Source organism: Hordeum vulgare, chromosome 3H (genome assembly GCF_904849725.1).
Source record: "Hordeum vulgare subsp. vulgare chromosome 3H, MorexV3_pseudomolecules_assembly, whole genome shotgun sequence".
Taxonomy (NCBI): domain Eukaryota; kingdom Viridiplantae; phylum Streptophyta; class Magnoliopsida; order Poales; family Poaceae; genus Hordeum; species Hordeum vulgare.
In genome coordinates, this window is record NC_058520.1 from 575,612,739 (window position 1) to 575,684,827 (window position 72,089).

General features: G+C 46.2%; 1 long non-coding RNA gene and 1 pseudogene across 1 annotated transcript; one reads left to right on the plus strand and one right to left on the minus strand.

The window, feature by feature from the left end:
- The first annotated feature begins 5,765 nt into the window (after window positions 1-5,765).
- Window positions 5,766-51,994, plus strand: LOC123445252 (annotated as a pseudogene).
- Window positions 30,959-53,431, minus strand: LOC123445253. The gene is made up of 4 exons (XR_006631064.1): window positions 52,871-53,431; window positions 52,607-52,689; window positions 50,101-50,187; window positions 30,959-32,680 (listed from the first exon to the last, which is right to left on the minus strand). It is a non-coding gene; the product is annotated as an uncharacterized LOC123445253 (long non-coding RNA).
- Between the last annotated feature and the right edge of the window lie 18,658 nt (window positions 53,432-72,089).

Below are 72,089 nucleotides of genomic sequence, written 5' to 3' on the forward strand. Positions count from 1 at the left end.
CACCGTCTACTTGCTTTCATGAGAGAAGCCACTAGTGAACACTACGTCCCCCGGGTATATTCACACCTATCGTTTCCACTTTCACTTTACTAAACAATCTATAAGGGATTGACAACCCCTTCATAGCGTTGGGTGCAAGCTCTTTGTGTTTGTGCAGGTACTTGTGATATTCCTTCACTGGATCGATACCTTGGTTCTCAAAACTGAGGGAAATACTTACCGCCGCTGTGCTACATCACCCTTTCCGCTTCGAGGGAACACCAACGCAAGGCTCCAAGGCCACGGGGGAATCCTTTGCATATTTGCCAAGGAAGTCCCTAAAGGCGTAGCCGTAGCAGAAGGACTCCTGGTGCCGTTGCTGAGGAGTATCAAGACAAGAATAGTCTCCCGTCAGCACGTGTTTCTGGCGCCGTTGGAAGGACTTTTGTTGCAGTAGCAGTAGAGTATCTTCATACCTTTGAAGATCGCTAGGCGGAAGCGTTACTAGAACGCGGTTGATGGAGTCGTACTCGTAGCGATTCATATCGCGGAAGATTCCAATCCAAGCATCGAACAACGGTGCCTCCGCGTTCAACACACGTGCAACCCAATGACATCTCCTTCACCTTGATCCAGCAAGGAGAGAGGAGGATTTGAGGGAGAGCTCCGGCAGCACGACGACGTGGTGAAGGTGGAGCTGCGTGGTACTCCGGCAGGGCTTCGCCAAGCGCTACGGAGGACAAGGAGGAGGAGCGGTAGGGCTACGCCTTGGACAGGTGAAACTTGTGTGTCTAGCAGCCCCAAACCCTCACATATATATAGGGGGATGAGGAGGAGGGTACGCCACCCCTAGGGTTTCCTTAGGTGGTGCGGCAGCCCTAGATGGGAGGGCCGGCGGCCAAGAGGAGGAGGGGCGGCGCCCTAGGGTGGGTTTGGCGCCCAAGGCAGCCCCCTTAGCCCCCTTGTGCGCCTTGGGACCTTGGTGGTGGCGCACCAGCCCACCTAGGGGCTGATTCCCATCCACTTTTGGCCCACGTAGCCCTTCGGGGCTGGTGGCCCCTCTTCCGGTGGTCCCCATACAATACCGGCAATCCCCGAAACACTTCCGGCGATCAAATCTTCACTTCCTATATATGAATCTTTACCTCCGGACCATTCCGGAACTCCTCGCGACGTCCGGGATCTCATCCGGGACTCTGAACAACCTTCGTAACCACGCACTATTCCCTTTTAGAACTCTAGCGTCATCGAACCTTAAGTGTGTAGACCCTACGGGTTTGGGAACCATGCAGACAGGACCGAGACACCTCTCTTGTCAATAACCAACAACGGGGTCTGGATATCCATGTTGGCTCCCACATGTTCCACGATGATCTCCTTGGATGAACCACGATATCGGGGATTCAATCAATCCCGTATGCAATTCCCTTTGTCTACCGGTATGACACTTGCCCGATATTCGATCGTCGGTATCCCCATACCTTGTTCAGTCTTGTTACCGACAAGTCACTTTACTCGTTCTGTAACACATCATTCCGTGGATAACTCCTTAGTCACATTGAGCTCAGTATGATGATGCATTACCGAGTGGGCCCAGAGATACCTTTCTGTCACACAAAGTGACAAATCCCAGTCTCGATTCGTACCAACCCAACAGACACTTTCGGAAATGTCTGTAGTGCACCTTTATAATCACCCAGTTACGTTGTGATGTTTGATACACCCAAAGCACTCCTACTGTATCCGGGAGTTGTATAATCTTATGGTCTAAGGAAATGATACTTGACATTAGAAAAGCTTTAGCAGACGAACAATACGATCCAGTGCTATGCTTAGGATTGGGGATTGTCCATCACATCATTCTTCTAATGATGTGATCATGTTATCAATGACATCCAATGTTCATGATCTGGAAACCGTGATTATATATTGATCAACGAGCTAGCCAACTAGAGGCTCACTAGGGACACATTGTGATCTATATATTCACACATGTATTACTGTTTCCGGTTAATACAATTATAGCATGAATAATAGACAATTATCATGAACAAAAAAATATAATAATAACTACTTTATTATTGCCTTAGGGCATATTTCCTACACCAATAACGTCTCTCTAGTATTGAACAAACTTGGACACTCGGATGTGGCACGGGCAGCGTTGTCGGCCGGTGAGCCGCTTTAATGCAGACACCATTGAAAGGGCATGTCCGCTGTAGCCCAACGTCATTGCAGCAATCGCTCGGGTAGGAAAGGACGAGGGAGAGGGTTTTGGATGGCCAGGGTCCTTGAACGCGTGCGTGTTAGCGGCCTAGATGCGTGCAAAGTTCCTCCTACCCACACACACCGGTTCGAAAAGGAGCGTATGAACCAATCCATGGACGGATGCGGGACCATGTTGAATGACGAAACTATCCAAATTGCTGAATGGATCTTTGACACAAATACATGTAATAATATGTCCCTATGTGTAGTAGTTTTTTTCAGGCATCCGCCGCGTAGCTGATTCCCGAGAGTTATCTCTAGCGCAGGCTATCTAGGCCTTTTTTTTACCATCACTTACTTACGTGTCATGTACAGTTGCATAAAATGACAGCATGCACGCACGACAAGCTCCCCATATGCATTCCAAAATACAATAATACAACGTCGCTGGCAATGGGGTCGACGTCGATGGTATTTTCTTGTAGTACGATCGAAGCACAGCCGCCTGAAGAGAACAGCATCTTGCCCCCTCCGCACCATCTCCAGTAACATCGATTCCTGGAAGATGGACCGATCAGATAGGTGCAACGATCCCGATCCATCCTTCCGTTTGGGACATTCTCATCCTCGCAATTTCGTTACTACTTTCGGATCACCGGCCTTGCCCCAGATATTTTGCCGCCCCGGCGCTCCTCGTCCACGCAAGCTGCTGCGGCCCCCCTCCGATGTCCACCACTGGGGACCCGCGTGGCACCACCATGGTCCATCTCACCGGCCACCACGGCATTCCATATCTGGAAACTTACTAGTTTCACTTGTCTCTGTCCCTACACGGGAGGCACTTTGTCTTTCGACCAGTCTGTTCCGATCGTCTTTGGGGTTTTATTAGGTGCACACAAAGTCCATACGCAGAAAAAGCTTGCACATTAAGATATTGAAGAAACATGTTCGTGTTTTTCATACAAATTGTGCTTTGGCAGAACGATAAATTATATATCAATTTTGCTTAAATATGGACAACTTTGTTTGGTCGCCTCCCTTTTCATACATCGTAGCCGCTCCTGCTCCTCGACGGGCTAGCTCGAGTAACACCCCCCCCCCCCTTCTACATGTCGCTTTGGCGGTGGGAGTGGGTGGGGACTCTAATTTTTTGTTGTCATGTTAGTTATGTCTTTCTGCATTAGACTTTTGTTTTCTAGTCGAATTTACCCGTGAGCTCCAACATCACGACCGCTAACCCCTTGCCTTTGACGGGTCTTCAACTCCAACATGATCGCCGGCCAACCTCGTCCGTGGTGTTGCTTTGTTCTTCCTCCTCTCATGTAGTCTATGTCTCCGTACAACCAAGCTAGGTCGTCGTCGCTGGAGCCTAGCTTTCATTTTGGGTTGACAAAAATGATCTGGTGGTAACACCAGTGAGGGCCTCAACCATGGCATGGAGAATGACAACCACTACTTAGAGAGGCACCTGTTGCAGCTCCTACAATGACCATTTAGCGGGATTGTTTGATATTTAGCGACAACTTTGTCTCTCTCGAGCGGTGACCTTCTGATGCGGCAATGGTAGCTTTTATGGAAGTTGGTCTTCTACGGCTGGGAAGGAAGCAGTGACGGTCATTCGACGCTTCAACTTTGGACTACAACAAGGTCTTCTTCGTGCATTATGTTCTTCAATATCTCCTTTTCCTTTTTTTCCTTTCTTGCATTGAGTGTACTTATAAAGAAAAAAATCAAATCAACCATTCGCAGCCCACGGCTTCATCTCAGTTAATCAATCCTTCTCTTGCTCGCATGATCATCTCCAATGGCCTCACGTTCTCACATTATAAAGATTGTGAGTTCAATATGATGATTTTGTTCTTCTAAATGGAGATAGCTTATTGTTAATCCTCTTTCTGTGACTGTGCAAGTTGAATTTGGAAGTTCAAGTCACTACCCAACACCAATTTGATCGTTGAGGAACACTAATCCTAAATATATGTATTGATTATTCGTAAAGCTCTGTTTTATAATTCTCCATGGAGAAAAGCATGTGGTTACCTCTTGAAAGTAAATTTGTTATATTTCATCAACCACATTTCTCCACATAACGATCCATGAAATCAGTTTACTAGCCACATGATTTACCACTTAGATTGCTCTAACAACGTCTAGTTAGGGACATTTTCATTGTACCAAAGAAGGCAAATGCACCTAATGTTTCTAATTTTGTTCTCTTAGTATTTGTTACGAAATCCAGCAGCAACACGTGGGGTATTTACTAGTATATTTAAGTAGTTGATTTCCACTATTTCTATTTATTTTAACATGCACATATGTCTCCTCACCACACATGTCACCGTAGCAAAGTCTCGCCTTAACATGCAACTCTTTTTCTATTACTAGATGATACTCCCTCCGTAAACTAATATAAGAGCATTTAGAACACTACTTTAGTAATCTAAACACTCTTATATTAGTTTACAGAGGGAGTACCTCGCACGTTGTTGCGGAAATATTTTACAATATATTTTAATGTGATTCGTTATATGAAACATGAATATCTGAAGTAATAATATAAAAAGCTAAAACTAAACATACATGTAATTTATTGTGTTCACTTACTTTATAGTTGTAAAATGTTTATTAAATATAAATAGCATAATAAAATGAAAATTGTTACATGTGTTTGCATGTTGAGATGAGTCTTTTTTCATGCCTGTTTAATGATTAAGTGACATGCTTGCATGTTGAGGGACATATGATAGTGGGACTGAGACTTTTCTCATGCATTTTATGAGATGATTTAGCATGCTTGCATGTTAAAAGAAATAGTTAATGTGAGCTAGCTATTTAGATATAAAAAATTAGTTGGTCCCATCATTTTTATTTATTTCATCATGCACAAATGCCACCTCATCAAAGGCCCACCATAACATGCATAACATAAAAATATATTATATTATACTACATATATTCAATGAATTAAATATATAATAATTAAATACAACTAAAAAGAATGTTCATTTTATATTTTAGTTCATACCTTGTTAATTCAATTATTCATATTTTGTATGATCAAATCTTATTGAAATATATTGCAATCGAGTTCCACATAAACAACTGTGATATCGTCTAGTTAATGAAGTTTTTGAACCGCTTTAAGGACTACTTGTAACAGTGAATGTTCTGCAATGTATGTATTTGTGATCGCATTTCGGTTCCTTTTATTCAACAACTATGTGAAGTAACATATTTTTTAGTTATGTACAACAGAGATAATAAATTCAGGGATCACAACAAAGATACTTCCTTCGTCATGGTTTAGAAGACACGGCTTCGTTCATGCATTTTTAAAATAAAAGAGTATTAAAACGGGTAACATTTACTACTTGGTTGCGCGTAGCAAATCGGAGAAGCGAAACCAATAGGTAAGGTATGGGGAAGGAGGCATGTGCTTGGCAGCCCAAGATAAGGAGCCACGGGCGCGGCACCCCTGAGGTGTACAATGACTGGTCAATGGATGGACCCCATGGCCATGGTGACCACCCCGCGCCCCCCGTCCCTCTCCTTCCCCGCTCCCCCCCTCCTACCTGCCTACTTACCTTCGCCGCCACCACCACCGACGAGAGGGACTGAGATAGAGAGACGGGCTGCGGCCGGAGGAGGAGGATGGCGCGGCGCGGGCGGGTTGAGCTGCGGCGGATCGAGGACCGGACGAGCCGGCAGGTGCGCTTCTCCAAGCGCCGCGCGGGGCTCTTCAAGAAGGCCTTCGAGCTCTCGCTCCTCTGTGACGCCGAGGTCGCGCTGCTCGTCTTCTCCCCCGCCGGCAAGCTCTACGAGTACTCCTCAGCCAGGTGCATGCCGCTCCCGCTCGCCGCTCGCCTGCCCCCCGCACTTAATTTATCCCCTTGAATTACGCCCTCCGCAAGCGTTCGAAATCACCTGCCCCAACGTCTGAACCCGTTCCCCCCCTCGGCGTCTCGTGATGGAAGCGGACGGCCGCTCCGCTCTGCTCTGCGCGCGCACGGCATGTGCTCGAGACAATCCCTCAGAGGCTTACCACCATGCCTGGCTCTGTTTAGGATCTTGGCTTCGTATCTGTGCACTGCTGGTACTAGTAACGTCGTCCCCGCATGGGCAGGAGCTTTGTTTATGATGTATAGTAGTACTGTCCTGGCGATTCGTGGTTCGGAGCTACGGCTTTCTAATGGCGTGAGCTGCCTGTTTTTTTGGCTTTCGCGTGGCCATACAGGAGAGAGGCAGAGAGCAGGAGATTTGAGCGCGCGCGCCTGTTGGCTTTGGCATAGGTACTTGATCCCAGACCCAGCGCGCGGCCGCACAGGTGATTAGGGGAGAGAGAGAGAGAGAGTGGAGTGGGATGCGAGTGGGACTGTGGGAGGGCACTGTGTTTATGGTGACAAATCCAGGCGAAAGGGGCGCATGACTGATGCCGTAGCTACAAGTTCCAAGTGGCAATAACAGTGAGGCCTCTTTTGGTTCATAGGGTAGGAAAATAATAAAAATAGAAAAGTCATAGAAAATGAGATACATGTATCTTAAATCCTTTACATAGGATTAGAAAAGAAGATGCTCTTTGGTTCACATCATAGGATTTTTTTTCATTGACGCCCTGTTTCTTTAAAAAGTCTTAGGACTTTTTTTTAGTCCCAACTAAAAAGTCTCTAGTCCTTATCCGTTTCTTTTCAAGGACTAAACATGGACTAGAGGTCATTTAATGACATGCAAAAAGACCATGTTACCCCTAGTAATGTACTAGAAGTTATTAAATGGCATGCTAAAATTGGGGTATTGTTGGAAAAAGTGTCAAAAAAGTCCCAAAATGTCCCTCCCATAGGGACTTCTTCCTTTAGTCCCAAATACCCCCTTTTAGTCCTTAAGAGTCCCTCCTGTTTCTTTCACATGGGACTAAAAGGGACTTTTTTTAGTCCCTACACCAAAAAGTCCGTGAAAAGAAACAACCCCTATGATGGGGTCATAGGCCTGCCGTACAGGTCCTACCCAAGGACTACCCCACACAAAGGACAGGACCCTAAGTCTGCCCCGACTGAATTAAGGAGTCTCCATCATCCAGTCGGCAACAAGCCCTGAATCATCCAGTCGGAGACTAGCATTCGGAGGGCGCCGGGCTAACCGGCTGGATACACTCGGTACATCGTAACCTCTCTGGAGGGAAACTGCCGTACGTTTCCGGGTGCATTTATTAGCATTTGGAGCCTACGTTACTTGTAACGTACGCATTCAATCGCCACTACTTCGCCCCTGAATCAGAACCGTTGTGGAGGGCAGCGCACTCTATATAAGCCGCCCTCCCCCACTGGTAAAGGGGTTAGCAAATCATTGTATTCCATATTACACTCGGCAACAAGCTCCGAGAGCACTGAGACGTAGGGCTGTTACCTCCACTGTAGAGGGGCCTGAACTCATACAACCTCGCCGTAGCTAGGACTCTGCCCATCTCATTCGTACCCTACACATCTACTGTCAGGCTTATACCCACGACAGTTGGCGCCCACCTTGGGGCAGGCGTCTAAGCGACTTCCGACGAGTTTGCGATTACTTCCTTTCGTCATGTCGTCCGGTGGAGATTCGAGCATGGGTCACCAGATCTTCTTCGGCGTTCTCTCCTTCACCGTCGACGATTCGGCGTGGCTTCGGGAGGCACCTCTCGACGTCGAGGCGCTTCCCCGTCGCGGGGCCACACACTTCCGTGCCGGCGCCCGCGGCGTTCTTCTTCTCCAACAATCGGCTCCGTTGTCGACCTGCACCTCCATCATGCGCCGCAACAAGCGGTCCCGCCGTCCGCGTCTCCAACGTTGGGTGCAGCATGCCCGAGCGCGTCAGATCGCGTCTTCTCAAGTGGCAGTTCTGGAGTCTGTTGTGGTTGCCCCGCGTTCCCAGCACTCGGGCTCAGTTCCGACTGAGTTTCCTTCCGAGTACGCGGGCCGCGGGCCTGCAGCAGAAGTTCACATGGCCAACACCCATGAAGATCCCCGTCAAGCTGGTCGAAACGAGCGCGAGGTCGGCGAAGCATCCGGTGCGCGCCGTCCACCTCGCCGTTCTGCAAGTCGACACACTCGGCGGAGCAACGTAGAGTTGTTCCGCACGCCCCTCCTCAACTTGGCTGCTGCTGCCAAGATAGCCGATTCCCTCCAGCCGACTGATTCAGAGGCTGGTAGAGGGATCGAGCAGATCCGAGCCCTGTTGCACACAGCGCAGCAGCAGAATTCGGCAGTCTCCCAGTCGCACAACCGGATCTACAATAGTTCCGTCCACGCCAACACGCATCGGTCGGTTCACAGCCCTGGATCCCATCAACGCCACAGGGGAGGCAGCCGTTCCTTGATTCATGAAGATCGCCGCCGCTCACGCACCCCTCCGCGGGGTGGGCCCTATGGGTCCCGACATCATGATGATCGGCGTTCAGTCGGCGACACTCACGACCCAAGACCCGACGCAAGAGGACGTATCGCCCAACGAAGAGTCGACAGGGGTCGAGCCCACCGTGATGGTTACGATATGGACCGTCCGAGTGGAAGCAGGGCCATCGTGTCCGGTCCCGAGTGTTTTAGTCGAGCCATCCGCTCGGCTGACATCCCGCCCAACTTCCGATTGGCGGCGGGAATCAGTAAGTTTACAGGAGAGTCCAAGCCGGAAACATGGCTGGATGACTACCGAGTGGCAGTCCAGATCGGAGGAGGGGACGACCATGTCGCTATGAAGCACCTCCCTCTGATGCTCGACGGCTCGGCGCGAGCGTGGCTAAACCAGTTGGCCCCCTCGAGCATTTACAGTTGGGCAGATCTGGCCCGAGTATTCATCAGGACCTTCGAAGGAACGTGCAAACGCCCTGCAGGCCTTGTGGAGCTCCAACACTGTGTCCAGAAGCCGAATGAGCCCCTGCGCGACTTCATCCAGCGTTGGACAACTCTCTACCACACGATGGAGAACGTCACCGAGCATCAGGCAGTCTGCGCCTTCAAGGCAGGCGTGCGGTACAGAGAGCTGTACTTAAAGTTCGGTCGAACAGGCGACATCTCCATGAGCAAGATGATGGAGATAGCGGCGCGCTATGCAAATGGCGAAGAAGAGGACCGCATCCGGAGCGGCAAGCACAAGACAGTCGGCGATGTTGACGGAGGTAACACTCGGAAGCAGAAACAGAAAGCTCCGCCCACACCGCAAGCAGAAGCTGTAGCCGTGACCAATGCCAAGTTCAAGGGCAAAGGGAAGGCGCAGTTTACCCCCAAGAAGAAGCCGTTCAACAATCCCATCCTGGACCAGCCTTGTCCGGTTCACACGAAGATGGACGAAGAAGGCAACCCCATATACGCAAAGCATACCACTCGACAGTGTCGTCTCCTGATCTAGGGGTTCAGCGAGGGACAACCGAGTGAGAAGGACCCTGAACAAGATGAGGAGGATAAGGAGGATCCGTTCCCCCAAGTCCATGCAACCCTGAGGATCTTTGCTGACGTCGAGAGCAAGAGCCGACTGAAGCTGGTGAACAGAGAGGTGAACATGGCCATCCCTTCCAACCCCAAGTTCCTCAAATGGTCCCAGACTGCGATCATCTTCGACCAGTCGGATCACCCGGCACATGTACCCACCCCGGGAAGACAGGCTATGGTCGTCGACCCGGTGGTAGAAGGAGTCCGACTGCGCAAAGTCCTCATGGATGGCGGCAGCGGCTTGAACATCATGTACGCCGACACCCTCAAGGGGATGGGCATCCCGATGTCCAGACTCAGCAAGAGCAGCATGCAGTTTCACGGAGTCGTTCCTGGACGGAAGGCCAAATCACTCGGCCAGATCGCGTTGGACGTCGTTTTCGGATCCGACAAGAACTTCCGCAAGGAGAAGCTGACGTTCGAAGTGGTTGACTTCCAGAGCGCTTATCACGCAATTCTGGGTCGCCCTGCGTACGCGCACTTCATGGCCCGTCCATGTTACGTGTACCTGAAGCTGAAGATGCCAGGCCCGAAAGGCGTGATCACCATCACAGGCAATCGGCAACGGGCTGAAGAGTGTCTGCAGCAGGGATCAAGAATCGCCGACCAGCAGATGGCCGTCCTCGAGCTGGACGAGTACAAGAAAACAGTCGACCCCGCCGACCTGATGCGCTCGAAAAAGCCGGCTTCAGAGTCTGCATTTCAGTCGGCGGGAGAGACGAAGAAGGTCAGCATCCACCCGACGGACGCCACTGCTGCCCTGACGAACATCTCCACCACCCTCGATCCTAAATAGGAAGCCGAGCTCACCCAATTCCTCCGTGAGAACTGGGACATCTTCGCATGGAAACCATCCGACATGCCAGGTGTACCCAGGGAGTTGGCCGAGCACCGACTGCACGTGGATTCCACGGCTCGGCCTGTCCGAGAACGTCTGCGCCGGTCCGCCGCGCACAAGAGGAAGGCAATCGGGGAATAGGTGGCCAAGCTGCTGGCAGCCAACTTCATTCGCGAGGTTCACCACTCCGAGTGGCTCGCCAATGTCGTCATGGTGCCCAAGAAGGACAAGTCGCTCCGAATGTGCATCGACTTCAAGCATCTCAATAAGGTCTGCCCGAAAGACCATTTTCCGCTCCCCCGCATAGATCAAATTGTCGATTCGGCTGCGGGTTGCGAGCGTCTGTCGTTTCTCGATGCCTACTCGGGCTATCATCAGATCCGTCTGTATGGCCCCGATGAGTTAAAGACAGCCTTCATCACCCCATTCGGGTGCTTCTACTACATCACTATGCCTTTCGGTCTGAAGAATGCATGAGCTACCTTTATGCGCATGATCCAAAAATGTCTCCTCGACCAGATCGGTCGCAATGTGGAGGCATATATGGATGATATCGTAGTCAAGTCACGCAAAGGTTCCGACCTGCTGACTGACTTGGCAAAAACATTCGCCAACCTTCGTAGGTACGATATCAAGCTCAACCCAGCCAAATGTTCATTCGGTGTTCCCAGCGGAAAGTTACTCGGTTTCTTCGTTTCCGAACGAGGGATCGACGTCAACCCCGAAAAGATCGGGACCTTCGTCCGAATAGAGAAGCTGGTCAGAATACACGATGTTCAACGGCTCACAGGTTGCCTAGCGGCTTTAAGCAGGTTCATCAGTCGACTCGGCGAAAAAGCACTTCCTCTGTACCGGCTCATGAAGAAATCAGATACCTTCGAGTGGACAGACGAAGCCCAAGTCGCATTCGACGACCTCAAAGTCCTACTTTCCACCCAGCCGGTTCTTACTGCTCCGCTCAGTAAAGAGCCCCTTCTTCTATATATCGCGGCTACAAATCAAGTTGTCAGTACTGTTCTTACAGTCGAGCGAGAAGAAGAAGGCAAAGCATACAAAGTTCAGCGGCCAGTGTACTACGTCTCCGAAGTCCTGACCCCTTCCAAGCAGAGGTATCCCCATTATCAAAAACTTATCTATGGGATCTATATGACTGCGAAGAAGGTGGCTCATTATTTCCAAGACCACTCGGTATCTGTCATTTCTGATGCTCCGTTGTCGGAAATTCTCCACAATCGAGACGCATCAGGCCGAGTGGCGAAGTGGGCAATGGAGATGTTGTACTGTGACATCAAGTTCGAGGCCAAGAAAGCTATTAAGTCTCAAGCCCTGGCTGACTTTATAGCAGAATGGGTAGAACAACAGCAACCGACCCACATCTACTCGGCTCATTGGACAATGTTCTTCGATGGGTCTAAGATGTTGAATGGCTCCAGCGCTGGTGTTGTGATCATATCACCAAAGGGCGACAAGCTCAAGTACGTGCTGCAGATACACTTTGATTCCTCCAACAACGAGGCAGAATATGAAGCTCTCCTCTATGGATTGTGCATGGCCATCTAACTCGGCGTCCGTCGCTTGATGGTCTACGACGATTCGGATTTGGTGGTCAATCAAGTGATGAAAGAGTGGGACGTCAGGAACCCCACCATGACCACATACTGCAATGCAATGAGGAAGCTGGAGAAGAAGTTTGAAGGTCTAGAGCTCCACCATGTTCCAAGACTGAAGAACCAAGCAGCTGACGAGTTTTGCAAGGTTTGAAGCCCCGACTCCTGCGAGAGATAGGACATGCCGCTGGCGCTTGGGTTACCGAGCTACCTTCAGTGCTTTGGGGACTTCGCACAACCCCGAACAGATCTATAGGGCGATCACCGTTCTTCCTCATTTATGGAGCAGAAGCGGTCCTTCCGAGTGACTTGCTACACAACGCGCCACGAGTCGAACTCTTCTCCAAAGCCGAAGCAGAACAAGCAAGGCAAGACGGAGTGGATCTTCTGGAAGAGGAGCGCGAGATGGCATTAACTCGCTCGACCATTTATCAACAAAATCTGCGGCGTTTTCATGCACGCCATGTCAGAAGTCGGACGTTCCAAGCAGGCGACCTGGTGCTCCGAGTGGATCAACAAAGACCCCACAAGTTGGCTCCGGCCTGGGAAGGACCCTTCATCATCTCCAAGGTGCTGAACAACGGAGCATACAGACTCTACAACATTCAGAGGGAGACAGACGAGCCGCGCGCATGGAACGGAGACCTCCTGAAGCGCTTCTACACGTGACCGTCGACTGAAGCGATGTAAAGAACAAGTATTGGCGAATTAATATAAAGCAGATTGAGTTTTTTGCAGGTTCAAAGTTCTTCCGCGGTCGCAGACTCCGGTCTCAAAAAAAAAACTTAGCTGCGATCCAGAATCGCCTAAGTATTAACTTTCTCCGAGTGTGTACTTAACGTCACACTCGGGGGCTTAGCCGCGATCCAACATCGCCTAAGTATTAACTCTCTCCGAGTGTGCACTTAACGTCACACTCGGGGGCTTAGCTGCGATCCAGCATTGCCTAAGTTTTAACTTTCTCCGAGTGTGTACTTAACGTCACACTCGGAGGCTTAGCCGCGATTCAGTATCGCCTAAGTATTAACTCTCTCCGAGTGTGCACTTAACGTCGCACTCGGGGGCTTAGCTGCGATTCAGCATCGCCTAAGTGTTAACTTTCTCCGAGTGTGCACTTAACGTCACACTCGGGGGCTTAGCTGCGATCCAGCATCGCCTAAGTCTTAACTCTCTCCGAGTGTGCACTTAACGTCACATTCGGGGGCTTAGCTGCGATCCAGCATCGCCTAAGTCTTAACTCTCTCCGAGTGTGCACTTAACGTCACATTCGGGGGCTTAGCTGCGATCCAGCATCGCCTAAGTATTAACTCTCTCCGAGTGTGCAATTAACGTCACACTCGGGGGCTTAGTTGCGATCCAGCATCGCCTAAGTATTAACTCTCTTCGAGTGTGCACTTAACGTCACACTCGGGGGCTTAGCTGCGATCCAGCATCGCCTAAGTATTAACTCTCTCCGAGTGTGCACTTAACGTCACACTCGGGGGCTTAGCTGCGATCCACCATCGCCTAAGTATTCACTCTCTCCGAGTGTGCACTTAACGTCACACTCGGGGGCTTAGCTGCGATCCAGCATCGCCTAAGTATTCACTCTCTCCGAGTGTGCACTTAACGTCACACTCGGGGGCTTAGCTGCGATCCAGCATCGCCTAAGTATTAACTCTCTCCGAGTGTGCACTTAATGTCACACTCGGGGGCTTAGCTGCGATCCAGCATCGCCTAAGTATTAACCTTCTCCGAGTGTGCACTACACGTCACACTCGGGGGCTTAGCTGCGATCCAGCATCGCCTAAGTAATAACCTTCTCCGAGTGTGCACTTCACGTCACACTCGAAGGGAGCTTAACAACGATCCAGCATCGGCTGTTTGCCTTTGGCTTCACCAAGAAACGCCAACCAAAAACTCGAATCAACATTGCAACAGAAGAGCAAAAGTCGGATTCCAAAATTCTCGCAAAGATAGCTAACTCGATGCGGATCAAGCTTACCCACACCGATTTAAAAGTATCACAGCCAACAGAAGTGGCAAGAGTACCTTACAGATAAACACTCGGCATACCGAGGATAAAGTTTTTTTACGCGTCAGCTGGGCCAGCGCCAGGACTGGAGGGCTCCACGAAAGTGTCCAAGTCGATTCCTTCGGCGATGCGGATAGCAGTCTCAAGGAATGTCTCCATGAAGTCTTTGAATCGAAGCTTCTTCGTGTTGGCGACCTTCAATGTCTTCAGCTTATCTTCCCGCACCTCCTTGCAATGGACTCGGACCAAGGACAGCGCAACATCAACACCGCAACGCGCTGCCGATTTCTTCCACGATTGCACTCGGCTCGGAATCTCCTCCAATCGCGCCATCAAGGTTTCCATCTCCTGCCGCGACTCGTCTTCCGGCCAAAGTTCCTTGTCAATTCGGCCAACGGCTTCTCTCAGTCGACCGATGAAAGGACTCACTTTGCCTACGCGGATATGCGCCCGGAGCAGATCCCGGTTGGCCTCCTCGCCGAGTGGCACCTTGTCTTGAATGGACCGCTCCACAGCCGCTGCTTCAGCTTCAGCATCAACGCAAAAGTCTGCAACAAACGGGCAAGCATACAATAAAAACCGAGTGTAACGCACACGGTACAAGCACTCGGCAAAACATAAGACTTACCAGCCAGACGAGTCATCATCTGCCCAGCCCAGTCCTTCACATACTTCTCCTGAGCTATGCATCGTCTATTCTGGACAGCCATCTGATTCATGAGAACAGTCCTCTGTTTCCCCACTTTTTCCAACTCCTCCGTCAACACCTTGTTCGCCTCCCGAGCCTCCTCCAGGGACTTCTCTCGTCCCTCCAGAGCATCCTTCATGCCGGCCATGGCGAGCATAGCAGCATCAAGTTCACCAGCGAACTGGTTCCTCTCCGCTCTCAGGGCCTCATAGGTCGTCTCCATTTCACAAGTTTTCTGCCACCAAGAAACAAAGGACAGTCAACAAGTTTATCAGTTAACAGTCTAAGTTCTTCAGACCCCTGCCGACACAAGCAGTCGACAGCGGTCTCGGGGACTACACCCAGTGGGTTCACTAAGAGTGACCCCACTGGCATGCACCTCAAGAAGGCCTGCCCTATTGAGATGCATGTTATCACCTACGCCTCCGAGGCCAATACTACCCGACCTGAGTACAACTTACTCTCGGGGACTCTTACCGTAAGTGCACTCCGACTGCAACAATTACTCGCACTCGGTAATCCTATTTACAGACACAACCAAACTCAAGGCAAAGTGTATAAAGACAACTGTCGGTGCAAGCACTCGACAGAAGTCTCGGGGACTACACCCACTGGGTTCACTCAGAGTGAACCCATTGCAAACAACAACTGATATTCAATAACACTCAGTGGGCTACAGGGGAAAAGTAAATACTTACTAGACCACTTACTTGGATATCATCGCGCAGCTCCAAGCTCCGCTGGTACAAGGCCGCAACGGAGTCATAAGCCCTCTTGGCTTCTCCAGCCATCAGCTCTGCCTGCACCATGGCCCCCTTGGCCGCTCCCACCTGCTCCTCCGGAAGACGCCGGATGCTGAATTCAGCATTCGACGAACCTGGAATCGTCGGAGGTTCCTGAGGCATCCCAAGGTCCGCCCCAGTCGGCTCCTCCCCCACCAGCACTGGTTCAGTCGGTGGCGGCACTTCAGTCGGCGGGACGTCGGCGGCGGGAGCGGCAGCAGGAGGAGCAGCCTCAAGAACAGGCTCCACGGCGGGGTCGGCTCTCCCCTGGTCGTCCTCGTCCAGGCAAATCGCCCCTGACAAGTCGAATGACATGACGCCTCAGAAAAAGAAAGAAACAAGCCCTATGATAGAATTGGAGACGCGATGGGATAAAACACCCGACTCTCCTACAACACACCTGGCTGGGACGAAACGACGTTGTCCGTGTCCATGGGGTCGTCTCCTTGGCGGGCCGGAGAGGTGGCAGAGGTAGCGACCCTGTCGAGTGAAACCCATTCGACCTGTAATCAGGAGTTCACTCGGATAACAGAAAGAGCCGAAAGCTAGATACACTTACGTGGAGGTGACAGGGATAGCAACCCTCATTCGCGGCAGAGCCTTCCGAGGCTTAGGCCCACTCGGCTTGGGCGCCCTGGAAGACTGGCCCGCGGGCTCAGCGGCGGCGTCCCTGGCCCTCTTGGTGCCTCGAACACTCGGGACCACCGGAGCAGTAGGCGGAGCACTCGACGACGCAGGGGGAGCTGAAGGGACGGCGGGCTCGTGACGGCGCTTGGTCCGATGCTCTGGTCGTGGAGGTGGCGAGTCTTGCTCCTCATCTTCTTCCTCTTCCTCGCTGTCCTCCTCCTCCGATTCCTTGCTGTCGGAGACGTATTCGGCGCTCTCCACGCTGCCCTCCTGGCTGCCTTCCTCCTCTTCCTCCTCCGGATTCCCATTCGAAACGGGGGAGAACCAGTTGGTCCACGCCTGCATAAAGTTCAGTCGGAAACAGTAGGCATCACACGGAGATATAAGCAAACGAATGGAATTAAGACAGTTCAATGCACTCGACTAGTGCCACTCACCTGATTCGGTGGAGGATGATCCGCGCTGTAAGGCTTCACTCGGCGAGCTCCTTTGGGATTCTCACAGGGACCCGTGATTTGGAGCACCCACGAGGTTACCCTCTCCTCGGTCACGCCCACCACGTTGGTCCGAGTGGAATCTTCGTTCCCCGTGTAATGCCACATAGCATGGTCGCGAGCCTGCAGAGGCTGGATTCGCCGACCAAGGAAGACTTCCAGCAGGTCTATACCGGTGACCCCCCTCCTGACGACATCCACGAGTGCCTTAACCAAAGGCTGGATGTCGTTCTTCTCGGCCTTCGAGAGCGCGAGCTGCTTAGGCGGGGCGGGCCGGTCTAGGCTAAAAGGAGGCAGCCCAGTCGACGCATTCGGACAGGCGATGTCATGGCAGTAGAACCACGTCGACTGCCAGTTCCTAACCGACTCACTCAACTAGAGAGCAGGATAGCTACTCCGACTCTTCTTCTGGAATCCTAAACCTCCGCAGAGCTGGAGGAGGTGAGTCTTATCATCCGACTGGCTAAGTCGTTTGATAGTCTGGGATCGGGCGGAGAAGATGTGTTTGAACAAACCCCAATGGGGGGACAACCGATGAAACACTCGCACAAAACAATGAAGGCAGAAAGATGGGCGATGGCATTCGGAGGAAAGTGGTGGAGTTGAGCCCCGAAGTGATTCATGATGCCTTTAAAGAAGGGATGCGGGGGCAAAGAAAAACCTCTGTGAACATGGCTGAGGAGCAGGACGCGCTCCCCCTCCCGAGGCGCTGGCTCGACCTCGTCGTCCGCCAGCAGTCTCTAGGACTTATGCACGAGCATTCCGTGCTCCACCAGCTCTAGCAGATCTCCCTCCGTCACCGTAGAGGGAAGGAAGTCTCCTTGGATCCAACCCGCAGGCAGCGGCCGCTGCCGCCGCTGAGCAGGCGCCGCCGCCTTGTTCTTCTTCTTCCTCGCCTCCATCTTGCTGGTCTGACCCTTGGTCATGGAGGCGACGGCGAACCCTCGAGAGGGAGGAGAAGGAAGGAGCGTAGGAGCGCAGGGGGTGGCGAGGAAGACGGAGCAGGCGAGAGCGAAAGATTCGGCGAGCGTAACGAAGAAGCCTCGCCGCCCAGATTTAAATAGGGTTCCGACTGGGTCACTGGCGGGTGGCCCCGAAACCTTATCCGCCCGACCGGCCGCGGCGATATCAGTGGAGGACTTGAAGGCACGAGAATCGAGGCGTCAGGCGCTACTCGAGTGCGCTGACGTCGTCCCCGCTGAGCGCGCGGAACCCGAAATTTGAGATCCCGGAAAATCCGCCACTGTCAGTTGACCGGTCGCGTCAAAAGATGCCGCGGAAACACTCGGCTCCCGATAGTCGGTTTCTTAAGCACTTCCACTCGGATCGTTGGTCAGAAAAGGTAAAATGGATAGAGGCAAGCAACGCCCAAGCCGAATCTAATCCAGTCGGATCCGAACTTCAAGCACCGCTTCGTCGTTTCAACCCCAATCCATTCGGGGACTAATGATGGGGTCATAGTCCTAGGGTAGGATCATAGGCCTGCCGTACAGGTCCTACCCAAGGACTACCCCACACAAAGGACAGGACCCTAAGTCTGCCCCGACTGAATTAAGGAGTCCCCATCATCTAGTCGGTAACAGGCCCTGAATCATCCAGTCGGAGACTAGCATTCGGAGGGCGCCGGGCTAACCGGCTGGATACACTCGGTACATCGTAACCTCTCTGGAGGGAAACTGCCGTACGTTTCCGGGTGCATTTATTAGCATTTAGAGCCTACGTTACCTGTAACGTACGCATTCAATCGCCACTACTCCGCCCCTGAATCAGAACCGTTGTGGAGGGCAGCGCACTCTATATAAGCCGCCCTCCCCCACTGGTAAAGGGGTTAGCAAATCATTGTATTCCATATTACACTCGGCAACAAGCTCCGAGAGCACTGAGACGTAGGGCTGTTACCTCCACCGTAGAGGGGCCTGAACTCATACAACCTCGCCGTAGCTAGGACTCTGCCCATCTCATTCGTACCCTACACATCTACTGTCAGGCTTATACCCACGACACCCTGAGTCTGGGCTAATATTTATTTTCCTATGAAATGTGAGGGATATAAATAATTCCTTCATAGTAATAGGATTCCTACAAGAAATAATTTTTCCTATAGAAATCTTATCCTATGAAATTCCTACAAGATTCCTCCAAACCAAAGGAGGCCTGAAAGGGTCGTCGTGTTGTCTTTTTGGCTTTTAAGGTCGTGATTAAAAAAGGCACAAAAATAGAAACATTATATTAAACAATGATTTTTTAGATTTCAATGTGGTCCTAAGTTTTTTGTGTTCCAACGTTTTTAGAATCCTACAAACCAGATAGCTCGGTTTACTCTTACTAGTTTTTTTGTGTTCCTCTGTTTTTAGACATTACAGTTGGCAAAAACATGTCAATCCAACACTTACATAGGGAAAACGGTTGGGGCAAATGGTATTATGAGAAGCCATTGCAATACCAAACCCAACGTTTAATCCAACTAAATCACCAACAACAAACAATACATGTAGCATTGACTGGGCCACCAAGACAACGTTTCACTTAATCCAACTAAATCACCAACATCAAATTATACATGTGGCATTGATCACGTAGTAAGACTCGCCCACCAATATTGTCGGTACCAGTCAACGAAGGTCAAAAATCAAGGTCTTTTAGGCCGAATTCTCCTCATTAAACAGTCGAACCAACAATTGATGAAGACCAAATCACCAAAGGTATAAAGGCAATCAAGGAAAACGCTTGATGTCGTGGTATTTTCTTGACATTGTCCATCTGAGGATAGCGCACACGTCAGAGATCTACATGGTACACACGAGGAGATTTACTGAGGGCCTTCGGATCGAGGTAATACCCTCGTTCCTGCTTGTCTGTATTGACGATATGGTCTTGTATGACTAATAGGGTTTGTGTCTACAAATGGTTCATCCGCGAGATCGTATAAGAGCTTTTGCTCAAAGGTTGGATGTGTAAGAAGCTTGTAAGGTTATTGAGCCACACCGATCAAGAGGCCCCTACCTCCCCTTATATAGGTGGATGAGGGTTAGGGTTACAAGAGTCCTAGTCTATTTACAAGGTAGAGTACTAGTCGATTTACAACTAGATCTTCAACCGAGTCCTTGTCTTCTACGCCAAGATGGTGATGCGACCTGTATAGCGAGAGGACTCCGAGTAGTGGGGTTGGCCTCTCGTGGTTATTGGGCCTCATTTGTCCTCTATGGTTATTCCCTTGGGGCATGGCATTGATATTAGCCACTGAGCTCTTCAAGATCAGGTTGTTGGTCTGGTAATCCGACAAACTGGGTCCTTTAACTGAACAGAAATTCAGAGCTTCAATCTTGTTGAGTGCGCCTTGTGTCATCCGACAAACTAATCTTTATGAGGTTCACGATGTTCTCGTTGAAGGATCTTCAGAGTTGTCTCCACTTTTCCAAAGCTATTATCTGGGAATTAAGCTCTCGCCGAAGTGATGATCTAGCGCTTTGGTTCTCGTTAGAGCTATGGTCCAACTGCTGTAGTTTGTTAGAGCTATGTTTCGTCAGTTAAGTTGTCGTGAGGGTAATGCCTTGTCATTAGTGGTTACGTCAGAAGTGTACTCGGGTAAACACATGACTTTCAGAGTTGTCCCATGTATCTACACTACCTTGAGAATGATGCTTTGGTATTTGTGGTTCTGCCAAAGGGGTGCCCTAATAAACGCAACCGTTAGAGTTGTTCTTAGGTGTCCATGTTGTCGTTAGAGTGATCCTTTGGCATCCACAGTTTTGACACAGATGCTATGATATATGCGAGAGCGCGAACTGCGTCTTATGTTTCTGCATTCTTCTTCCTATGGGGGTGCAAAAAATGCACCCATAGGGTGTAGCCCCTGAGCTTCTGTCAGACTCCGCCAAGTATATTTACACATTATTGAAATAATTGTAGAAACATAAAGGAAAAACACAACTAAGGTGTCGGGACGCAACGTACCCATAGGGTGTCGAGCAACCCGCGAGTGTTGCTCGAAAGATTCCACAAAAATAAACTCCTCACAGAGTAATCAGTTCATATAAAAAATTGAAAGTATGGAGCTAAGCATAAAAGTGACTTAGTTGATTTGATGCTCTCAAGTGTCGGTGACATGGTTGAAGTAAGCGGAGAGGTGACATGACGACGTTGGACACCGCAAAGTGGCAACGTGATGCTGTCAGATCTTGCGGAGGTCGGTAGAGGTACACATAGGTTGATAGAGTTTAGCGGAGTGACGGCAGAGCCCTCGGGGCACAAATTAGATCCTTTGAACAACAATGCAATGAGGTAGATCCCTCGTAGGGCGGAGTAGGGCCCTTCGAGTAATGACGCAGAGAGGTGGAGTCCTTAGAGCGTGGAGTAGAGTTGTTGGAGCATGGAGTAGGGCACTCGGAGCAGGAAGTAGAGTCCTCCGGGCAACATGATAGAGGCCTCTGAGGGATGACGTGACGAGGTAGTGCTCTCAAAGCACGGATTGAAGTCTTCCATGTAAAAGTGTGATGAGGTAGAGCCCTCAAAGCGTAGGTTAGAGTGTCCGAGTGATGGCACGAGGAGGTAGAGTCCTCAGAGCACGAAGTAGAGTCCCCGAAGCAACGACATGATGAGGTAGATCCCTTAGAGGGTGGAGTAGAGTCCTCTGAGCAATGACACGATGCGATAGAGCCCTTGGAACATGGAGTAGAGTCCTCCAGGCAACGACCCGACGAGGTAGAGCCCTTGGAGCACGGAGTGGAGACCTTTGAGCGCTGGCACGATGAATTAGCACCCTCAAAGCACGGGGTAGAGTCCTCATAGCAAAGGCATGGTGAGGTAGAGCCCTTGGAGAGACGACACCGCAAGGTAGAGCCCATGGAGCAACTACACAAGGAGGTAGAGCCTTGGAGCATGAGGTCGAGCCCCTAAAGCGTGAGGCAGGGCCCTCGAAGCGTGACATGGAGCCCTTGGAGCACATCGTAGAGCCGTGTGGCCTCGGAGCACGAGATACAACCCTTGGAGCACGGAGTAGAGCCCTTCGAGTCACTGGGACACATGGTAGAGAACTCGAAGTGTGGAGTAGAACCCTCCAAGCGTGAGGTAGAGCCCTTCACCAAAAATATCTTCAATTAGATGACGCTTGATAGGCCACCCAGGGGCAAAGATGAATTTCACTTAGATTTTTTCTACGTAAGGAAACATACCCCAAAGCTAATGCACTTCTCATGTGTTTCCAGGAGATGGAACAACCTAATCCATCTGAAATTTGGAGGGGTGGCAAGCGTAGTAATCTCGCTCAATTTGAATAGTGTGATCTTGCAAACGATATTGGTGTCATCCACCATCTTTGGTTTACTGAGCTTGCGCGAATTCTCCAGATCCAGACAACAACCAACCCTTTTGAGCTAGGTAGAGATCCCGCAATCAGATTGTGATGAAAACATGCAAGATCGATATAGAGTCGATTTCACACAATCCCACTAAAGGGATCATCCAAACAACGCCTGAGACAGTGGGGATGGCATGAACGAGTCAACCGTTTGTGTTGTCCTACATGGTCGCACGAGGGTAATGTTGACGTCGATCCCTCAAGCTCCGCTGATGATTTATCCATGATCTTCGGGTGAGATGGAAGTTGATGTCGACGGAGATTCCAGGGATTGCGTAGGGGCAACTCCGTTGCTTGGCCGACAATTGTGTCATGGAATTGCATGACATCAAGTTTGTTGGCTATGGAGATCGAAAACCATATGAACCCTAGATCTGACACACACAATCCCTACCTGGTGATTGTGTTCCGACTAGGGGTCCTCTCACCATGTTAACCCTCGGCTTGGGAGGCGGGCTGAGGAGGTTCCATCCTCGGCGACTTTGGGCGGCCTATGGCAGCCTATAAAGAAGACTTTGGGAGACTTGCCGTTCAAGATAAGGACTCCTTATCCGTGCAGGGACTCCTCTCCATCGAGATAGCCGATTAGGACTTCTGTAATCCTAGGCCTTTGATAACTTACATATACCGGGGTTAGTTTAGTTGATAGTGTTGGGGAACGTTGCATGGGAAACAAAAAAATTCCTACGCACATGAAGACCTATCATGGTGATGATCATCTACGAGAGGGAGATCGGATCCACATACCCTTGTAGATCGCTAAGCGGGAAGCGTTAAGAAACGCGGTTGATGTAGTGGAACGTCTTCGCGATCCAAATCGCCGTCGTCCATGATCCGTCCCGATGACGATGACTGATGCACACGTACAACTCGATGACGATCTCCGCCTTCTTGATCCAGCAAGAGAGACGGAGAGGTAGCTGAATTCTCCGGCAACACGACGGCGTGGCGGTGATGATGGTGGAGCTACTCCGTCAGGGCTTCGTCGTGCCGTACCGAACTAGCTACGGGGTGTCACGAAGTAGTGGAGGGAGAGAGGGCTGCACAAAGGCTTTGGGGGTAAAAACCCTCTCAAATCTCCACTATATATATATATATATATATATATATATATATATATATATATATATATATATATATATATATATATATATGAGGAACAAGAGCGAGGGTTGGCTTGCCTCCTACTCCAAGTAGGAGGGTTCGGCCGAGTCCAAGAGGGAGGATTCCTCCTCCAATTCGGTTTGGTGGAGGAGTCCTTCCCATCTTGTCCACCTCTTTCCTTTTTTTCCTTTTTCCTTTTTTTTACTTCAGCCGAAATAGGCTTATTGGGCTGGCCTCACCAGCCCACAAAGGGCTGGTGCGTCACCCATGGGCCTATTAGGTCCTCTCCCGGTTGGGTGGCCCCTCCCGGTAAAACCCCGGAACCCATTCGTCACTGCCGGTACTTTACCGGTAATGGCTGAAATCTTTTCGGAAGCCAAATGCAACATTCCTATATATCAATCTTCGTTTCCGGACCATTCCGGATACACTCGTGATGTCCGGGATCTCATCCGGGACTCCGAACAACATTCGGTTACCAACATCAATAATTCTACTATACCGAAAACGTCACCGAACCTTAAGTGTGCAGACCCTGCGGGTTCGAGAACTATGTAGACATGACCGAGACACTCTCCGGTCAATATCCAATAGCGGGACCTGGACCTCCATATTGGATCCTACATATTCTATGAAGATCTTATCGGTTAAACCTCTACGTCAAGGATTCACACAATCCCGTATATCATTCCATTTGTCCTTCGGTACGTTACTTGCCTGAGATTTGATCGTCGGTATCGACATACCTATTTCAATCTCGTTACCGGTAAGTCTCTTTACTCGTTCCGTAATACAAGATCCCGTGGCTAACTCTTTAATCACATTGCTTGCAAGGCTTGTTTGTGATGTTGTATTACCGAGTGGGCCCCGAGATACCTCTCCGTTATACGGAGTGACAAATCCCAGTCCTGATCCATGCTAACTCAACGGACACCTTTGGAGATACCTGTAGACCACCTTTATAGTCACCCAGTAACGTTGCGACGTTTGATACACACAAGGCATTCCTCCGGTGTCAGTGAGTTACATGATCTCATGGTCATAGGAATGTATATATACTTGACATGTAGAAAACAGTAGCAACAAAATGACACGATCATATGCTACATTTATAGTTTGGGTCTTGCCCATCACATCATTCTCCTAATGATGTGATCCCATCATCAAGTGACAACACCTGTCTATGGATAGGAGACCTTAACCATCCTTGATCAACAAGCTAGTCAACTAGAGGCTCACTAGGGACATTGTTTTGTCTATATATATCCACATATGCATTTATGTTTCCATTCAATACAATTATAGCATGGATAATAAACGATTATCTTGAAACAGGAAATATAATAATAACTATTTTATTATTGCCTCTAGTGCATATTTCCAACAGACATAACACAACTTAGATCGTCACGATCTTACGGTAGATCATCTATACTCTGCACTCCATCCAAAAGCATTAAAATGCAAGCATGACGTAGGGTTTTACCTCTAAGGATAGCCCGAACCTGGGTAAAAACATGTGTCCCTATTACCATCTTGTCAAGACCCTTAGTTCGGGACCCCTTACATGAGATGTGCTGAATCCGACTCCGTCACCTGGCACGCGAACTGTCATGGTCTTTCTAGAATATAACCATCCAAGGGTGGCACACTCGTCGGAGATCCATATGGTGCATACGAGGTGATTTACCCAAGTTTAGGCCCTCGCATAGAGGTAATAACCTACTTCCCGCTTGTTTGTATTAATGATCTGGACTCGTATGAGTGCTAGGTTGTGTCTACACGGGTTCGATTGTGAGATCATATAGGAGCTTTTACTCAGAGGTTGGATGTGTAAGAAGGTTCTTAGGTTACTGAGCCATATCGATCAGGAGGCCCCTACATCCCTTATATAGTCGGATGAGGGGTAGGGTTGCAAGGGTCTTGGTCGATTTACGAGGTAGAGTTCTAGTCGCCTTACAACTGATCTTAGACGAAGTCCTTGTCTTCCCCGCCAAGGTGGTGATGCAACCTATATAGCCAGAGCGCCCCGAGTAGTGAGCGATCTTGGGCCACCAATGGATAGTTGTCCTCCCTTATCCTTTGTGGCAATACCCCGGGGGCATGCCATCGTCACTTGTGTTAAGGTGAATTACATGTTTTTTTTCTCCAAATTGAATAAACAAAGGCTGGGCTCAGACTTCACTTTGCAATTCCAAAATATGTCATCGTTCGACCCAACCAACCAAAGCTAGATCACTAGCTCAAGTTATGTTGTCTTTTACCACAACAACGGTTGCCAAAGCGACAAACTACTGCTTGCCTGGCCCAGTGCCAACACGCATTGCCTTTTAATCAAACTAGATAAAAATAGTGTAACCACATAATGTGCATGATCATCGCCGCCATGCAGGGCTTTCGGAGCATTTCCAAAACTCATCATGTCATTGATACATCTTCTAGATGGTTATATGCATTGTTGTTGGACAATGAAATAAATTCTAACCCGTGCCACATGCATCATATAGCGCCAAGATCGAAACATGCATAGCGTAGGAGAAATCCACCTATGTGTCGGCTTCTTTTCTTTTCTGTGAAACTAGTAACCCAAAGATTGTTGCTTTGTTATAAGATAATGCTGGATGCCTATCATCTATAAAACTTCACAGGAATCCACCATTGATGGTATGGCAACCTTCTTTTGGAACCTATCACTTAATTTAACTAAATCACTAGCTATAAACAATACAAGTAGCATTAATCAAACCACCAAGACAACCAGCCATAAACAATACATGCAACATTAGTTAGACCACCAAGACATTGCTTTCTAAAAGGTAGCAACACTGTAATGTTTCTTGACATTGTTGGAACCCGTCAATAGACGAAGACAAGGGGTTTTAGCTTGAATTCACCTCACTGAGACAACCCATGAAGACCAGATTACAAGAGGCATAAATACACTAATAAAAGAGTGCATGCATGAAGGGGTTGACATGCCACATCCAACGAGCGAAGGCAAGGTCAATGGTTTCACCTCGGAACTCAAAATTCCATCATCTTTTGACCTAACTAACCAAGTCTAGATTATTATGTGGAGTTGGGTCGACATTCGCCATCCACTAAAGCATTGTCGGTGAAAGCAACTCGCTAATGCTTGGCTAGTCAATGCCATTGTTGAAGTGTATATGTGGGTTGCTAGCCCTTCTCAACATTCATTAGTTGTCCCACTGTGTCCACGTATAAGCCTATTGGGCCATACCACTAAGTCTATTCACACGTTGACTTGACGTGAGAGTGGGTGTTGAAGTGTATATGTGGATTGCTAGCCCTTCTCAACATTCAGAATTTTGGTTGCTTTGGCTAGTGCATGAAGCTTAATAGCCACCATGTTGACTTCTAATCAAACGGATCAAAAAAGTGTAAGCACACATTTTTCATGACTTTGTGAGTGACATGTTGTTCGGTATATGTTGAATATGTGTGAGCACTTCCGTTCAACCACTTCTAGAACTCCACACGGGTTGGGATCTAGCTACTCCAAACACAAAATGACCTCAAAACCAAGACTTCATCGTGACTCAAATGGGTCATGGAGTGCATATGGATAAGGACATGCAACAATGAGAGATGACATAAAAGGTGGCACAACCACAATAACGTGATGGCGAGGAGGCCACCACCATTGTAAGGGAGTTAAGATGACAATGGTGAGGGACATCTGCTAAGCACCCTTTTGTTGCAAATTATAGGGTGCAACACAAAAAAGGTTAAATCTAGGGCAAAAACAATAAAAAATACATAAGGCACTTATGCGCTATTGATCTTACTTACCTAACCTACCTGTATCTTATTGGTAGTCCTCATCAATTGAGGGCTCACCTAACAAGGAGCGATAGTTGACATGTAGGTTTGATGTTATCTAACTCTTATGTTCAACCACACATGTTAGACTGTTATGGGCTAAAAAGCGAGCATGCGGCTACAAGGGGTGAATAGTCGATTGTTGATAACAAACAAGCTATGGGGATCTAAAATTTTCAACCCCCTAAAATCCCGAATTGATATGTTGCAAATCCTCGCCCATAGACAGAATGTTTGGGACTCGATGTGCTTAATAACATCATACTTTTCAAAAGAGGAAGTGCCAACGATTAATGCACCACCGATCTTACAACCTATTGGAGGTTGTAGAAGAAAATTGAGAGAGGGTGTTGCCCGAAGGGATCTTCGTTGTGATGATGACGACTATCGGTCAATGGGATGCTTACAATGGAGTAGATTCGACCTTGAGAGCTAGGTTACATGCTTTTGCCTCCATAACTAGATCATCCTTGATGAAGGGTCGCCTGCTCTTTATGTGGGTTGACCCGTGCCAGTAATTAGGTAGATATCTTTAGGGAGATACAGTACGAGCATGCGATCTTATTGTTAGGTATCTCATGTAATAGCTGATTTCTAGACATAAATGTGCATCCTTACCTCTTTCGAGTGCCTACTCGAGCATGACTGGGTGTGGGTCCTCGAAGTCCATAGACACTCGTCACTAGACTCGCTCCGTGCACGCTCATATGATATATCCCTCCAGACTATCTACCTATACTCCTTGGTAGGACGTGTTCAACAAAGTGTCGGATGAGAAGTAATATAGTCTCGATAAATTACAATTTTAGATGAAATGATGTTTAATCATTTTTAATGCCTTCACCGATGATTGTGAGTTAGCATTGTTCTAAATGTGGTAATCCATATGGTTGCTTCTCTCAGTACCTTACTAGGAGTTTTCATAAGTGATAACACATCCAATGAGGAGGAATAACTGAAATGCATGCCATGGGCTTGTTGTCTAAACCTATCAACAATGCAGGGTAGAGTGGTATGTGGTGAAAAAGTGAGCGCATGAAGACAAGGGATAAATAGTAAGAACTACATATAGAATCAGTGAGTTGTGGGACCCAATGGCTAAACATCCCAAATGATTGTGGTGCAACCTTATGGGCCAGTTCTTTTGTAGCTTTTTTGGAGCTGTGAAAATAAGTTGCCCCCTACCCAGCTTATTCTAGAAACCCAAACTAAAATTTTATTTTAAAAGCCTGCTAAATAAAGGGCAACTAGTCGGCTTCTAAAATAAAATTTTAGTTTGGGTTTCTAGAATAAGCTGGGTAGGGGGCAACTTATTTTCCCAGCCCAAAATAAGCTACAAAAGAACTGGCCCTATATTTGCCTTGAATTACGTATTTCAATAGCTAAGGAAACACACATGTAAGTCATTTTGAAAACCAACTTAGTAGGGGGGGAAACTAAGTCGACGTAATAAACTTATACTCCACTTGGTATATAAAGAAGAATAAAGTGTACTATCATGTAATGAATAAATGGACAAGGTACCGTTTTATTTCTAGGGCTATTTTCAATAAAACTATGGATATAACTCAAACAAAGAGTGTCAAAGATAAGGAACACCTTAATTAACTCTAAATTATGGTGAACACGCAAGCATGTATGGTTTATAATTTTTATGAGGTAACAAGTGAACCCTTTTGGAGGTTGGATTGAATTTTCCGCCATCATTTCTCGTGGTCTATACTCACCAATTGTACACACAGTTCTACATATTTTTTTGATCAACAGGTGTCCCCCCGCCCCATTTTTATACCATGAAGCAAAAAAGATCACTAGTACATAGCAGCTATCAACGTAGAAAAGAAAATCTGGCCTAAACGGCTCCCAATTCTACCATACCACAACAACATTCACCAACACATGGTTTAACTTTTTATTACAGCATCATGGACTACAACCAAGGAAGGCCTCGTTGACAGATCAAGATCATCTTCCATTCCTTAGCGATGGTGTCCTGACGCCTTTGGCCTCAATCCCATGCAATTCGCAACCCCTCTCCATGCCGTTTGTTCAACAGAAGGATGCATCTTTGTAGCAGCATCGGCTGTGCATCATCGCAGAGCACTTTCCACTGGTTTAGGTAGACATTTAGCTTGGCAAGAATACATTTGACACCTCTCCATGTACGCCCCTGAAAGCAAAACTCGTTCCTTAATTTCCAAATGCTACACAAGGAGGCAGCAATAACCAAATTGAGCACAAAATTCCTTTTGGGATTCTTCCACAATGCAATAACATCACCGAAACCAGCAATCTTATTAGTACAGAAAAATTCAGAGACAAAGTCACACAATTGTTGGGCAACCACACAGTCAAAAAGAAGATGTTGGATAGTTTCATCTTCTCCACAAAACAAGCAGGATAAATCTTCTACTGGCCTACGTTTTGCTAGATTGTCTCGCGTAAAGAACCTTATTGTACACACATAGCCAAAGGAAAATATTATTTTTTTGTGGACAAGCCACCTTCCATAGTTTACCCCCAATAGCTGATACTATCCCCCCAAAGTTAATTTTAGCATACATAGATTTGACTAAGTAAATTCCATTGGTTCTAGAGTCCAAATAGGAATATCAGCTTCCTCAAGGGGAGGGAACTTATTCACTAACGTAACTAGCTGGTGCCACAGATCCATCCCAGAATGGTCAACACATCTTCTAAAGGTTAGTTTTAGATTAGCTCCGTCCCAGACTTGTGCAACCGAGCTATCTTGTTGGTTACAAATTTTAAACAGGTCCCAAAAATACTTTAATAGAACAATCCCCGGCCCAGGTGTCGTACCAGAAACTAATCAATTTTTGATTACCTTGTTTCCATTTGTAAAAATTCTTAGAAGCAGCAAAAGCCCAGGTAATACTCTTCCAAAAGGCAGATTCCGTCTCCCCTTTAGCCCAATTTTTTTTCCGGACCATCCACCTTATATTTATATGAAATAATCTTTTTCCAATCTTTATCAGAGCCATCATAGAACCGCTTCCCCCACGGGGCCAATAAGGTCATGTTAAATTCCTTAATATTAGGAATACCTAGGCCACCGAATTCTTTCTTCCTAGAAACCATACCCCAGTTATTAAGGTGATATTTGTGTTGATCACCCATGTCCCCCAAAAGAAATGGGCCATCTTTGAATTAATGGCATTGATAGCCGGGAAATTTCAGCATGGCCATAAGGTACGTAGGAATACTCATAATACAAGCACACAACAAAATACTTTTACCCTTATAAGTGAGATATCTCCCCATCCATCCCGACAACCCTTTAATGATCCTACCAATCAAAGGTTGTAAGTCTTCTCTTTTCAACTTGTCATAGTGCAAAGGCACCCCCAAATATTTGATAGGAAAATAGCCTGATTTACAGCGAAAAATCTGGGCAAATTCTTTAGCAACATCTTCCTCAATATTAATATTCATCAAGTCACTTTTATGGAAATTGATTTTCATGCCAGAGAAGTTCACAAAATAGGATAATAGCCATTTAAAATTCCTGGCCTTATCAACTGAATCCTCCAAGAATAGGATAGTGTCATCTGCATATTGCGGACTCACAACACCCTCGGAATGACATGAGGCAGAAGCCCCCCAAGTTCTACATATTTATACGCTTATTTGGGGGGTTTTAATCTAAAATATTTTTAACTTTCTTTTGTGTCGTTGTAACTATTGATGTGTGGTATGCAACTTGGATGCCATTCTTATACAAAGTACCATATCACCTTTGAATTTAATGTCGTATTCTCAAATTGTATTTCTATTTCAAAACTGTTATCGACATTATGATAAGTAATGTTGATTTATTGTCATGGTGCATTTTGGGTTCGCATTTAATGTTCTTCCAGTAGTTTTTTGTGATTTTGTATAGTTTCATTGTTGTGTACAATATCATTTGCATAGTTGGTCTAACGTGGTGAAACAAAATATGCATAGGTAATCTAACTTTCGTATTTATTCTCAAGTGGGAATTGCTGCACGTAGAAGATTTCACAAAAAAATTTGTGTGATTTGGTCGTTATGGCGCTTAAAGTGATATATAACAATTGTAATTCTTGTCTTTACTATTCTTTCATATGGTTGTTTGGTTTACAAGTATTCAAACTTGAATCATTATATGTTTTGTTTCTTAATTTGTATACAATATCCATAATATTATCAGCACTTTATTGTGAAACTTCATGCGCGTTTAAGTATGTATCTTGTAATGATCTAGTTTTTCTTTAGTTTCATTTTATTTCCTTGCTCTCACGAGAGTTAAATGAGACATAAAACTTCCGTAGCTCTCTTGTTGATCATAAAGTACATCCCCGCGTGTTGATTTGAGTACTGTTTTTTCTAGAAAGTACTCCTTCTAATTCTTTATGTAAGGTCTATTTGTTTGGGCACTATGGCCAAGACACATAATTACTAATTTGTTGGTTAGCGTCAATGAAATATATTATCAATTATGCGAGGTAAGGAAGAGATACACGCAATTGAGAGACATAGAGATACTTTCCTTTTTTTCTAGAAGTAGAGATAGAGGCAATCGGAAGAGACATACTTTTCTTTTTGTGGAGATCTAAAAAAGGAACTACGAGAAATTAGGAAAAATGCACCTTAAATTGTGGAATTTTATTAGAAAGTAAATACACCTTGTGTTGGGGATGTTCGCTACGGTTGAGACCCACCATGAGTGTGACCCGGCCCTGAGCTTTGAGGCTCAGTGAGTCACATTACTTCTGGCTCGTGACAAAAGCAACTGGAAGCAAAGGCCAGACCCGGCAAAAGGCCGACTCACAGAAGAAACCAATGGGCCAACTCACGGTGAAACCGAGAAGGGGAAGGGCTAGAGAAATTAGGCCCGCCTTAGGTAACACCCAATGTGGGCAAGATTCGGCCCGAAGAAGACCCGAACTAGGTATACCGGCTCGGCCATGAGCACTATGAGTGACGGCTTATGGGAATCAAGGAGTCCACCTAACTTGGAAGGAGTCCACCTAACTTGGAAGGCGTAGAAGGTTACACTTGTCTAATTTGTTGGTTAGCGTCAAGTAAATCAATTATCAATTATGCCAGGAAAGGAAGAGATACATGCAATCGAGAGAGAGATACTTTCCTTTTTTCTAGAAGCCGAGATAGGAGCAATCAAAAGAGACATACTTTTCTTTTTGTGGAGAGCTAAAAAAGGAACTACGAGAAATTAGAAAAAATGCACTTTAAATTGTGGAATTTTATTAGAAAACATATACACCTTGGGTAAAGGAAGGGATGGACTAAAACACAACTTCATGCACATGTTATCTTAGGTCTTTTTTCGAAAAGGAATGCACACATTTGGCTGAACTAGTTCTAGATGTTTTAAAATTATAATTACATTTATTTTGGAGGAGGCGTATGCCCGACTTTAGACAACTAAAGCCCTTTTTGGAGGTATTACAAGAGCTAGTTCTTCCAGACCCACACACGGGCCAAATTACTCAAAAGAACAACAAAATGAGGGAATACAAGCTTTGGGGGTTGCCAACAACAAAAAAAATTCTAAGACCGCAAAGGGCACCCTTAGGTGCTTCATGGAACAACTGACGTTTGTTGGAGCTTCACCACGCGTCCACAGGCCTCGCACGAGCTGCTCAAGTGTCGATGAGTCATGGTTCCCGCACATTAATTTCCAAAGCTGCAAGAAGATAGTAATTTTGTATAATTTGTTAGCCAGGTGTTTAATAAAGATCCCTCTTATAAGAGATTTGTATAATTTGTTAGCCAGGTGTTTAATAAAGATCCCTCTTATAAGAGATTCGTTCCTTATATGCCACAGTTCCCAAGCAAGAGCGGCAAAGGAAACCCAATATATGCGGTGAGACTTTCCAAACAACCCATGAGAGAGGGCAAGGAAATTGAGAAGAAAACAAGACTATTGTCCTAGAGAAAACCACATAACCGAATAGGTTGTCCTTGACACCATGGCACTTATGGACTTCATCCACATTAGGCAAGTGATCTCTAGCTAGTTGCCAAAGGAAGAACTTGACTTTGATTGAAAATTTTGCTTTCAAAAGAACTCTTAGCTCAAAGATATCGACTCCTTGGAGGAGTGCCCACTAGAGGGAGTTGTGATTAACTCACATGATATTTTCCAAGGTCAAAATAGAGGAGTCCTCAGACTCAGAGATATTCTGTTTAGCAAGGAGGTGGCTGATATCCATCCATAGCACCAAGTCTTCTGCCCAAAAGTCATACGGAACCATGGCCACCATTGGCCCACGCCCCAGGCATCTTTAACCATGAAACATTGATCGTCCACAATCTCTAAGAGGCGGGGCAAGGAATCGCAAAGCGGACCCGTCCCCGCCCAGTGTATGGCCAGAAGCAAGTGGCATGGCCAATTCCAATCGAGTGTTTAGCACCCACCCAGAGGAGGCGTCGAACCGTTGATATATACTTCCATACTGCGAGCCCCTCTGATATTTGGCGATGACAAACGATTCCCTCGCAAGGCACCAACTCATGAGTTTGGCGTTTTACACTTGAAATGGTAGGAGAGCCTTGTACTGTGGTATATTAAAGGTGGGTAAGTTACACTGTACAATTCATAATTTACAACCAAACCACTTTGTGGGTTGGGGATTGGGGGAGACAAAAGGCTTGTGTTTGAGAAGCAAAAGAGACAAAAAAAAGTACGACAATCAAGAACTGGTTAGAGGGGAGAGAGCCTAAGAATGTAGAAATGAATGTTCCTCTGTCCTCGCTAACCCTGTATTTGAGAAGGTCAAAGTCAGTAGTTGGTTGAATCCCTCTGAAGTGTTTGTTATTTCGTTCTTTTCAAAGACTCCAGGAAGCTTGCAAGAATATCTCCATGACTATAGGAGTGCCCCAATTTGTTTTAGCACGCTCAACTAGAGTTAATATCGAATCTTGGGAGTTCCAACCAATTCCCAACTTTGGCCAACAAGTAGCGTTGAATTGACAGCGGGAGATCATGTGTTCAATAGTTTCTTTAGTCGGTTATCCAAACATGAGGCAATCGTGATCATCCCCAATGTTATAATGTCTTCATCTCAACATATTTCTCACGAGTTTGGTGTTGATGATGCCAAGTTCGAGCACCTTCTTAGGGGAACACAATGTGTTCCATTAAACCATGTGGTAATTATGCTTGCCCTACTATTTTGCCAAAAGAATCTAGACCGGACTTTTATTAAATTTCCCATGGATGGTTTCTTGAAGAAGGTAAGGCCATGGTGTACATGGAAAGGCTAGAGAGACATGCATGGATCTTGATCCACTTTCCATCGATGGACAGGTGTTTGCCCTGCCAAGGTTCTAGACACTCCACGACCATGTCTGAAACACAAAGATATGTAAGGAAGTGAACCGAGCTTGCAAATCAAATCATGTGCAAGTTGTAGCCCTCATCACGACCGTCTGACTTTTATTGAAGTTGGTCTTCCGTCCTAGATGGACTCAAAGCACATGAGAAGAAACTTGAGATTGGTGATGTCAACTCGGTCATTCTTCATGAGGATGAGGGCATCGTCCTCATATTGTACGTGGGTCCATCCTTCGCTCCCCGAATATAACCTGCAGCCCTAGCTCCCTCAAGCATGGCAGCCAAGGCATCAACAACTAGGTTAAAAGGGGGTAGCGACCCTCCTGACGCACCCTTGGTCGTTTGCCATTCTAAAGAATTGCATGACCTAGCTAACTTACCGAAGGTCAAAGTTCTTATGCATCATGTCCTTGAAAAAATACCAGCTGACCTGTTCGTAGGAAGCCTCCTCCTTGGAAGCATGCACCTCACGTAACACTGTCAAGAACCACAATCCAATCGAGGATGTTCCGCCCCAGGGTGAAGGTCGACTGGTTGGGGTGGATGATCCTATTGGCCACCAACGAGAGCCGGCACGTGAAGCCCTTAGCAACAAGTTTGAACACTACGTTGGACGCGGTGGTCACCCGTGTCCGATAACAAGGGGCAACAGTTAGAATCTAACCTCAACGCGGAGAAAAGTAAGCACAAATGGTACCGAGTGTCCCAATCATTGGAGAGGAGAATTAGATGAATGATGCATCTCATCGGGCAAACGTATTCATTGTTCAAGGTGAAGCACGCAGCCCACGCTAAAACTTCTAGGATTGCAAGTATGTTATCCAAGTATCGAACAAATCAGCCAAGCCCTGATTGATGGGTTATTCTTGTTACTGCTTCACTAGACGATGTTCAAATCTCCCTTACAACAATTGAGACATGCGAGGCTTCAATTTTACTATAGATTTTCACCATGAACTCTGTCGACCGTAATGGTCCGCCGAGCCATAAACCAGGATCAGTTCCTAGTTGAAGTGATTATGCCGCTGACTTGGCTCCATGCTAACAAAGAATCTATCCTGAGAAAAAGTGCCAATTTTGAATGAGTCCTTGTTGGCTCGCAAAAGGAGACCACATGAGTGACCCATCGCTGGAACCCAAGTTGGCACACACCCGAGCTCATAACTCGACACTGAAAAACGTTTGTGTGACGGTCTCTCGCATCCCAACAAAATCAACCTTCTCATGATGAATGAACTCTGCTAGCTATCACTTTCTATCAAGCCGGGGATCGAGTCCTCACCCTTGACGTCGTCTGACCATCCTTCCCGTGACCACAACATCCCACTGTCGTGGGTTTGCATCTAGACCTAGAAGCCATAAACAAGTTTTTTTGTTCATGTTTCTTAGCATCCACCTATGATTTTGGACCCCGCTCTGATCCATAGGGGACCCTTCTCCCACCTAAATATCACATGGTTGTCCGCTACCACTTTCAGAAGGTATATAGTCTTAGTAAAAATAAGAACTTTAAACGAAGACATGGATCTAGAGATAGGTTAAGAAGCAATTTCATCATAGGTTCTTGGATCCGTGAGGGACATGGCCTTCTCCATGTTGGAGTTCGTGCGAGATAGCCTAGCGCCCTTGCGGTTCGCCAAGGGTGGTGAAGGGTTTGCTGCCACTTTCAAAAGCTATAGTCTTGGTAAATGCAGGAACTTTAAATGAAGACATGGAGCTGGTCGACCGACCATCTTTACCGCGACCACAACATCCCCCTATCGCGGGTTTGCATCTAGACCTAGAAGCCATAAACAAGTTTTTCTGTTCATGTTTCTTAGCATTCACCTATGATTTTGGACCTTGCTCTGATGCATAGGGGACCCCTCTCCTACCTAAATATCACATGGTTGTCCGCTACCACTTTGAGAAGGTATACAGTCTTAGTAAAAGCAAGAACTTTAAATGAAGACATGGATCTAGAGATAGGTTAAGAAGCAATACATCATAGGTTCTTGGAATCCGTGAGGAACATGTCCCTCTCCATGTTGGAGTTCATGGGAGACAGCCTAGCGCCCTTGCAGGTCGTCGAGGGTGGTGAACGGTTTGCTGCCACTTTCAAAACCTATAGTCTTGGTAAAAGCGGGAACTTTAAATGAAGATATGGAGCTAATGATGGGTTTATAAGCACCATCCCCTAGATTCTTGGAAGCCTTAAGGGACACAGGCCTCTCCATGGAGGTTATGTGGACAACCTGTCGTCCTTGCAAGCCGCCAAGGGTATGAATGGACAATCGAGTGTGACATTGAAGGGGAGTGTCCAACATCTAAAAAACGTCGACACGCATGATGTTGTTGTATTGCTTTGATGCCTTGCCGAGATGGCCTGACACAATCTCAAGGAACTCTAGGGAGGCAATCCAATAATGCTTGCCTAAGGGCACTTTAAAAGGATAAGTTTCCATGGCGCTTGAGACAAAGAACAATGAATGCCCGTCTCTGATGGCCGATATAGCTGGTAACACATACACAACCAAATGTCCGAAGAGCCTTCTTTGTTGGCCACGATCAGTGTCACTGAGTCAGACAAGCCATCCCCACCAGTGGTGCATCTTCAGCTAGCTTGGCACAAAAAGTGTTGTCTTCAGATAAATTAGACCCGTACCCATTCGGGGGAAGGGATATCGACGATGAATAAAAGTAGCAAACCATGTGTTTATGGTAATCAAAGTAGAAAAAAACAATCTGTGATCTTTGTTTCATAACTATGCGCCAAACTTTGTTATCTACTTGTTTAATGTCCAAAGTTTTGCATGTTATGCTTTTATTTTACCAATGTTATGAGTTATGTGTTGAATAATTTATACATTTACTTCCATCCCTATTTTAATGGATAGTTCAATAGATGGTATTGTGGTTTATAGTGAGGTATATGCCTAAAATGACTTGCGTCTTGGTTTGTTTTGCATTCCGAACTAGAACAACATTTAGTTTGCACCTACGACTCTTGTTGATAATGTAATATGGCCTCAAGATGTATGTCTTATAGGTGTATAACCTACCTAACCCTACAAAAGATAATAGTCCCGATGCAATACTGTGGTTGATTGAGCATCCCCGCAACCTCCCAATCGGTGGGGAAGTTCATGATGGTTGGATATGATGGCGTTGCTCATTACCTATTAGTATTGGCAATTAACTCTTGCATGATAGACTTGGGGAGGGACTACCATTCCTAGTATGGTGAAATCAATACTTTACTCTTGACTTCTTTGGTAGAGGTGTGTACATTTTTTGTTTTCTCTCGAACCAGCTTCATTGTCATTCTACTAAAGTTTCCTCATTTTGTATAATAATATTGGATTCTCCAATGTCCATTGGTTGGTCTTATCTCCCACAACTTTTAACTATGCCGCAAAACCAATACTTCATTTTTGCCTTCTTGAGGAGGACCATATTTGTGGTGATTGTAAGAAATTTTATGGTTTTTATAATAACAAAAGATCCTTCCATGTCAATTGCTTGGATTTATCTCCTATAACTTTCAAGAGTGTTTGTTCGGACAGGGTGTGCTCCTTCGGATGATGCGACCTTGTCACTTAGCGATGCTTCCAAGCATCTACTAGTCGGAGCATGGCCCTTCGAGCGACTTCATTCAAAAGGGGCTTTAAGACAAAACTAGGTTAGAGCAAATTCTCTTAGTGTCCTCCCTGACGTGAGAAAACATTGATCAATTTGGCATGATCTTTCAAGTGGTTTCTTGTTGGAGGGTCTTCAACTTAAAAGCCAGTGTAGTGGAACTTTCAACCAAAAGTTTGAACCGATGGAAAGGGCTAGGCAATCCAGATATACATTTTAACACCTCATGTGTGACCTGAGAAGCCATCACGTGAATAAACTCAAAGGTATGGCACAAGTGCCATATACGTGGATTGAACTCAACCAAAAGTGGGCAACAACAATTTTTGAGTAAATCGCGAAATTCAGGACTTGAACTCAAGACCTTAGACTCTAATAGCATGTTAAGCTTCATGCACTAGGCAACGCAACCAAAAATCCAAACTGATTGAAAGGACTAGGCAACACATATACGCTTCCACAATATTGACATCATGTGCTAGCGTAGGTGAGTAAGCCATCCCCAAAGTGTACTCGAAATAGATGTAGTGAATGTACTTGTTGAAATTGTATTCACACTTAGTCCCTTATTTAGTGTCGTGAACTAAAATAGAGGAATATTTTTGGGGATATGATGTCAAATAGGAGGTAAATTAGGAGAAGTGAGATTCCACTTTAGTATCATGGCGGTACCTTCTAGAATTCTAGCATTCAGTATTATGTGGAATCAGCTCAACTCTTACATCGAGGGTCAATAACTAGGTCCTCCATTTTTTGGCAGAAGAAAAGGTGTGAATATTTGACAACACAACTATGGCGATGGCTTTGTTAATGTTGGCATGCAACAACTTGTGTCTCTTCTATATGTCGGTGAATCAATGTATTCTTCAATCCACATAGAAAGATATTGTTGCTTCCCTCGAGGACCTTGATAAATCAGTCCACGCGAAGGAACCAAAGCATACCTTGAACCTAAGGCCTTGGCATTAATCTCTGATGTGATGTAGTTAGACATCATGGCATTGTCCACGGTGACCCTAAAATATGGTTTCTTGTTGGATGAAAGACATTTGTCTAGCAACTCCAGTTTTACCTAGTTGCAATAATTGTTAGTCGCACCTACAAATCAAAAAGCCCATTTTGCCCTTGGAAGCGGTTCTACATGGTTTATCTCTATCCTAAGATGGCCCATAATTTCATGAAGAGAAGTGTGTGCAAAGCAACCTATCTACCAACACCCCTCAAAGATGACTCCTTGAAGAAAGCTTTTGGAAGACAAACCTTGAAATCATCCACTACTTATGCTTATGTGTCCTTAGTCATTGCCCTCAAAGACAACCCCTTGAAGAAAGCCTTTACCAAAGAAAATGGAACCATCATGCTTGTGTATGGTTCATCAAAGGGAGGCACATCTATCTTGCATAGTAGCCCTTTGATGATGATGGTGCCCATGATCAATGTGTGTATCCTTTATTTGCCCTTTGCTTCCTCCGACCTATTCATTCTAATGAGATACGTGACAAGGGCCCTTGAAGAAAGCATTTACCAAAGAAAATGGAACCATCATGCTTGTGTATATTTCATCAAAGGGAGACACATCTATCTTGCATAGTAGCCCTTTGATGATGATGGTGCCCATGGTCAATGTGCATATCCTTTATTTGCCCTTTGCTTCCTCCGGCCTCTTCATTCTAATGAGATACGTGACAAGGGTTCCTCCCTAGTTCTCAATCTATCTAAAGATAAGAGTTGAGATGGATCCCCTACGGGACTGGTCAACAGATCACCTCATACAAAGATCCTTCTAGCATTGTTTCTTATTACTTTGGAAAGGAAATTATTTTGATTGCCACTCATGGGATATGCTTTATTATGCACCCTAGGAAATGCCTTCAAGAGTTGTACACCTCATGATAATTAGCTCGTTGAGATCTTGGACTTGATAACTCCTTTTACATTTGGTTTAATATTTTCTTTGGAAAGAGCTAGGATCATATAGCCTGCAAGTTGCCTCCCATAAAGAGGCCACTCCCTACCGAGAATAGGAGGGAGCCTTTTTTCTGTAACTTTTCCCACAAGCGTCATATGCTTACCATAATGCTCTAGGTAGCTCATGGCTCTAGAGGTGCATTTTTACCCATGACGGCTCTAGAGGTCATAGGGATAAATCATAGTTGTTTGGGGAGATCCTCTATCTCTCACCACATGACCTTGGTACATATGACAATCATGTTGATGTTACAAAAGGATTGTACCATTGATGGCACTTGTTTCTCTTTTAGAGTTACCTTTTCCACATTATGGCTTATGTGGAATCACTGAATCCTCCCCCCCCCCCCCCACGATCTCGGGCTCGACTAGTTGTCATTCACTTTACGCACGTCATCCACCCATAACTCCCCAGATCATGTTGTTAGAGTTATATATATATAGCCATGTAACCTTTCATGTTTACCCCATTGTATAAGGGGTTTCTTGCATATTCTACACCTGTACATGTATATATATACTGGCCTTTGGCCTCCTGGAAATACAAGTTGCATATTTCCTAACATGTTATCAGAGCCTAAGTTCTTTTTTTCGCACGGAACTCGTGCTCCTCCCGATCCAATCTCTTGCACAACTGTTGCCGGCGGTGTCTCTTTTACCCGAAGTCGGTGCAGCACACGAAATAACAGGAACTCGAGGAGCGAGCATAGAGGGAACCTCAAGTAAACCAGCATCACGTAGGCGAGTCTCCTCAGCACGAATCTCAGAAAGCGCCTCCATGAGGGAGATACAACCACGAGCAAACAACTCAGCACGCTGGGGCTCAAACTCCTTATGGAGCCGAGACAAGAACTCGTAGACACGATGAAACTCCAAATCAGCCCGCACAGCCTGGCAACACTGACAAGTACGACAACCAGCAGTGCGGAGCGAATCAAGCTGACGCCAGATAGCAGAACTTTGTGCATAGAAATCATCAACACTAGAGTCACCCTGCTGAAGAGCATGCTCCTGACGGACCACTGACAAGTATAAGGCATCACAAGAGGGTTGATAATGCTGACGGAGACGGGTCCACATCTCGAATACTGTAGGAAGGCCCAGAACTCATAGGCAAACTGAGGCAGAACACTAGCAGTGAGAACGGCTGCAGCGCAAGCATCATCATCAAGCCACTGGGTGTAAGCAGACAGAGCCTCGTGATAAGTAGAAAGAGCCTCCTCATAAGTCAAAACTTGCTCATCATAAGCATTAACAACAGCCTCGTCAGCAAGCTTAGCTGCATCCTTCACACCCTGAGTAGCATCTGCACCAAGAACCGATGGCGTCGGCGGAGTAGGAGCCGCAGGAGGAGACGGACACGACGGACTGGGGACCTCGCCAGAAAGAATGCCCCAAAGACGAAGACCACGCATATGAATGTGCATGAAGCCAACAAACTCAATGTAGTTGGTGCCATCAAAGATCATTGGACAGTGAGGAACAACAACATAGCCTGACAACGAAGACATGTTTTTAGTCAACAACCAGCAGCAGCAAACAGAAGCACACGTGTGCGGCAGTTGGCAACGAGATCCGGCGACAGCAGAGCCACCAGCAGCGGAATCCAGCGAGACGGCGGTGGAATCCAGTGAGAAAACGACGGAATCTGGCGAGACAGCGGCGGAATCCAGCGTGGAAGGCGGTGTGGAAACTGTCGTTGGTTTTTCAGCGAGTGCTCATGATCCAACATTGTTTGTCCACCTTTCATCTCATGGTCACTCTTCTTCTTCTCTATGTCGATGACATGATCATCACTGGCGACGATCCCGAGTATATTGCCTTTGTAAAGGTCCATCTTAGTGAGCAGTTTCTTATATCCGATCTTGGACCTCTTCGCTACTTTCTTGGGATTGAAGTCTCTTCTACCTCTGATGGCTTTTTTATATCTCAGGATAAGTATATGCAAGATCTTCTTGCTCGTGTTGCTCTTACCGATGAGCGCATTATTGAGACTGCCATGGAGCTCAATGTTCACCTCCGTGATACTGATGGTGATCCCTTGCTTGATCTGACGTGTTATCGTCATCTTGTTGGGAGTCTTGTCTATCTAGTTGTCACTCGTCCGGATATCTCTTATCCGGTTCATATTCTGAGTCAGTTTGTCTCTGCTCCCACTTCAGTTCACTATAGTCAACTCCTTCGCGTTCTTCGATATCTTCGACATCTTCGAGGCACGATCTCTCACCGTCTATTCTTTCCCCACTCCAGTTCTTTACAACTTCAGGCCAATTTGGATGCTATGTGGGCTAGTGATCCCTCAGATTACCGTTCACTTTCTGCTTAGTGTGTTTTTCTTGGTGGTTCTCTCATTGCCTGGAAGACGAAGAAACAGACTGTGGTTTCCTGTTCGAGTGCAAAGGCTGAGTTGCGAGCTATGACTCTTTTGACGGTCGAGGTTACTTGGTTACGGTGGTTACTTCAGGATTTTGGTGTTTCTTCCATTGCACCTATTCTGCTATTATCTGACAGTACATGTGCTACTAGCATTGCGCGCGATCCTGTGAAGCATGAGCTCATCAAACATATTGATGTTGATGATTTCTATGTGTGCGCTGGTGTGCATGATCAGGTTATTGCTCTTCAGTATGTGCCTTTCGAGTTAGAGTTGGCGGATTTTCTGATGAAGGCCCACACTAGCGCACAACATGGCTTTTGTCTCTCCAAACTCAGTGTTGTTAATCCACCATGAGTTTGAGGGGGGGTGTTAGAGTTATATATAGCCATGTAACCTTTCGTATTTACCCCATTGTATAAGGAGTTTCCTGCATATTCTACACATGTACATGTATATATATACTGGCCTTTGACCTCCTGGAAATATAAGTCGCATATTTCCTAACACATGTCAACTCAAAGTTAGACCCTTTTATTTTCTTGTCCCTACAAAGGTCCCTTTAAGCTACTTGATAGGATCATTGGGGTGACGGTGGCAAGTAGAGTTCATTGTGCTTGCATATGGTACCTTGGACCACCACATATCTTTAGGCTCGAACTAAATTTTCCCTTGGGACTTGAAAAAGGATTTCAAATACCGAGACATGCTTCTTTCAAAAAAGGACGCTTGATGACCTAGGGTAACGCTTAAGAAACCAATGGTCATCAGACCCGTTTTGCTTTAAAGAGGGCTAATGTCCTTGAGGTCCTTGGGAGGGGGCTTCATTTACTAGACAAGTCGATACTTTGCTCATGCCTTTCTGAGATTGAAAGGAGATATAGGTCCCTAAGTGGATTTTGGTGTTCAATAATTGTATGAGCGGGTTTATTCCCACAAGTGATTGTTGTTGGGTAAAGTCAACCCCCCCTAAACGGGGTCGTTTCGAAATCTAGAAGTTTATTTCTCTATGTTTTTGGTGATACTGTATATCACGTTGAGCCATAGGGAAGTCCCGCTATTAAGAGGGGACATTGAAGGCAAAAGATAAGTGTTCAATACTTAGATAAAACATAGTCGCCACAAAAAGCTAAACCCAAGCACATGCATTATCTGAGAGGAAAGAAAAAATGGACCAAGGCACCCCGAAGTATCGAGTGTTGCTAGTTTGGAGTTCCTAGATGTGTTAATGGAGGCAAAGTACAAACCTTTATCATGAGAGATTCTGTTTTGAATTTGAAACGTCCAGTGTTAGGTCGGGGTAGCTAGATTAGTTGTATTATCTATTTTTACTGACCATTGGAACAAGGTATCCTGGACATTCTGGGCAAATGCTAAGAATGTCCGACTGTTTCAAAATCCCATAATGACTAGTTTTGGAATTGAAATATATACACCCCTTTCCACCCCTTGCTACAGGAAAGATTGGCAAATCGATTTGTTGATTTCCTTGCGATTCTCCCCATCCCTTCCAAGCCCCCTTTAAGCTAACTCTAAATCGATTTGTTGTGTTCCTTGCGATTCTCCACATCGCTTCCAAGCCCCCTTTAAGCTAACTCTAAATCGATTTGTTGTGTTCCTTGCGATTCTCCACATCGCTTCCAAGCCCCCTTTAAGCTAACTCTAAGTCAAAGAGAGTGTCTATGGGAGGGGAGTGAGATTATTTGAGAACTTCACCACGCAGAACATCAATGTTACCTCCAAGCATTTGATGCACCCATTTCTCTTACGTTTGGGGACTCTAGGAGGTAGGAGTCACCCGAGAGCATCCAACCTTCTGGATTTTCCCTAGATGTTGTGAAGGCCGTAGATAGGCTATGATCAGCCCTTAGTGTTACGACTCACAGTTTGTGGCCGAAGGTCAAGAAGATGAGGGCTAGACCTTTGTGGTTGAGGGACTTGTGTCCACACCTCTCCAATGAATTCCTACTCAAACTATCATATATCTCCATGTATCCTTAGGTAGTTTCTCTCACTATCTTTATGCTTGTTTATTGTATTTGCACAACTTGCTTGTGTGTTGCTAGAAGATTTTCTAGGTTTCCTCTCATCACATAGTTTCGTCAACCTAGATATGCATTAGTGAACCTTACAATTCCACAAATTTAACTTCAGTGATTGAACTTGTTAGTCACCTATTCACGCATCCTCTCTAGTCGACACACTCAATCTTTTATAGTTAAATATTACTCCTACACAAACATGTCATGTTACTTTGTGAACTTGTTGAACCCACCAAAAGTTGAATGAAAACCGAAGAATCTAATAAACATTGTTAAGATGTTATGAGTAACCCATCAACTGAAGTTATTTATTAGATACTATGATTTACTAACCACATTGGATGTTTTCTTCTTCCACTTCATTTCCCAGTAGTCCGCATGAAGAGAAATGAAATAAACTAAGAATTATTTTTCATATGGTCTCAAGAAAACAAAATTAAGGTGGTTTTTACATCATCCTATGAGATAAGCTAAAGAATGGATGGCCATTTTCAAGTATTTCTCGATCCATATGTGTACCTTGAGTCATGCCAAAACAATTCATTAATAACAATTTTTCATAAAAAATGTTGAAAACATAACTAGGTGAAGATGTTTGAATCCGTTTCAATCAACCCCTTGAAGTAAATAGAGATACCCAATGTCCTAAAACTTTCTTAGACTCCCAAAGTCAAATAGCTAGGATCACTTTATATCTTATTCATATCTTTTTCCCATACGAAATGGTGGTATGTGATGTTGTACATTTTACCTTAATATTTCCAAAATAATATGAACAAGAATAATAGACAGCGCATGGGAAAATCGCCACCATGCCATTAGGTCTTTGGCTAAATCCAAGCACTTGACCTCATTCACACATTAGGCTAATACCACTATCCAAAAATTTGACCACACCGTTTTTTCATATGGAACTTATTAAAGATAACTAGTTACGATGGATCCCGTAAAACTTGAATCGATGTGACTACTTATAAAGTAAAGGTATCGCCTAGGAGTCCTAAGTCTCCAAGAGTAATAAGTTTGGTGAAAATTAAGTATGGGGATCACAATTCGGTTTGGTGGAAGTCTAGATCGGGTGGTTCTTTTTTAACCCTTAAAGTTTGGTGGAGTTGAGTGGAGGAACCAAGAGTAACTGAGCTTTTAGGGTTTGACAATAATGGATAAGCTCAAATGGAGGATTAGGTCTAGAGGAGGAAGAAAGGTAGGCATAGATGCCCCTCACTCTAATTCTAGTGCCTTCTAGCATAGCCTGGGCACCCAGGGTAACCCGAGAAAAAACATGCATTTCGGGGACTCGACCCATCAGGAGACTTTGGGCCAAGGGGAAAGGAGACCTTGGGGCACCCGGGATAACCAGAGAGTTTTCCCTTCCCGTGCACCAGAGGGTCACAACAACAACAAGACATTAAATGGGTTTTAACACATGAAGTGTAGGTATGGAGGTGACAAGTGTATATGATATGTGCATGATTCCTAAATTTACGTAATCATCACAACAACAACAGGAAATTGAATGGGATTTAACCCATGAAGTTTAGGTATTGGAGGTGACAAGTGTATATGATAGGTTCATGATTACTAAACTTACACAATCACCTCAACACCTTTAATAGCGTGGTTTTCCTATGACTCAAATAAAACCAAAAAATCGGCGCCTTTTCCTTTTTGAAATGGGGGGGGGGGGTCAACCATCTCCATCATGATTCATTGAGGGACCAATGTCCTGAAATAAACTTGATAAACAAAATTAGTCCCACAGTTTATACAATCATGAACACCTAAACACATTAGGGTCTAGATGCATTTTCACTGTGTCATGACGGTACCGAAACCCGTCTAGTCCTGATAGGATGGTGAGGGACCAAAAGTACTAGAGGGGATCGCACACAAGGAATTTACCCAAGTTCGGTCCTTCATCATGGAGGTAATACCCTACTCTTTCTTTGGATTTGATTAATGGGAAAAACGCCTCGTATGAAGGGATTACAATGTATGTAGATATGGCGCGAAGGGATCACAATGTATGTAGATATGATACTATTGAGACTATGATAATGATGTCGAATGCCTCGAACTACCCCGAGGTCTCGCCTTATAAAGGGGGACGAGTCTTAGGGTTACACGGTTTGCTATCCAACCTAGAGTTCAGACAAGGTAAGGGACTCCTTTACTTGCATGCAAAGGAGAGAACATTCCAAAAGGATGACTTCCTGTGGACCGAGGGGCCCTGGACACACTCCGGCTTGTTGGGCCCTGAAGCCGACCCAGTTACCGACTTTCTCACGACCTGGCCACCTTCGATATCATGCACCGTCATGCCCCCTCAAGGTTGGTGCATTTTATTATCTTGTCCCTACAAAGGTGCCTTTGCACCCACTTGGTAGAAAGACCGAGGTGATGGTGGCAACTAGAGTCCATTACGGTTGAGTATGGTACCTTGGCCCACCACCTATCTTTAGGCTTGAACTAACTTTTCCCTTGTGAAAGACTTGAAAGAGGTTTTCAATGCTCACTAAAACATTGTCGCCACAAAAAACTAAAGCCAAACACATCCCATATCCAAGAGAAGGTGAGAAAAAATGGACAAGGGCATGCCAAAGTTGTTGAAGTGTATATGTGGATTGGCTAACCTTTTCCATCAGTTCAGACTTTTGGTTGCGTTGGCTAGTGCATGAAGCTTAACATGGTATTAGAGTCAAAGGTCTTGAGTTGAAGTCCTGGCTTTCGCAATTTATTCAAAAATTCATGTTGCCCCTTTTGTCCACGTATCCGCCTCTTGAGCCATACCTTTGAGTCTATCTCCCTTTGTCCACGTATAGGCCTCTTGAGTCATACCTTTGAGCCTACCCGTGTGTTTACTTTAGGCCTCTTGAGTCATACCTTTGAGTCTACCCATGTGTTTACTTTCTGCATCACACGTGACAGGGGATGTTGAAGTGTATATGTGGATTGCCTAGCCCTTTTCATCAGTTCGGACATTTGGTTGCGTTGGCTAGTGCATGGAGCTTATCTGGAGTATAAAATGTTGCTAGTTTGGAATGTCTGGGTGTGTTAGCCGATGCAAAGTACAAACCTTTGTCAAGAGCGACTCTGTTTCAAATTCAGAATGTCAAAGTATCTGGAACACATAATGGCGATGGTAATATCCATTTTACTAATCATTGGAACAGGGTGCCTTGGACATTTTGAAACATATGCCGAGAGCATCAGAATGTATGAAAATTCTTGACTGGTTTTGAAGTTGAGATATATGGGCAATGATGTGCCCCCTTGCACACGAAACGCTTTGGCATATCGATTTGTTGCCTTCACTGAGTTGTCGCCCACCTCTTCCAGCCCCTTTTAGGCTAACCCTAAATTGAAGAGAGTGGCTTTGGGAAGGGAGCGGGATTATTTGAGATCTTAACCAAGCAGAGCATCAAGTTTGCCACCAAGCATTCATCGCATCCATTTCTCTTAGGTTTGGGGACTACCAGACGGTAAGAGTCATCCAAGAGCATCCAACCTTGTGGAATTGCTTTGGATGTTGTGAAGGCAGAAGATCGACTAAGATCTACCCTTAGTGTTAGGGTTCGGAGTTCGTGGCCGAAGCTCAAGAAGAAGAAGGCTAGACCTTTGTGATCGAGGGACTTCACGTGCATGCCTTCATTGGATTCAAACTTCGAGAAGTATAACATCGTCTCTATGTACTCTTAGCTAGTTTCTTCCACAAGCATCATGCTTGTTGTGTTTGCATAGCTTGCTTGCGTGTTGGTAGTAGATTTTCCAGGTTACCTCTAATCATATAGTTTATTCTACCTAGATATACATTAATGAGCCTTACACTTCCGCAAATTTCACTTTGGTGCTTTGATTTGTCAGTCGCCTATTCAGACATCATGTCTAGTTGGCACACTCGACCTTTTAGATTTTGCTTTGTGAATAGTTGACCCACCAAAAGTTGAAATGAAAATCTAAGAATCTAATAAAAAAATTGAGGTGCTATGGTTAACCTGTAGTGTTAAATATTGCCATCATCAAAGTTATTTATTACTAGATACTAAGATTTACTTGCCACGTTTCCTTAAAACAAAAGACTCACTAACCACATTAGATGCCTCTTTCTTCCACTTCATTTCCTCTTGGTCCATATCAAGAGAAATGAAATAAACCAAGAACGATAATTCATACGGCCTCAAGAAAACAAACTCAGGATCATTTTTACATCATCTAATGAGACAAGCTAAAGAAGGGATGCCCATTTTCAAGTATTTCTTGATCCATATATGTACCTTAAGTCATGCAATAGAGCATTAATAAGATAATTTTCATAAAAAATGTTGAAAATATAATGGTTGAAGAGGTTTAAGTCCTTTTCAGTCAACTACTACACCTAATTAGACATACTTAACATCCTAAAACTTTCATAAACTCCTAAAGTTAAATAGCCGGGATCACTTTATATCTTATTAATTTCTATTTCTCATACCAAGTAGTGATATGTGACGGTGCCTGGCCCAAGGGTCTCTCACCACTTTAGTTCCCGCCCTGGTGGGCCGGGCTGAGGACCCCTAGGTACGTTCCGTCCTGGCCACATTGGACGACCAATGGTGAATTCTATGAAGACTCTGTAAGACTTAAGAGTACAATCCGAAGATGCTGGAGCCATGGAGGACTCTACCTCCACCGACGTAGCCAACTAGGATCTACAACCGTAGGACCCCCGATATGCTATATAAGCTGGGGGCCAGGCTCGTCGATAGGACAACATACGGTCCCTTTGTATTCACATGTACCCTATAAACACCCCAACGCAATATACGAAAGAATGAGTAGGGTATTATCTCCTCCGTGAGAGTCCAAACCTAGGTCTTTGCTTATGTTATCATCGTGCCAAGTTGCCTAGTTAGGATATCCTACCGAGGGATCTGTCGGATCTAGGTCCGACAATATGTGATGATGGACATTTTACCTTTATATATCCCAAAACAAAATGAACAAGAAGAATAGACATGTGTATGGGAAAATCACCACCACAGCATTATGTATTTGGGACATGTAAAGCTTAAATCAATGTCAACTTGTTATATTATACACTTGACCAACTTTGCCCATATATAAGCCACAAAGTTAATGGCTTATGGGCTAGCTAGCCTGCAAACAAGAACTTTACTGAATTATGGGATCACACCCAGTCAAATGTTTTTTATGGGAACACTATCTTTTCCGAGCTGTGTGACTTAAGGCCAATAACACTAAATTGTAGACTAAAGATTAGCAATGTGAAAAGTGTTTTCATACCACATGGTTTGTGCTTTCATCATCTAAAATATTGCTACATGATAAGATTTTTTTAATACGCTCTCAAAATTTTCTGTTAGTATAAGATTCATTTTCTTGAAATTCTCAACCAGATCCAGCAACATCTCCATTAACTTATGAGGGTATAGAGTATATATTTTTTGGACAGATAGAGGTGACACTTTTAACCAGTATAGAGGTAATAACCGAATTATAAGAAAAATATATACATGAGGTCTACTTTTCAGGTTTTCCTCTTTTCTAGATTTTTTTAGAGAATGCTAGCAAATCCTTAAAATTGAAAGTATAGTGATTTTTCAAATTTTAATTTACAACAATCTCTAATGCCAAACTTTTGTTCTCAGCATTGAAGGTACATATGACCGGTATCAGCAATTTGCGGTTCCTGGAAGGACCCTGGATCAAGAAGATGCAACTGTCAGCAATGTAAAACAATTTAAATCACCTTTATCAATGCATACCTTGCAGCCTTGTGTATGGAACCTGTAGGAGTGTAGCTGCCAAGTTTTGATACTATGGTTGCATTCCTCAGTCTATACTGTATAATCCTGCAGTTGCATTAGAAACACACTATGCATGATGTTAATGCTTGTAATCAAGAATTGTGTAGCTAATGCAGCACATTTGATGATATATGGGTAACAATCTGAAAATGTAGCTACTTTTTTATCCGACCGACGTATCTATGTACTAAGACTAGGTAGTAGTGGTAAGTACCTATTTCGTATCCTACATGGCCGAATTGTATGACAGCATCTATACCCATATATTTCTTTTGATAAGATACTTTTGTTCTGCACTAGGATGAAGATCCTTCAAATATGCAGTCAAGGCTTAGCGAGATTGCTGCCTGGTAGCGACTTTTCACAATGTTTCCCAGTTCGCCATTTAGTGTGTTCGACATTTAGCTGATTATTGTTGAACTGCAGGTCTCTCGATAATAATGCTGACAACTCAGATGCCAGTAGTTTGGAGAAACTGGAGAAACTACTAAAAGATGCTCTGAGAATTACAGAATCTAAGAAGGTTAACTTTCATTTCTATTTTTGTAGTCAAGCTTTGTATTGATGAGATTCCAGTTTCTGGGTCGTGTTTGACTGAAGTTCCTGAAAAATATTGCTGTGCTTTCTCTCGAAATTTCACCCGATTAAGCTCGAGATTACTCTAAAAATGGAGCACACACTTAGAATTATATTACTTTCAGCAGTCTCAAGCTGGGTGGTCAACTAAACGTAATTAATCCCTGTTCCTCAGCAAAAAATATGTTTTTCTCCTCCTGAACTGATACTGCAAGTATCCAGTGATGTGGTGTAAGGGTTCTCATTTGATTATATGTTCTTAAGCAGACCGAGGAAAATCACTCAATAAAATACCCATCTTAAGATAATGAGCCTGAATGTTTCCTATATATTGGTAGATAATAGGTCAACAAAAATATATCCAATTGCCCAACTGTGGTTGGTTGGTAGTTTCAGGATAACTCATGAGTACTTAACTGTTAGCAGATTTACTAAATTCAGCATAGACAATGCGGCCTTGTATGTGCAGAAGTATACTTGTGGATATCATCCAAGTAATAGACAAGTGCATATGCATTGATAAATCTAACCTCGGTTATGAAAATTGTGGACCTTCCAGCAAATGGCTTGTGAGACAAGATAACAGATGTTAGCTTATTTTCTGGCTATATCAGAATTAAGCTTATTCAGAATTATTTTGCGGGGAGAGCTTATTCAGAAGTGGTTCAGTATGTTTGGCAAGTGCACTTATTCATAGCAGTAACGCAATAGGGACGATCTGCCAACCGTCAATTTCTGTTGTGCCACTCATTATAATAGAGCCTGTCAGTTAATTGCCTGCCAACAGGATTTTTGCTGCTACTCTGATTCCATGAACATAATTCCCAGAGTACGTTTTCCTAATTTGAGCTTTGCTTTGTTGTTGCTGGAGTGCAGACGTTGGCAAAACAAAATAGTGGCGGGAGCACGAGCGAGAGAGCTCCAACGGACCTAGGGGGCATGAGAATGGGAGGAAGGCTTGAGTAGAGCAAAGTTCCCCTGTGCTGTGTATGTATTTGATACTTACTATATCTTGCTGCCCCCACACACTGTTGCCCTGTTAGGCTGTAATTGGCCAAGAAATACTTGTCAAGGCTGCTACTTGTAAGGTGTGAGGGAGGAGGGGCAAAATTTAACGAAAGTGTGGGTTAATACTGATGCATCGGGTCCGTGCTATGAAGAGACCCTGTATTACCTACGACTATGTGTGTTGCTTGATCTTATTATGTATGCCTGTTCCTGGGAGAACTATGGTTTCCTGCGATCTGCAACTGAATGGCAAAATTTGGCGCAGTAAGGAAGGTCTCTGTGCAACTGAATGTTACTACTACCTTTCAAAGTTCTAGGGCAGTTTGGGAGCCTGACACGGAGGAAGTGTCAGCTGTGAATTTTGTGACCCCACGATAATTGTGTGTTCCTGATATTGATGGACATGGTTAACCAAGTTCTTTGGATTTAGCTGTGCAAAATTACATTACAGGCCTGGTAATTGGAGTATGCCTCTTTATCTTCTGGCTAAGTGGATGCAGATTTCGTTTCGTCTATCGCAGCTTATTTTAGTCGACTACACTAGGTTGCGAAAGTGAGTTTGTCAGGTAGATAACCCGGGTTTCTTGTCTCCCCTTCTTTTTGTGACAAGTTTTTTCTCGCTGTATGGTCAGGGCGTCACAGAAGCTAATCAGTACCGCTACATTACTGAAGTAGATTAAGACAGAGCATGAATAAAACAGTGAAATCTGGACGCATGAGTTAAGTAGGTACCCCCTCCGTAAAGCCTAAAGAAATCTAAGAACGTTTAGATCACTAAACTAGTTATCTATAAACACTCTTATATTTCTTTACAGAGGGAGTACCTACTTAGCCAGTTTGTTTGTTTGTTTGTTTACAGACTGGAAATTTTGCCACTGACCTGTGACACGAGGAACCTAGCTTGGCCGCGTTGGCGCCGCGCATACAACACATCTCCGCAGGCGCTCCATGAAGCTGTTCTCCCTGAAATACAGTAAGGCAAGAGATGGATGCATGCGGGTTGGATTGGCTCCAGATTTCAAACCAAGTAAACGCTAGCGATGAACGCTCCAGATTTCATACCCCCGCAAGAAAAAAAATGGATACGCGGGAACAGTAGAGGCAATCGGCCTGGGAGGGGAAGAATAGGACGGGCGCAGCGCACCTGATCGACCTGCCTCCAGACGAACGAAGGAGCCGGACGAGCCCACACGACGCGAGCTCCCGTCAACGGCGAGGCCACCACGGCAATGGCAGCACGCGCGCGACCCCGGCCGGATCACGGCTCGTCGTCCGAGCGGGTGCCGTCCTCCTTCCCTCGATCCTAGCAGCCTCGGGTCGCCGACGGACGCACGCACAAGCCGAGTGCAACGCGTGCACGCCGTCGCTCTCGCCCAAACACGCTCGCCGCGCCGGTCTCCCGCCAGCTCTACACCACCGCTGCGTCGTCGACCGACCGACCGTGGGGTGGCAAAATTGCAGTAGCAGCTCAGTTTTGTCCTCGAACAGATCTCATTTGCTGGGGAGAGGTCGAGCGGAACCCCGGCACACGCACCCACCGATCTCGGGCCAAGAACTTTTTTTGGCAAGAACGAACGCGCACGGATTCTAGAGAGTTTCCGAAATGGGGAAAGAGAAAGGCACCAGACAGAATTTGTTGGCGAGGAAACGGCAAGAAAACCTCGAGCCAGTGGGACGAAGACGAACAGGACCAAGTTGGCAGCACCCGGACGCCGCTAGCTCCACCCCGCCTCCCCCCACACCGTTTATAGTAGGCCCAGCCGGTGCACGGGCCGCCTACACGTGGATGGGTCCCGGCGCGGCGGCGACGTGTCGACCCGCCGTTGGCCGGGGCTCGTGCGCTGCCACTCTAGTGGAGACTGGAGAGCTACCACGCGTGGCGGGCCTGCCGGGTCGAAACGTCCCGCGAACCCAGGCGTACGTCGCGAGTCAGCGCTGCGTCGCGCCTGCTGGTGCTAGTGCTAGTGCTGCTGCCCGTTGGCCAGATCAGGCATGTGCCAATGTACGCTCCCCTCGCTGTCGGGTCGGTGCCGTCTTTTCACCGCCGGACGCGGACGTGTTGGATGGGAACAGGGACGGGTGGCGTCGCGATGGGAAGGGAAGCCTCCCATCGAGTGGCCGCGGCGTGGGGCAGAGCGTGCGGCCCCTTGCCCTTTCGGCTGTGCGAGGGGACGAGGAGCCTCCCTGCCATGGTGGGCGAGGAACTAGCCTCAGAAAGGGATGAACAGGACTGCTCCTTGTTAATAGCATGACCATTAAATCGCTGAACTGAAAACGCTTCCGGCCACTGAACCCTACTTTGGACTGAATCGTTTTCAGGGTTGGCAGACCGTTAAACAGAGTTTTCGGAAAACACATTTAAACGATGGATTTGAGCGAACGTATCCATCAAACTTAAACTGTAAAATTAAATATTCATTATATATATATATATATATATATATATATATATATATATATATATTTTGACATATATTTTTTTTTTCTTTTTTGTGTTGATGGTCAGTTAGCTCCGTCCTACAAAGACGGCCAACAGCGTACGAAACTGCCAAATGTGAAGACGTGGGCATCCTGAACGGTTCGCACGAACCGTCCGTCGCCGTAGCTGAGTTACCTAGTTACCTATTCCCTCCGTTGGTGAATAAGTGTACATCTAGATTTTGTAGAAAGTTAAAGTTTTAAAATTTTGACTCATTTTATACAAAAAAGTAATAGCATATATGAAATCAAATTGGTACAGTATGGAATTACATTTCAAAGCGAATCTAGTAATACTAATTTAGTACCATAAATGTTGCTACCTTTTCTTATAAAGTCAGTCAAAATTTTAAATTTTTTGACTTAGAACAAAAGTTAGATGTATATTTATTCCCGAACGAAGGGAGTATCTAGCTAGCTCCTCGTCCCCATGCCTAACTCGAATCGATCCAAGAGAGAGCTAGCTGGCTAGCTCTTCCGTAGCCATAGCTAGCTGGAATCGATCCAAGAGCTAGCTTCTCCGTCGTCATACCTAGCTGGAGAGATGCGGCCGGCCAACCGGTGCATACGTCGTACGCAAACGGGTCATGAAGATGTTTTTGTTGTAATTGGGCTTTCGTCAACTACTTTCTTTCGATAAAGGGCATCATAGAAGCGAACGAGGAATCTGTATTTTTTCATATCGAGAGAAGCTTTTTATCGCATCCATTAAAAAAAGTCGAAGGTGTTAAGGTATTTGTTCGGGCTACTTTTTTCATCTAAAACTAAAAACTTACGTTATTTTACAGTTTGGTAGGATATTGAAAGGAAAATCAACTACAATATGGTATGTCATACATGTGATTTTTTACATTCATGTCAAATTTCTAGCTCCGTCCAACAAACGGATTAAACCCATGAGACTGCAATGCAACTTGCGCTGTTCCGCCAAAGACAACTCCAGATGTAATTGACACATTAGACTAATTTTCATTTCCATTAGTCTACCTATATCGGACTGACAACATGTAGAATGAGGGTCTTTGTGATGGTATAGTTTACGTGTAAAACATCATTGGTAGCTTTGATCCGATGAAGAAAAAGTTTGTTCAAAAATATATACATGATAACTTTCGTGCAAATAGCATGATAATATAAAGAAAAGTCATTTTTCGTCTCTCAATTCTTCAATCTGGCCACTTTTGGTCCCTTAACTTTAAAACCGAACAGAGTGCATCACGAACTCTTCAAACCGGTCATTTTTTGTTCCTGCGGGATTTTGCTGCAGAGTCAACCCGGTTTTTGACCACGACATGAACAGTATATCAATGACAATAAATTCAAAAAAATAGTCAAAAAAACTGAAATTTTATGACATCAAAGATAGTCAGGTCCGCAAGGTCGGTGCAAATTTTCATAATGTTTGGCCGTTCGATGAGCTCGCAGCAAAAAAAAAGGAAATTTGCTCTGTGATGAACAGTAAATTAAAAAAAAAGCAAAAAAAATAAGAAATTCTGAAATATTTTTCCATCGAAGATGCTTGTGCACGTAAGGTGCATACAAATTTTCGTGTCAAATGACATCCGAGGAGCTTGTGGCAAAAGCAAAAGTACATGTGTGTGTGCCGCTTCGGGTGGTTTCCAAACCCTGAGATGTCATTTGACAACGAAATTTTTCACGCACCTTGCACACCAGAGCATCTTCAATGCCAAAAAACAACAGTTTTTAAAACTTTTTTTGAATTTACTGTTCATCATAGAGCAGATTTAGTTTTGGTTCTTTGCCACGAGGTCATGGAACGTCCAAACATGACAAATTTTTACACAAACCTTGCATACTTGACTATCTTTGATGTCATAAAATTTCAGATTTTTAAGATTATTTTGCTATTTTTTTGAATTTATTGTTCATCGGTGTGATGTTCATACTGTGGTTAAAACCGGGTTGACTCTGCAGCGAAACCCCGCAGGAACGAAAGATGACCGGTTTCAAGAATTTGTGATGCAATCATGCAATATATCTGGTTTTAGAGTTGAGGGACCAAAAGTGGCCCGACCGAAGAATGAGGGACGCAAAATGGACTTTTCTCAATATTCACATCAGAGCTGATACCTTAAGGCACCTCCAAAGCACGACCGCAAACGAACGATCATTTTGTCTGGATTTCAATCGTTTGCGTCAAAAAACAGACGTGTGTGCCCAGTTTTAGCCATCCACCTGTGGTTGTCTCCAACGTGCCGCCGCATCGCAAATATGTGTCCACTTCGGACTTAAATAGCAACGAAAAGGCATTGCAAATTAATTTAAAATGAGTATATATTACAATAGCTTGATAGAAAAAGTCCCATGAAATTCACGGCTAGATAAAAAATATCCACACATATCGAAACTTATAGTTACAAAGTTACGACCAGGGTGATGAATATCACTTCAATAATTGCAGAGAAAGTTTCAAACACATCGTGTATACCCTTCTATACGTGACTGACTTGGGTTGTGCCTTAGTTTCGCTCTTGTCGTCCTAATCTTGTCTTCTCAAGTTGCAAAATCAACAACGCAGATGAGTAAAATGGATATACTCGCAAACAACCAAAAAGGAGGTGTAACACATATTCAAGCAAACTTATTACAAGAAATGGCTCCGTAATAGGTTCCACCACTTTGCGGAAAGCAATAATTTAGCATGTGAGATCCTATAGTGGTTTACGCGACACGTCTGAAAGCATCTTAGGGTGGCACTAATGGTCACTCTTCTTTCTCTAAATCAGATCAACAATTATATTCATTACATGGCCCGTTGTGCTAATTGGCACAAAGACCAAGTGCAACCTAGAAGTGAAGCACACTATTTGAAACATGAAAATGAAGTTATGGGAATTATTTCAAGGATGTTTGTTCCAAATGCTGTGCAAGTGATTATGTTCGTAATGCATTTGTATTTGCCCTATAGATAATGATGATCGTTTCCGAGTTCCTTCCTTCTTTGGCGGGCAACCCAACACTTGTTTCGCATGGTTGTCTCCCAAATACTCGGCCTTGTTGTTCGGAATAAGATCTAATCATTCTTTCTACCCAACCGCGTCATATTTGATCATGCCGTTTTAACACCTTGTATTGTTGTCTATTTTATATATTCCTACATACACTTAATCTAATAGAAGACTCATTGCGCTAATTGGTGCAGAGACCAACTGCAGCCCAGAAGTTAAGAGAACTACTTGAAGGATCCATTTTCTCAACTATGTGCAAATGGTCATGTTCGTATGGTGTTGGTATTTTCCTTGACGATGATCATTCCGAGAGCCTTCATAGGTGACACATAAGTCGTTTGCTTGAGCAGGTGAATGGACCTTGAGATTTTTTTTATGCTCTGCCTTTCCTCATCTCATGATTGCAACGGGAAAATAACAATCGAGAAATTATGAGAACCATTTAAAGATGTTTCCGGTGAACTGCCAGCAACTGATTACATTCGTATTGCGTTTGTGATTGCTTGTATATTTACCAACGATAGAGACAGTGATCGTCGCCTATTCGTTTCATCAGAACCATGCACCCCCACCCAAAAGCACAAACGCAAAAGGTGTTGGAAAAATGCCCTAGAGGCAATAATAAAGTAGTTATTATCATATTTACTTGTTCATGATAATCGTTTATTATCCATGCTATAAATTGTATTGATTGGAAACTCAAATACATGTGTGGGTACATAGACAACAAAGTGTCCCTAGTATGCCTCTACTGGACTAGCTCGTTGATCAAAGATGGCTAAGGTTCCCTTGCCATAGACATGAGTTGTCATTTGATAACGAGATCACATCACTAGAAGAATGGTGTGATGGACAAGACCCAAACCTTAAGCATAGCGTTTGGTAGTATCCAGTTTACTGCTATTCCTTTCTGCATGTCAATGTTTCTGTTCCTATGACCACGAGATCATGTAACTCACTCACACGAGAGGAATGCCTTGTGTGTATCAAACATCACAACGTAACTAGATGATTATAAAGATGCTATACAGGTAACTGAGGGTGTCTGTGGAGTTGACATGGATCAAGACTGGGATTTGTCACTCGTATGAGGGAGAGGTATCTCGGGACCACTCGGTAATACAATGTGGCTAAGGAGTTAGCCACATGATCTTGTATTACGGAACGAGTAAAGAGCCTTGCCGGTAACGAGATTGAACTAAGTATGGAGATACCAACGATCGAATCTCGGGCAAGGAACATACCCATGGACAAAGGGAATTGCATACGGGATTAACTGAATCTTTGACATCATTGGTTCGACCGATATAGATCTTCGTAGAATGTATGGGAACCAATATGGGCATCCAGGTCCCGTTATTGGTTATTGACCGTAGAGGTGTCTCCATCATGTCTGCATAGCTCTTGAACCCGTAGGGTCTACACACTTAATGTTCGACATGAGTGTTGAGGCGCGCGGAGGATAGCGTTATTTTCTCACCTCTCACTGATGATTTGAGTAGATATGGATATATTTACTTGATGGAACACAAGTCTGAAACGTTTGAAAACATCAAGCAATTGCAGAGTGAAGTGGAGAATCATCGTAACAAGAAGATTAAGTTTCTGCGATCTAATCGAGGAGGAGAATATCCGAGTTATGAGTTTGGCATGCACTTAAGACAATGTGGAATTGTTTCATAGCTCACACCACCTCATACACCACAACGTAATGATGTGTCCGAACGTCGTAATCGTACCTTATTAGATATGGTGCATTCTATGATGTCTCTTACCGATTTTCCACCATCATTTTGGGGTTATGCATTAAAAACGTCCGCATTCACTTTAAATAGGACGACACCGTATGAATTGTGGTTTGGCAAGAAACCTAAGCTGTCGTTTCTTAAAGTTTGGGGCTGCAATGCTTATGTCAAAAGGCTTCAGCCTAATAAGCTCGAAACCAAAGTGGATAAGTGTGTCTTCATAGGATAGCCAAAGGAAATAGTTGGGTATACCTTCTATCTCAGATTCAAGGGCAAAGTGTGAAAGGATCGATATGGTTGGCTAGAGGGGGGGGGGGTGAATAGACAACGACCATTTTTTAATTAATCTTAGCAAGTTAAGGAAAACAACATACGGGCTCACAAATAATACGACAATGAGGTGAACCCTAAAGAAGCTAACAACGAGAGCTATTAAGACAAGTAAGATATAGTCACAAGCATAAGCAAATACAAAGTAAAGGATAGAGATAACCACAAGTGGAACCGATGGAGACGAGGATGTGTTACCGAAGTTCCTTCCCTTTGACAGGAAGTACGTCTCCGTTGGAGCGGTGTGGAGGCACAATGCTCCCCAAAAAGCCACTAAGGCCACCGTATTCTCCTCACGCCCTCACACGATGCAAGGTACCGTGATTCCACTATAGGTGCCCTTGAAGGCGGCGACCGAACCTTTAGAAACAAGGTTGGGGCAAACTCCACACAAAGCTTGGAGGCTCCCAACTAGACCACGAAGCTTCACCACAATGGAATATGGCTGCGAGGTGACCTCAACCGTCTAGGATGCTCAAACACCCAAGAGTAACAAGATCCGCAAGGGATTGGTGGGGGAATCAACTTTTCTCTTGGTGGAAGTGTGGATCTAGGCCTTCTCAACCAATCCCTAAAGAATCAACAAGTTTGATTGGCTAGGGAGAGAGATCGGGCACTTTTGAGCTTGGGGCGCAACAATGGAGCTTAGAGAGGTAAGAGATAAGGTTCCACAGCTAGAAGAACCCTTTATATAGTGGGGGGGGGGGGGAATCAGACCGTTTTCCCACTCTCTGCCCGAGCTACAGCGGTACCACCGCTGGCTGCAGCGGTACTACCGCTGGCACTCCAGCGGTACTACCGCTGACCAGGGGCGGTACTACCGCCGACTAGCGGTACTACCGCTGGATGCAGCGGTACTACCGCTGGAACTCCAGCGGTACTACCGTTGGCCCCTGGTAGTGCAAAAGCACTACCACCGCCAAGAAAGTCTTCGCAAAAAGGTCCGTCCACGAACAACCGCTAGGCAGGCGGTACTAAGCTCCTGGAGCGGTACTACCGCTGACCAGGGGCGGTACTACCGCCAGCCAGCGGTACTACCGCTAGCATTCTAGCGGTACTACCGTCGGGGACCATTTTGCAAGGAGGAAAGAAACACAGTGGCGGGGGCCGCTCCAAAGATGAAGGCAAGGGAGAATATGTGAAGTGTGCGCGTGCAAAGATAGATTCCACCCAAACCTTTCCACTATGGTTCCCCTCTTAATAGTACGGCTTTCCTATGACTCAAATAAAGAGAATCATAGAGAGCGTCGTGCTTCCGTTCCATGAATGAGGAGGCGAGTCGTCTTGTGCCGTTGACGTGTGTTATCTGAAACCTTAACACACACGGTTAGTCCTTTACGGTACTGTCATCAATCACCAAAATTACTTAGGCATAAACTATGCCCCAACAATCTCCCCCTTTTTGGTGGATTGATGACAATACCGGATTTGCACAAAGAATAATATGAGAACAAAAAGATAGAGATATATGACAATACGGGGCATATGACTCACAGCATATGATGGAAATAAATCTCACATAAGTTCATGTCTCACAGACGATAGCAAACTAGAAGCAAACCAAGTTCGAAGCAAACCACGAAAGAAAGCAAAGCAAAGCAAAGTTCGACTATGAAAGCAAATCCAGCTCCTAGACTCTCTCCCCCTTTGGCACAAGACACCAAAAAGGGGCACACCTAACGCCACAGGTGGTTACTCCTCATCCTCAGCATCGCCAGACTTGTCGGTACCCTCCTGATCGTCCTGCTCCTCCTCTTGCCAGACCACTGGTAACCTTGAGCCTGCATCCAAGTAGCCTCTGGAGTGATGTCGTCCTCTGATCCGCTGGAGACGTCCACATCAAGAGTCCTTAGAACACGCTTGTGCCTCTGGCGGCTCTCCTTCTGAGCCACGTGCGTCTGGTACTGACCCTTAGCCTGCATACAGAATAGAGTCTTCATCTTATCCTGCAGTTTGATGGCCCAAGATGGTATGGCAGAAGAGCGGGACTGAGAGGCGGCTCCTCTGTCAGCAGCAGTCTCTGTGTCAGTATCCATGTGCTGAGAGGAAGTTGATGGGTTGGCCCATTTCTCCTTGACGCGAAGCTTGATCGGGTCATGCACAATGTAGTCAGACTGAGCGTAGAGCACCTCCTCCGGAAAAGTATCTTGCCACTTCTTACAAATATAAGCGAACAGATAGGGGCCGTAGATGGGAACCTTACGCATGATGATGCAGTTCCAGAGCTCCGTGAACATCACATCAGAAATATCAAGAGGGGCAGACTCCTTAGTCATAGCCTCCTCACAAAGCAGCAGCATCTCAGCCAAAGAGCCATGAACCTCGTCGAAGTTACCAATGCGAGGGAAGAGGGTGTTGTGAAGGATCCGATGCATGATGTCCAGATGCTTGGGGAGCACACCCTTCCTCACATAGAGTTGCTGCAATCTGTCCTTTGCGGATGGCCTATCGGTGGGGGCTGCAGCATGAGGACGCAACCCAAGTGGAGTGTCAGCTCCCTGGAAGTCAACCTTGAGGAATGTCATGAATTCACGCCAGGTACCGGTCATCTTCTGAGTCCCTGTCATCCACACCATAGAGCGCTCTTCATCAGGAGAGAAGTGGACCGTGACATAGAACTGAGCAACAGCAGTGGGGTCAAAATTTGTCTTGAAAGTGATGATGTCCTTGATGCCCAGTTTGTCAATCAGAGAGAGGGCATCACCAAAATAGTCTAGGTTCCGCTGAAGATGAGCTAGGTAAATCCACCGAACGGGGACATAGTTCTTCTTGAACTGCATGACAATATCACGGTAGATCCTGCACTGATCCTTTGCCCAAACATGGTCAACATTCTTGATCACAACCTTCTCTTTGAGATAATGGTTCTGAGTGCGAAACTGCAGAAAGTCCTTGGGGGGCATTGTTCGGACATTGATCCCCTTATCCTTGTTTGCGGACTTCTTGAAGGACTGCTTTTTGGGTTGCAGACCTGAAGTGGCAGACCCCTCTGGAGCTTCTGGGTTGCGATAGTGCTTTGACTGCGTGTCCCGTGGGGGGTTCGAACAGCGAGAATCACCTGTGACACAAAACACACAGCAAAAAGAAGCGACAAAAAGAGTCAAGGCAATGAACTGAAAAAAAGCAGAAAAATAAACACTCATTGCCAAGCACATGAAAAGAATGCACAGTGAATCCTCCCAGCGGTAGTACCGCTACCCCTGGCGGTAGTACCGCTGGGGTGTGACGCCCTCGGCTTAATCGTACGCTAATCATACACGCAAATGCGTACGATCAAACCCAAGGACTCACGGGGAGATATCACAACACAACTCTAGACACAAATAAAATAACATCAGCTTCATATTACAAGCCAGGGGCCTCGAGGGCTAGAATACGAAAGCTCGATAAACACACGAGTGAGCGGAAGCCAGAAATATCTGAGTACAGACATAAAACATGGGGTGCCTTAGAGAAGGCTAGCACAAAAGATACAACGATCGAACGAGGCGAGGCCTCCTGCCTGGGAACCTCCTAACTACTCCTGATCATCAGCGGCCTCCACGTAGTAGTAGGCACCGTCGGGGTAGCAGTCGTCGGCGGCGGGGACCTCCATCTCCTGGGCTTCATCATCTGGTCGCAGCAAACGGATCAAGGGGACAAGGGGGAAGCAAAGCAGCGGTGAGTACTCATCCAAAGTACTCGCAAGTCTTACATCAGAACTATTCTAATTATGCACCAGTATCAAAGAAGGGGGCTATATGTGGACTGACTGCAGCAATGCGAGAATAGAGAGAGAAGGCCTAGTCCTATCGAAGACTAGCATCTTCAGGTTCTTGTAGCAATAGACGAGAGTAGAACAAGGGTAACACATTAATAGTCATATTGTTACAGCAATATTAAAGTGAGGTCACGCCTAAAGATCCTCCCTCGACTCCCTGCGAGGAAGCAATCCCGAGGCAAACTAAATCCAGTTAAGTAACAATTGTAGTTGTATAAGATCGGGGCACAACTCCAAGTCGTCGTGTAACCGTGGACACGGCTATCCGAATAGTTAATTTTCATCCCTGCAGGGGTGCACCACATGTCCCGTCACGCTCGATAACACTCTGGCCGGACATACTTTTCTGGGTCCTGCCCGGCCTCGGAATATCGACACGTCGCAGCCCCACCTAAGACTAATCAGAGAGGCCAGCCTGCCGGTCTAAATCCTAAGCACAAAGGGTTCACGGGCCCAGTTCCCCTTCACGCTCCTGCACGTGGCGTGGGCGGCCGACGTCAGTCCTAGCATCCCTTAATCACAAGCGCGATGCATCTCGGGACCACTCGGGCGCGCGCCGCTACACTGCTGGCATCTGAAAAGCTTCGGCTGATACCGCGACGCCGAGTACCCATAATTCTTCCCGCGTAGCCGGTTAGTGCGAAAAGGTCTCCGACCAACCCAGATCAAATACCCAAATCCATTAGCATTTTAATTAGGCCAGCAACACAGTCTCGCGGGAATCCACCCGTCTTACAACTAATCACCAAAGATCCCAGTAACATGGTCGAGTAATTGTGTGGTCGTAACATCGGGGGGAATCCGAGGTATCACCCTCGTTGGATTCCGAACGATGTACCCGTCAAGGTGGGCTTAGAGGAATCACCCTCGGGGGTCCCACACTCGCGGGGTGGCATGACAGAGACGTCATCGGGACTGGTGAAAGAGGAATCACCCTCGATAACCACGACCGACTAGCTATACTACAGAGATATCATCAGGAGTACTTAGCGAGGTGTCACCCTCGGTACCCGATAGTATCCCTATAGCGTCGTACAACAAAGGGGGGTGAATGTGCTGTGTCGGGTCTGGCTCGTCGATCAGAGATCGAGATTTGAAAACAAGCGGGGCAACTGATCTACGGGGTCAGAGGGGATGACTGCTCCACCTATACTAAGCAGATTAAAGGTACAGGACTGAAAGTAGCAGTTCATCAAAAACAGGCTATGCATCAGATATAGGAGCTAACTACAACAGTAGCAAAATACTAATGCAAGCAGTAGGAAGAAAGACATAGGCGATATAGGAATGATCAAGGGGGGGTTTGCTTGCCTTGCTGCTCTGCGGCAAAGGACTGATCGGCAGGGTCGTAGATGAACCCGGCAGCAGCGTCAGTCTCGGGGTCTACCGGTAAGAAGAGGGGGAAGAAACAATAAATAATAGCACCGATGCAACACAAAAGGCATGACATGAAAAGATGCAGGCTAGACATGAACTAACGCAGCAATATCCGTCATAGACGGGTCGGAAGAATATCTGACGATATTTTCCGGGTCTCGGGCTACTACCGGTTACACTGGAAATGATGGAAAAGTTCCATGTTTGCTATGCTAGGGACGCGTGACAGACGAATGGACCGTGTATTCGGGTTCGTCTCGCTTTGCTGATCAACTTTCATGTTGAAAATATTTTGATCTGACTTACGGATTATTTAATATTAATTTTCAAAGTTTTATTAATTATTTAGGAATTAAAAACAGATTTAAAAGATTTAATAAAATTCCATTTTGACATCATCGCGATGTCATGCTGACATCACATTTGACTGGTCAACTGACCAGCGGGTCCCGAACGTCATAGGCACAAGTTTTATTTAAGATTAATTATTTATTAATCAGATTAATTCAACGAGGGACCCACGTGTCATACTCTACTTATGTTAATTAATTATTTTAACTAAATATCTATTTATTTATTTATTTAAGAAAAACATTATTTTTATTTACCGCGTGGGGCCTCCCTGTCATAGACAGCGGGTGCATTGGCCCCACCGGTAAGTGGCCTAAGGTTATTTTCTCATTTATTTTTATTAGATACCTAACCGTGCAAATACCGTATTCCTCTAAATATCCATATACGCAAATACATACATCACATCTCATACATACATACATACATACATACATACATACATACGCATTTAATACATCATTTATTCTTTTTATTTTTCTTTCTCAACACTCATCTCTCTCTGTTAACAGACAGAGAACTCTCTCTGCTAACACAACCTAGAGGAACCAAATACTCAAATCCTCCTACCGGAGTCCACCGTCGACGGATCGAGGTCCCGTTTGCCGGAACGGAACCGGGACAGCGAGGAGATCGACACGGTGGGAGGAGCCCGAAGAGGGGCTCACCGACGGTGACGTGACGGCCCGGTGAAGCCGGAGTTCGCACGAAGATGACGGTGGAGACGGCGTGGAGGCGGTGACGGTGACGGTGACGATGGTGGTGACGTGCCGGCGAGGGGGGGGGGGCGGTCGGATCCGGTCGGATCCGGTGAGTTGGTGATGCCTCCCTGCCCGGTCCCTCCCGGACTGAGCGGGAGATGGCCGACGGGGGCCGGGGCTCGCCGCGGGGAGGAGGAGGCCGAGGGGCGGCCGGGGCTCGCCGCGGGAGGAGGTGGCCGAGGGGCGGCCGGGGAGGAGGATGAGGGAAGGGGTCGCCGCGGGAGGGAGGGGGCCGTGGGGTGGGGCGGCTCGGTGGAGGAGGTGGCCGTGGGGGGGAAGGAGGCCGCCGGCGGGAGGAGGGTGGCCGCCGGGGGGGCTGCCGGCGGGAGGAGGAGTGGCCGCCGGCTGGGGAGGGAGAGGGGCGAGGTGGAGGCGACGTGGGAGGGAGATGGGGGGCTCGGCAGGGAAGGAGGGGTCGTGGGGGAGGGATCTCGTGAGGTGGGGGGCCGAGAGAGAGAGGGAGTGTGCTGCCGGTGGGTGGGGTGGGGCCCCCCCACGAGGGGGGTGGCTGGCGGTAGCGTGGGAAAGGGAGGGAGTAGCGAGGGGAGGGGGTCTGGTCGCCAGGGGGGGTTAGGGTTTGGCCGGTTGGGCCCTTTTTGGCCCAGCTGGGCCGGTTGGGGGGGGGGTTGTTCCTTTTTTTTTTGATTTGTTTTGTTTTGTTTTACCTTTTTCCTTTTTATTATTTCTTTCTTTCAGTTTTCTTTCTTTCTTTTATCATTATTATTTCTTTAATACTTTCCTTTTATATATATATCCTTTTAATACTTGTAATGAACCGATAAAGTGCTTCCCTTTGCTTTCAAATCATCGATCCGGACAGACGCGAATCCACGCTGGTCTGTGATGGGAATTCGATGACGTGGCATCATTAGCGGTTGATCACTGTAGCTTAATTACAATCACTACCGTAGCAAAAGTCGAGGATGTCACAATTCTCCCCTACTAACAAGAATTCTCGTCCCGAGAATTAAGAGGTAGAAGGAAAGAGCCCGGGGTATTCATCACGAAGATGATCCTCGCGTTCCCAAGTGGCTTCATCTTCAGAGTGATTTGACCACTGCACCTTAAGGAACTTAGTGACCTTGCGACGAGTTTTACGTTCAGCTTGGTCGAGAATGCGGACCGGATGCTCTTTATAAGAGAGGTCTTGTTGTAGCTCTAGCATATCGTGATCCACTGCTCGAATAGGGTCCTTGAAGCAGCGACGGAGCTGAGAAACATGGAAGACATCGTGAACCTGAGAAAGGTTCGCCGGCAGTTCCAATCGATAAGCCACTCTTCCACGCCTTTCGAGAACAGTGAAAGGACCAATATAACGAGGAGCTAACTTGCCCTTGATTCCGAAACGGTGTGCAGCCCTCATTGGTGTGACACGAAGATAAGCCTTTTCGCCAGGTTGATAGACCATATCTTGATGATGACGGTCATACTGACTCTTCTGACGAGACTGAGCAGCCTTCAGATTCTCATGAATAATGCGGACTTGATCTTCGGCATGTTGAATAATATCCGGACCGAAGAGTGATCGTTCCCCAGTTTCTGACCAATTCAGAGGAGTCCGACACCTTCGCCCATACAATACTTCGAAAGGGGCCATCTTCAGACTAGCTTGATAGCTATTGTTGTAAGAGAACTCGGCATACGGGAGAGATTCCTCCCATTTCTTACCGAAAGAAATGACACAAGCTCGAAGCATGTCCTCGAGAATTTGGTTGACTCGTTCAACTTGTCCCTGGGATTGAGGATGAAATGCCGTGCTGAAGGACAGATGAGTCCCCATAGCCTTCTGAAAACTTTCCCAGAATTTTGAAGTAAACAAGCTGCCACGGTCCGAACTGATTACCAACGGAATACCGTGAAGTGAAACAACTCTTGACATATAAAGATCTGCCAGTTGACTAGCATTAATCGTTTCTTTGACGGCTAGGAAATGTGCAACTTTGGACAGTCGATCAATGACGACAAGGATAGCATCATTACCTTTCTGAGATCTGGGAAAACCAGTGACAAAGTCCATTTCAACATGGTCCCATTTCCATTCGGGAATAGAGATAGGCTGCAGAGTTCCAGCAGGCTTTTGGTGTTCTGCTTTGATACGCCGGCATATATCACATTCTGCCACATAGCGTGCAATGTCTTGTTTCATATTGGGCCACCAGAATCTCTGCCGGATGTCTTGGTACATCTTGGTACTACCCGGATGAATAGACAATGGTGTGTCATGAGCTTCTTCCATCACCTTCCCAGTCATCCTGAGATTTTCCTTCTTATTTGGGACGAATAGGCGACCCTTGAAATACAAGGCGCCACCTTCATCAACAGTGAAAAAGGAGGGTTTACCCTTTGCAATATAGCTCTTAATCCTGTCGACATCATCGTCAAAGTTTTGTATATTCTTTATGGAGCTCACAAGATCTGGTTCAACCACTAGGTTACTGAGGGAACCCTGATTAACAACACAAAGGTTCATCTTTTGACAATCTTCAGGAGGGGGAACAAGGTAACCCTGAGGAACAATGTGGAGGTTCAGCTTACGGAATTCCTCTTGCAAACGATCGTGAACCTGATGAACCTGGAGGTGGTTGCAGTATGACTTGCGACTTAAGGCATCAGCCATTACATTAGCCTTGCCAGGGGTATATGATATACTACAGTCAAAATCTGCTATACGCTCCATCCATCTTTGTTGACGCAGGTTCAGCTCCGGTTGAGTGAACAAGTACTTCAGACTTTGATGGTCGGTGTAGATTTCACAGCGATTACCGACAAGGTATTGTCGCCATTCCTTCAATGCATGAATGACTGCGGCAAGCTCGAGATCATGAACTGGGTAGTTCTCTTCATGAGCACGCAGTTGACGTGAAGCATAAGCGATCACCTTGCGATCTTGCATTAGGACACAACCTATTCCTTGACGAGAAGCATCACAGTATATGACGAAATCCCTTTTCGTATCTGGAGGAGCAAGTACTGGAGCGGACGTCAGTTTGTCCTTGAGCGCCTGGAAACTTTCCTGGCATTTATCAGTCCATTCATACTTAACACCTTTGTGAAGCAGGTTGGTTAAGGGCTTCGCAATCTTGGAGAAGTTCTCGACGAATCGACGGCAATAGCTGGCGAGTCCGAGAAAACTTCTGACTTGCTTGACATTCTTCGGGGGAGTCCAGTCAAGAATAGCTTGAATTCGTTCGGGGTTGACCGCAATACCATCCTTGGAAATCACATGACCAAGGTAAGTCACTTCGTCTAGCCAGAACTCACATTTGGAATACTTCGCATAGAGTTTATGCTCCCGAAGCTTATCCAATACAAGACGAAGATGTTCAGCATGCTCTTCTTTGTTCTTCGAAAATACCAGAATATCATCTAGATATACCACGACAAACTTGTCGAGGTAGTCCATGAATATATAATTCATCAATCGAGAGAAAGTTGCCGGTGCATTGGTTAAGCCGAAGGACATGACGGTGTACTCGTATGATCCATATCGAGTAACAAAGGCGGTCTTTGGAATATCCTCCTTGCGAACACGGATCTGGTGGTATCCCAATCTCAAGTCGAGCTTAGAGAAAACGGTGGAACCAGCAAGTTGATCATACAAATCATTTATCCGAGGGAGAGGATATTTGTTCTGAATAGTGGCCTGGTTGATAGGACGATAGTCTTGAACCAATCGATTTGTCCCATCCTTCTTCTTAACAAAGAGAGAAGGTGCTCCCCAAGCAGAGGAACTTGGACGGATGAAACCCAGACGGAGCGAGTTGTCAATTTCTTGCTTAAGTTCAAGGAGTTCATGTGGTGGCATTTTATAAGGACGCTTGGCAATAGGAGTGGTACCGGGTACCAAGTCAATGACAAACTCGACAGCTCGAGCAGGGGGAATCCCCGGAAGTTCTTCTGGAAAAACATCTTGGAATTATCGGACCACTGGTATGTTTTCAATCCCTTCAAGAGGCGATGCATTTAATGCATTCAAAGCATACATCCGTGCCTCAGCATTACGGACGAGATGAGCATGGTAGCTTACTAGTTCATCTGAAGGGTGTAGGAGGTGGACGGTTTTGGTGGCACAAACGATCGATGCCGTATGAGCTTTCAACCAGTCCATCCCCAATATGAGATCAATGTTGGATGACTTTAGTAGAATGGGGTTGGCAAGGAATTCTAATCCTTCAATTTCAACTGGAACATGGGGGCAAACCACAGAGGTTCGGCATTCGCCCCCAGGGGTGTTTACCACTATCGGGATGTTCATCTCTTCGCTCCTAATGTCATGCATGTATGCAAAATTTTCCGACATAAAGGAATGCGATGCTCCTGTATCAAACAATACAGAAGCAGGTACTGAGTTAACGAGAAGTGTACCCATCACGGTAGCAGGCTGGTCTTGAGCTTGACCCATATCAATGTTGTTGGCCTGACCACGAACATAAGCAGGCTTAGTGTTGAAGTTGCGGTTCTGGTTGTTGCCACGGCCAGTTGCGGGAAGTGCCAGCTGATTCTGATTCTGCCTGCAGTCTCTAGCACGGTGACCTGGACGGCCACACTTGAAGCACAGCCCGTCCTCAGGACGGGAAGGAGGGACTCGAGGCGGTGGAGCTGGAAGCCTCGGCTGCGTAGGTGGTGGAGGAGGCAGGCGAGGTGCAGCATAGGACGGTCTCGGAGTAGGAGCAGGTGCATGGTACATGTTGTTGGGAATCCAGATCTTCCGCTTCTGTGCAGATGAGCCCGAAGATGAGCCCATGTCACGGTTGCGCTTGCTGCTATCTTTGTATTCCTGCAGACCGGTCTCAACCTGAATAGCCTTGTTCACGAGGGTGGCGAAGTCAGCATAGTCCTGAACGAGGAGTGTCAGCTTGATATCAGGGTGGAGGCCTTCACGGAACTTCTCCTGTCTGCGTGCATCGGTCGCAATGTCTTCTTCAGCATAGCGAGATAATTCCAGAAATTCCCGCTGATAAGCATCCACAGTCTTGTTGCCCTGGACTAAGTTGCGGAACTCACGCTTCTTCCGGTCCATGATTCCCTGGGGAATGTATCGAGCACGGAAAGCAGCCTTGAACTCTGCCCAAGTGATGATAGTTCCATCGGGCTGAGAGCGCCTGTGGCTGTCCCACCATTGAGCAGCGGGACCCTTCAGAAAGTAGGCGGCAAAGTTGACATAGCTCGCCAGGGGCACATTGGCGGACTCCAGCTCATAGGAAATGTCACGGAGCCAGTCATCAGCATCAAGAGGCTGAGTTGAGCTGCGGTAGATCGCAGGGTTGAGACGACAGAAGTCTTGCAGTGTCACGCCTTGTGGTTGGTTCATGTTCGGCCTTTGGAACTGATCCATGAGCCCTTGCATAAACTGGCGGTTCAGCTCAAACTGTTGGATCATCCCCGCCATATACTCAAGAGGCGGGGGTGGTGCATCGTTGGCAGGGCCACACGGGCGGCCAACTGGTCTAACCATCCTGTTAAATATTTAGCAGGGGTAGTTTAGCTTAAAGTAATTGAAAGGCATCGCACGCATTCATGACGTAATCAAGCATAATGAAAGGGAAATGCGATAGATACTCCATAGTAGTTGAGTTCGACATACAGACCCATACATAAGTTCGATTACAGACTAACGATTAAAAACTCGAAATTTGGCGATAGCCCGGACGCATTTGACGATACCCTGGACTCACTAGGCGGCGCGCAGGCACGCGGTGGAAGAGTACCACAACGAGATGTAGCGATAAGGCTACATCAACGTCGGAGAGGACGATCGAATCCTGGTAGCTGGCAGTGATAGAAGGTAGGGACAGGACCCTGTGTCCCGTTGTGACTCTGGTGAGGGTACCGCATCCAGTCGAGCAGCTGAGGTCCAAGTGCAGGGGTTCTACCCCCAACATCAGTCCACTCGAGAGCTGATGGTAGCTCTGTCCTGCTCGGCTCGCGGATGCGCATAGGTGGAACCCTCGGACAGTGTGATGGCTGCAGCTCTGTCAACGCGTCGTAAAGACAAGCGCGCGTAGCATACAGCTCCACAGTCAGAGCTCGGAAGGCACGATCCATTGCCTCAGTGTACTGCACCAGAATCCGCGTGTCGTAGCGACGCGTCACGTAGGGGGCGCAGACAGTGACGTAGGAACGGTCGCTGCGCTACCGAACGTCGGAAGCGTAGGCAGTGAGATCAGACCCAGTCTCATCCCCAGCAGGAGCATGCGGGATGTATCTGAAAGGGCTCTCCTCCAGGTGAGGGTACGCTCCACGGAGACGGGTGATGGCGATGTAGGCCGCATCATGGACGGCCATCTCGACCGACACTCCAATACCACAGAACACGTGGCGCTCGAGGGTCTCGCCGCCCCTCTGGTCGAAGATGCGAACCTCAGCCTGGTACTGGTACTGGTTGTACTCGCGGAAATCCTCGAACACAGTGTACTCGGGGTACCAGCGATATCCCAGCCTGGTCAGGAGATCGACCAAAATGGCCGGGAACCCAGTCGTCTCAGTGGCCTGTGTCAGGCGCACGTGCTGTCTTGCGGGACGCATCTGAAAATAAGATTGACGGATGTCAATGACAGTGTGTGTAATACATATTCAGGAGAAAAAGAGTAGA